The 72,089-nt window shown below is 32.7% G+C and overlaps 2 protein-coding genes and 1 non-coding gene across 3 annotated transcripts; 1 reads left to right on the top strand and 2 right to left on the bottom strand.

The window, feature by feature from the left end:
* Positions 1-27,566: 27,566 nt before the first annotated feature.
* On the top strand, positions 27,567-31,606 carry LOC108482421 (agamous-like MADS-box protein AGL30). The gene is made up of 12 exons (XM_017785551.2): positions 27,567-27,991; positions 28,333-28,518; positions 29,273-29,332; positions 29,449-29,467; positions 29,601-29,665; positions 29,781-29,796; positions 29,911-29,972; positions 30,062-30,158; positions 30,407-30,457; positions 30,552-30,679; positions 30,922-31,285; positions 31,368-31,606. Exons 2-12 carry the CDS (start codon positions 28,334-28,336, stop codon positions 31,380-31,382), a joined length of 1,062 nt encoding a protein of 353 aa, XP_017641040.1. The 5' UTR covers positions 27,567-27,991; position 28,333; the 3' UTR covers positions 31,383-31,606.
* A 1,079-nt stretch (positions 31,607-32,685) lies between these two features.
* LOC108483664 (expansin-A10) lies at positions 32,686-34,709 on the bottom strand. The gene is made up of 4 exons (XM_017787180.2): positions 34,549-34,709; positions 34,279-34,409; positions 33,879-34,191; positions 32,686-33,487 (listed from the first exon to the last, which is right to left on the bottom strand). Coding segments are annotated over exons 1-4 (753 nt in total). The 5' UTR covers positions 34,551-34,709; the 3' UTR covers positions 32,686-33,180.
* Positions 34,710-71,233: 36,524 nt separating this feature from the next.
* Positions 71,234-71,339, bottom strand: LOC128291070 (small nucleolar RNA R71). The gene has a single exon (XR_008280846.1). It is a non-coding gene; the product is annotated as a small nucleolar RNA R71 (small nucleolar RNA).
* Between the last annotated feature and the right edge of the window lie 750 nt (positions 71,340-72,089).

Raw genomic sequence — 72,089 nt, 5'->3', positions numbered from 1 at the left:
TAGAGGTATTATGCCTTTTGGCATGGCTTTATACCTCACAACCATCCTTTTCATAACTATCACTTTTATTTCAATTATCATCCTGATCTAACTAGGAATCATTATCTACTTACTTCCATATTAGAGTTAGCCTATTCTATATGCCAAAAATGCATTTGGGTGACTACTACTACTTAGTCAAATATTCCTCCCTATGAGTCCTTAATCGTTCCTATTACAAAGGGTTGTATAAACAGAACATTCTTGGTTTGCCTATTTTGTATGCTAAGATAGGCCATTTTGGGCAAACACTTCTTCGCTTCTCATTTTTCTATCTAACAATACGCGTAATTCAAGAACTTATACACTCTTACCATTATTCTTTGAATCATCATACTTAACTTAGCCATAAGTTTCGTTCCTCCAGAATACGCCAAACTAAGGCGTCATAGACGCACTCAAAAAGTAACTTATACTTAATATAATCCTAACATTGGACACTAACTTCTTAAGCCTTATTCTTCAGGACTTCACTCAAGGGCGTATTCGTGAACTTCTATAACAATCCATTTTTAATGGTGTCAGAAACAGTTATTTCAAGACCACAATTTTAACGAGTGAGTTATTATTTTATTATTTATTATTTATAGAGTTATTACAAGGTCGTATAAAAATTTGGTTAGAAAATTTTAATGTTTAGATAGTTAATTAAGTAAAAAGGACTAAATCGTAAAAGTAACAAAAGTTAGTTTATGTCAGTTAAATGTGTTAAATGGCTATGGAAATATAAATTAATGGACTTAAATGGTATATATACCATTTGGATTATTAATGGACGATTTTGATGGCTATTAACATGAAATTTTATTAATTTTAAAAGGTTAAAGTTGTAATTTCATAATTAAATAAAAATTAAAGCAAAAACAAAAGCCAAATAGCTATCATCTTCTTCTCTTCAAATTCGATTTCACCATTGTTAACCTAGGGAGCATTCAACCAAGCCTGATTCTTCATGCATGGTATGTAATTTTTGCCCCTTTTTAATTATTTTTATGTTTTGTGATCGTTTTAGCTTAATCTAGCTAACACGGGGGTTAATTAATAAAATTGTTAAATATTTAGAAAGGTTTCATTGATTATTTTGAAGCTTTTTTGAAGTTTGATGGTAGATTATTATGCTTGGTTGATAAATAGGACTATTTTATAAAGTACTTTTTAGCAATTTTAATGTTTATGGATTAAATTGTTATAGTAAAACTTTATGGAATTATTATGAAATTGCATAATAAATGTGGGCAGTAGAGAGACCCTAAGAAATTCAACTAGTATGGTTTTTGCTTAAGTGTGGTTAATTAGTAAGTTTAGGGTTTAGGGACTAAATTGCATAAAGGGTAAAATGTTGGGGTAATTTTGTAAATTTATATTCAAATGGATTATAAGCTTAATTTTAATTATTTGAGATTTTTAAATCGATTAATGCAACAAAAATTATTATTTAGATCAAGAAACAAATCAATCGAACACAAACCGCGGAAAAGCTAAAGTAGAGGACTAGTTATCGACGTCGTGTTCGTAATCATTTTTGTTTAGGTAAGTTTGTATCATTAATTGTTTCTTTTGATAACATTTTAACAATTATTCATGATAGGTATGGTTAAATTGAATGATATATGTCAATTAGTAATTTGGACTAAATTGTGATGTTGATAAATTGATGATTATGTTTGAAAAATTTGAATTACATGGATGTGTGTTTGAAATGGTATAATGGAAATGAATTTAAAGGATTCGAATATGTAATGTGTCCCGTTTGAACCTCGTGAATACTTAGGATAAACTGACATGTCATTAGGGGTGTTCATTTAGTGGAATCAAAGCAACTTTTTAGTCGGTTCTCGGACCAAATGTAGCATGTTTAGAGTCTAGAAGTACATGTCATTTTATAACCTGTGATAGTGTGATATCTCCTAACTTGAATTGATTTTGCTTTTCGTATAGATAAAAGATGTAGTCTGGTCCAACCGAGTTAATTCCAAGGAAGCTAAAAGCAATGCTCAAGCCTCGCTACATGGGGCAGTTCATAGTGAGCCCATTATTGAGGGTCGAGGAAGTGAGGCACGGGAAGCCTTCTTCCATATGATGTCTGAGTGGTTCACTGACTTTGTGAGAACTAATCAGATGCCTCAACAACCTCTGCCCCCTTCCCTACCCCAACCGATACCCCCTATTCCTTAGGGTTTGGAATAGGTATGTGTTAATAGGCCTCTTATTAATAATTTCACAAATGCAAAGCTAAGAACACCATGATAAAGTTGATGATGATCCGAAAAAGGCTGAATTTTGGTTAGAAATTAATGTAAAAGTTTTCGACGAGTTGTCGTGTCTCCTAATGATTGTTTGAAGTGTACAGTTTCATTATAGAAAGATGAAGCAATGGTGGAATACTCTTGTAGTGGTTTTACTAAAAGATCAGTTGAGTTAGGAATTTTTCCAAACTGAATTCTGAAAGAAATATGTCAATCAACAATACCTTGACAAAAGGCAAAAATACTTTCTTGAGTTGAAGCAATGATGTAGAATAGTTGTTGAATATGAGAGAGAATTTGTTTGGCTCATTAAGTATGCCAGAGAGTTAATTCCAATGGAAGCTACTATTTGTACTCATTTTGAGGAAGGCTTGAATAAAGAAATTCAGTTGCTCATTGGGACACTGAGTTGAAAAAGTTCGTTGTATTAGTTAAAAAAGCTCAGAAAATGTAAAACATTAGCAAAGCAAAGAAAAAGGCAAATTCTGAAGTTTGAGACTCAAAAAAAAGACAATTGGGAAAATCTTTCTCTTCTCCTTTAAAAAAGTAAAAAAATCTCGCAGTAGTATGTCAACTCTATCTGGATTTTCTGGCAGAGATCAAGGAAGCATGTAATAGCCCTTTTAGGGCCAAATCAAAACAGTGGTTTTGGGACCATGAATCCGACATAGAAAGATTTATTTTATTATATTTTTATGGTCTATAGTTTCATGGAATTATTTTGTGAAAATTTCGTTCGAAAATTTTATCGATTGGGAACTTAATTTATCTAAAAGGACTAAATTGTAATAGGTGTAAAATGTATATTCTAGAAGCTAGAGGTGTCTAATTGCTATGAAATTTTAAATTCGAGGTCCTTCAATGGTAATTAGACCATTTTACTCTAAGTTGGATAAAAATGGACATGGTAAGGTGAAATGGCAAAGTTATAAGTGAAGGGCATTTTAGTCATTTGTCAAATAAAGACAAAATTTAATAAATAAAACATTTCCATCTTCTTCAATTTCATTCCTTGGCCGAAATTTAGAAAAGGAAGACATAGCTAGGGTTTTTCAAGCTTCCAAGCTCGATTGTAAGTCCTTTCTAGACCCGTTTTTAATGATTTTCATGTTTTTGAGGTCCTTGTAACTTAATCTAGCTATTTCAAGGACTAATTTGAAAAAAATATGAAGTTTAAAATTTTACTCATGTTATATATTTGTGTATTTTGATGTCTAATGGTAGAAAATGCATGTTTGGTGTTAGATAAACAACTTTTGTTAAGTGATTTTCGGTAAAAATGTTAAAAAGGACTTACTTGTAAAAGTTATAAAATAAGTAGTAAAATTTGATTAAGTGGAAAATGTGAGCTGGTATAAGTATGAAAATGGTTTGGCTAGGCTTGGGTTTTTAAGAAATTGAATACATTTCATTTTACGAGCCTAGGGACTAAATTGTAAAAATATGAAACATTAAGGGCAAAAATATAATTTTTCATAATATGATTTTTGGGCCAAATTGAATAATGTGAATATTAAATGAGTTAAATTTATTATTATAGATCAAAAAAAAAAGGTTCGGACCTAGATCGAGGGAAAAATAAAGTGTTTGACGATTAGGTCAAATTTTACTTTTTTTGTACCGAGGTAAGTTTGTATGTAAATAATGCATTGTTATGTTTATGTTTTAAATGCTTTAATATTGTATGAACTGTGATTGACTCTTTGGATGTATTCGACAAAGTTTTTGACAAGCGAGAAATTCCGATTGAATCATAGGAATAGAATAGGATACGAGTGACATTTCACTAGGAACCCATCTGTATATGCAATTATGTAATTCGAGTGTTGGTCTCGTATGTCCTACCAGTGGCTCTGATACTAATAAATGTAACACCCCTCACCCGTACCCGACACCCGAATAGGGTTCGAGGCATTACCAGGACTTTTCATTTTGAAACGTACCAAATTGGGTCACCAAGTTTTACTCAAATTTTAAGCTTTTCATCCATGAACACTCATCCCTTATATAGGCCTTCAAGACCTATAACATATCAAGAGGCAGTGCAGGAAAAATACGGGCACTTCGATTAACCTTAGGCTCCTCAGAAAATTTTCCTTAATATAAAGTGTCACACGCCCGTGTAGGTGGGCCGTGTGGACTCAAACACCTGTGTGACTTGGGGCACGCCCATGCCCTACAGCCGTGGGCGACACTGACTTATCAACACGGCCATGGCACATGCCCGTGCTACCTGCCTGTGGACGACATTGTCATTTTAGCACGGCCATGGCGCACGCCCGTGTGGCACACCCATGTACAACTTTGTGCTAAAATTTTAAGTGCAAGGGACACACGGCCATGGCACACGCCCATGGAAGAGAATCGTGTGTCACACACGGCCTAAATATATGCCCGTGTGTCCAACCATGTGGACTCTATTAGGCTATTTTCCAAGCCTTTAGTCACTCCTTTCTACTACTTGTGCCTAGTGGTTCCCAAGTTTGAGAGAAAACATAATTTTACAGTTGTAAATAATCTTAATGAAAATAGTTGTATGGAAACCTCATATCATTGGTTTCATACATAAATGGTTATTTCCCCTTTAGTGTTATGGGTTCCCATGTTACTTTAATCCATCCAAAATTGGCTCATTCATGTGACTCATTGCCAATTGATAGCAACCCATCATTTGTAATTAAAACCATGCATAAAATAGTAGGTCATAGCCTACTTAAATTAAGCCAATTTTCATGGCCATATACAAAGGGATAAACATATTTTTACATGCCTTCATTTGGCAAATCAAATGACACATATAACAAAATACTCAAAAAATACTATACATGCCATTGAATAAAATAAACAGTCTTTATACCAAAGCTTGTTTAGTTGATAGTGTGTTGACTCTCCAATTGTCTTCCAGTCCTTATGAGTCCTCGAGCTCTGTGAGACAGGGAAAAAGAGAGGGGTAAGCATTTTCATGCTTAGTAAGCTCGAATAACCGGAAACTAAACTTACCGAGTAATTAGCATACATCCATATTTAAATCATGAAACCATCAATTATGAAACGGTTCCCTATCACATGCACTCAATCAATGAGTTAGTTACATATCAAAGCATCATGTAATTTATGTAGATGAGCTCATCATTCATCATCTTATTGACATACATCATATTAATCCCGTTGAGTTTCTAGGAAATATAGATGGAATACCCATTAGCCATCAATTCTTACAAATGATCATTTCACATATATGCACTCCCGCGAACCTCACATCTCATGGTAGGATTACCAGTCCAGGCTAAATCCCCTATATCATGAACTCATAAGATGATGTCGGGATTACCAGTCCAGGAAAAATCCCTTATAGCAACAAACACCCTTAATGAGCTCGGATCTGAATTACCAGTCCAGGCTAAATTCAGACCCTAATCGGATTACCTGTTCGGGCTAAATCCATAATGCACACATATTCTTCGGGAGGCTTGATCATTCAAGGAACACCCGTCCGGACTAGATCCTTTTCATACTTGAGATCACGGATTACCCGTCTGGGCTAAATCCTTACTGCAACACATGCAGGATCTCATTTCACATGTCAATGAGGGTTTATCCATTGAATTCCCTTTTTCAACCTCAACCGAGACATTTTTCACATGTTATCATCAAATATGCATTTCTATGATATTTCATACCAATAATAAATGCAATCATCATGCATTCATAATTCATACAATTATACATATTAGGGGTTTATTTTAAGTTATCCGAACTTACCTGGTATTCGTTTCAGAGTTATGTTTCGGTTATTCCGAAACCTTGCGTTTACTACGATTGGCCTCCGAAATTTGTTCCTCGGGGTCTATATCAACAAAATTAACTTATTAATACACTACATTATGCATTTCAAGTTTAATATCTACCCCCGGTCCAAATGATCGCTTTGCCCTTAACCTTTCACATTATTACGATTTAGTCCCTAGGCTCGTATAATGAAACACATGCACTTTCTATCTTACCCAAGTCTAGCCGAACACTTTTCCTTCTTATGGTAGCCTACATTATCCATTATTTTCTCATTTCTACCAGACATTTACATCTTTTGCAAAATAGTCCCTATAAGGGTTTTTCATGAAAATCAACTAGGGAAAGATGTTTAATACACTTTCATCTTTCATATTCCTCCATAATCCATCAAAATACAAGCAACTCATGCATGGCTAAATTTTTAAACATGAACCCTATCATGAAATATGGGTAGAAATGGAGAGAGCAAGCTACCAGGATTTCAAAAATACATAGAGCATGAAAAACGGGGCTTGGGAGCACTTACTATTGAGCTTGGAAAGCTTGGAAACCCTAGCTATGGAGAACCCCAAATTTTCGGCTGGATGAAGGAGAAAATGACTGATTTTGGCTTGATTTTTCCCATTTTAATTCATTAAAATGACAAATGACCAAAATGCCCTTATGCTCTTTCTTTAAAATTTCATCCATACAAGCCCATTTTTGTCCAAAAATTTAGAATTTGGGAAAATTTCTCTCCAAGACCTTCTAATTCATAATTTAAAGCAATTTCATACAAATTTCTTCTAGAATCCAAGTTTTGCAATTTATTCAATTTAGTCTCTAATTTCTAATTTGACATCTTATACTTAGAATTTCTTCATGAAACTTTAACACATGCATATACTCATATTCTAGGCCTCATAATAATCATAAAATAAATATTTTGATGTCGGATTTGTGGTCTCAAAACCACTATTTTGATTAGGCCCTATTTTGGGATGTTACAAATTTTCGATGATTGCAACTCCTATTTCTAAGTTGTTGCAAAAAGATGTTAAATTTGAATGGCCTGAAAAATGTCAGCAAAGTTTTGAGAAATTGAAAGCATTACTAATTGAGGCACCGGTTTTAGTACAACCTGAATCGGGGAAAGAATTTGTAATTTATTGTGACGCTTTGTTGAATGGTTTGGGATGTATGTTGATACAAGAGGTAAAAGTGATAACTTATGCCTCGAGATAGTTGAAACCGCACGAGAAGAATTATCCGACACACGACTTGGAATTGGCCGCAATTGTTTTTTCTTTCAAAATTTGGCGTCATCATTTGTACAGTGAGAAATGCCATATCTTTACTGATCATAAGAGTTTAAAATATTTGATGACTCAGAAAGATCTGAACTTGCGACAACGGAGATGGCTCAAGTTACTGAAGGATTATGAACTAGTGATTGACTATCATCCAGGAAAGGCAAATGTAGCCGCAAATGCTTTGAGCAAGAAGTCCTTGTTTACTTTGAAAGCTATGAATACAAAACTGACTTTTTCTACTGATGGTTCAATTTTGGCTGAGATGAGAGCTAGACTGATATTTCTTCAGCAAATTTGTGAAGCTTAGAAAAATGATAGTGAATTGCAAGCCAAAAGAGCTCAGTGTGAATTGGGTAGTGATTCAGACTTTTGGATCGGTTTGGGTGAATGCTTGATGTTTCGAGATAGATTGTGTATGCCAAATTTTACATGAAGCACACAGTGGTTGTTTATCAATTCATCCAGGTAGTACGAAAATGTATAATGATTTGAGGAAATTGTATTGGTGGATAGGTATAAAACGAGATATTTCAAAGTCTGTCTTGAGATATTTGATTTGTCAATAAGTAAATGTCAAACACCAAGTACCATTAGGCTTACTTCAGCCAGTGATGGCACCCGAGTGGAAATAGGATAGGATTACGATGGACTTCATAACAGGTTTGCCTTTGACTCCGAAAACGAAAGATGTCGTCTGGGTTGTTGCTGATAAATTGACGAAATCACCTCATTTTATTCTGATACGTACTGACTATTCACTTGATAAGCTAGTTGAACTGTACATTGCTAAAATTGTGAGATTGCATTGAGTGCCTATTTCTATTATATCGGATAGAGATCTGAGGTTTACATCTCGATTTTGGAAGAAATTACAAGAAGCTTTGGGTACAAAGTTGAACTTTAGTACCATATTTCATCCGCAAATCGACGGTCAATCTGAAAGGACGATTCAGGTTCTCGAATATATGTTTCGCTGTTGTGTTTTAAAGTTCGAAGGTAGTTAGGAGAAATACCTACCATTGGTCAAATTTTCTTATAACAATAGCTTTCAGTCGAGTATAAAGATGGCACCGTATGAAGCATTTTATGGCCGTAAGTGTTGAACTCCATTGTATTGGACAGAACTTAGTGAGAAACAGATTCATTGGGTTGATTTGGTTAAAGAAACCAAAGAGAAAGTGAAAGTAATTCGTGATTGTTTGAAAGCCGCTTCGGATAGACAGAAATCATACGCAGATTTGAAATGGAAAGAATTTGAATTTCAGATTGGTGATAAAATATTTCTAAAAGTATCTCCGTGGACGAAGATTCTAAGATTTGGCCGTAAAGGCAAGTTAAATCCACATTTCATTGGGCCGTATGAGATTATTGAAATAATAGGGCCAGTGGCATATCGGTTAGCTTTACCGATAGAATTAGAAAGGATTCATAATGTGTTTCATGATTCGATATTGCGATGATACCATTCTGATCCCTCACATGTGATTTCACCGACATAGATTGAGATTTGACCTGATATGACTTATGGTGAGGAACCGATCAAAATTTTAGCTCAGGAAGTTAAACAGTTAGGAAGTATAGTCCTAGTGAAAGTTTTGTAAGAAAGACATGGGGTTGAAAGGGCTACGTATGAACATGAGGAGGCTATGGGAAAACAGTACCCAAACCTATTTTTTGATAAGATTTTTTAGGATGAAAATCCTAAAGGGGGGAGAGTTGTAACAGCCTGTTTTAGGGCCAAATCAGAACAGTGGTTTTGGGACCATGAATCTGACATAGAAAGATTTATTTTATTATATTTTTGTGGTCTACAGTTTAATGGAATTGTTTCATGAAAATTTCTTTCGAAAATTTTATCGATTGGCCACTTAATTTAGCTAAAAGAACTAAATTGTAAAAGGTGTGAAATGTATGTTCTAGAAGCTAAAGGTGTCTAATTGCTATGAAATTTTAAATTGGAAGTCCTTAAATGGTAATTAGACCATTTTACTTTAAGTTGGACAAAAATGGACATGGTAGGGTAAAATGGCAAAGTTATAAGTGAAGGTGTAACACCCCGTACCCGAGACCATTGCCGGAGTCGAACACGAGGTGTTAACGGGCTTAATTCATTACTTAAACAGCTCATACAATTCATTTTAAAATTTTCTAGACAAGTGGCTAATCGCATCGCATCGCTTTAAAATCATATCTCGAGTTCAAACTCAAATCCAATTCCATAAATTTTCCTGAAACTAGACTCATATATCTATCTAGTAAAATTTTTGTAAAAATTTTTTTTGGTCGGGCCAATTAGTACAGTTTATTAGTTAAAGTCTCCCTATTTCGTGGTTTGACTACTCGACCTCATGCATTACTGAATCGATATCTCCTGCATGGGATTCGATGCCTATGTCGTTTGTCTCTAATAAAACTAGACTCAATAATGAATTTGTACATATAAAGCATGACTTCTAATTATCTTTTTAAAATTTATGGTGAATTTCCAAAGTCAGAACAGGGGATCTAGGAATCGCTCTGGCCCTGTTTCACAAAAATTTAATCATCTCATAAAATATAGCTCATATAGTTGTTTCGCTTCTTCCATATGAAAATAGACTCATCAAGTTTCGATTGCATAATTTATTCATTATTAAATTTCATTTCTACTATTTTTAGTGATTTTTCAAATTCACATCACTACTGCTGTCTGAATTTATTTTCTGGTAAATTTTACCTATTTCATGGTTTCCATGGATTAACTAGTAATTTGACATACATAACACCAAATATGATCATGATTAGCCATTCCAATGGCTAATCATTACCAAGCATTTCCATACTACTCAATAACCATATCATAAGTGTAACACCAAAATGATCATTACGACATACGGCATAATAATCAAATAGACTTAGACTATTACTCAACCAAAACTGAATTCGAACCTAAGATTAAAGTCATTTTCAATGCATGAAATGCTTACCACAAACATCATCCATTCGTAGTACTGATCACTTTAACTAAAATGAATTTAAACCACTATCAATTATAACCAAATTATCAAGACCAAACTTACTAAACCTTATAACTAAGCACCCATAAGACCAAATCCAAACTTAACATTTAAGCCATATTCGCATGGCTACAAGTATACATATCAAAGTTCAAACAAAACATAATAGCCTATACATGCCGAAATGTTCTCTTAGACCAACTAAGAAGAAGGTACCAAAAAGTTGCAAGCTGGTGTGATGACTTCGACGATGGTCCCGAGCACACAAAATGGGTCAAAGAAACCTAAATAAGTAACAAGTAAACACACCAAATGAGTATATAACTCAGTAAGTCATAAGCATTACACTACCGTCCATTAATAAAAGATCATAAGAGAAAACAAATAATGCAAGATCAATTACTCCATCCATACCGAACTATGCTATAATTTCTTAGATTTTCGGTTCAATCTCATGCCAAGTCCTACAATCAAATCAAATACCAAAACAACCCAATTGATTTAGATTCATTTCCTCACAGCATGGAACAATGATGCACTGGGTAAATTTATACATACACATCACATGTCTCAAATTCGATATTTTAGCTAATAGTTCTATCACTTAGTTCTTTCATGCACCTTTTATATTATCAATCGTATTTGCACACATAGTGCTAATTACACTCGCACACATAGTGCCATAGTAAACCGCACACATAGTGCATTGGATTTTCTCTCATGCTTCAACATCCAAATCGGCACACCTAGTGCCACTTAATTCCGCACACATAGTGCCATATGTCAACTCATTATGATAAGGCAATTTATTTAATTCAAATAGCACATATGGTTACATTAATAAATAGGAAAATCACTCCAAAAGAATACCTAACAAAAGGAATTCTTTTATGATTCACTTATATTATTTATATACAAGCTAATCAACCCTACAAAAATGCTTAAGGACTTACCTTATGTCGGATGGAATGATTCCCAATCGACTACTCAATATTCTTTGCTTTGCCTTTGCTTGGTTCCCCTCCTTTGGATTCTTGAGCTAGAATAAATAAATTAATAGTTTAATTTACCTTGCAAGATATTCATAAATATATAAATTTAATGATTCCACTTCTTCTTACAACCCTCCTTGTTCCAAATATCCAAATTTCAACTAATGTTTATATTATATCTCAAAGCCGAATGTATTATCATTATCAAAATAACATTTGGTCATCATTTTGTCATTTAACACATAGTTTCACTTCATAAACATTTTGACCGTATACTTCTAAACTAGCAAAAGCTCCCCATTTATTCGTACTATCTTTTAAATACTATCAAGTTCATATACTTCTAATTTCTTAAGTTCAACATCTTAATGCCCATTATAGCCACTCCCATAATCTAAATTTAAAAATTGGCAACACCCACGTTTCAACTATCTTAGCCGAATACTCCTCAACACTTAGACTAAAGTATGCACATTAAACTTAATACAACTTTCATTATACCTTTCACCCTAAAACATAATTTATAAATCTTACCCTTCCTTCCATGTTTCAGTCAATTATTCAAATTACCTCATAACATGAACATTTTTTTTCAACTAATCTAGCATGACTCATTCGGCCTTAACAATGAACCACTTTTCATACAAGGACAAAAATAAATCAAATGAACCTTCTATTTAAACCCCATTCTATCGTCTATTTATTCAATAATACATGTAAACAACTACTAATTCTAGTACTTTGATACACAGCTTAGTGCCCAACCATAATAAAAGTTTGAATTTTTCTTAATATTGTCAAAATACATTCACAAATTAACTTAAACATATAAGAAGATTTAACTAACACTTCAAAACTTACCTCCTACTAGCAAGAAGTAGTGCCGAATTGCCTTAATGAGAATTTTCCTTTTTCTTTTCTTTTGTTTCAGTTTTTGGAGGAAGAAGGAGATGAACACACTCTCTCTCCTTGAATTTCTTCTTTATTCATCTATTTTTCTTATTAAATCATTTTATTTTAAATATTTTAATCATTTTTTTAACCAAATATTATAATTAATTGAACTTAGTGGAGGGTCATCACCACTTGGCCGGCCACTTATTGAATTTTTGGGTATTTTGACATGCAAACCCAAGCTTTCACACTTTGTAGTTATTTGGTCCTTACAATTTACCTATCATATTTTCTAAGTTTCTCAACTAAGACCTTTCAAGAAAAATTCACATTCATAAGTCTAAATTAAAACATCAAATTTTCACACATGCACTAATACACATAAAGGATATGCAGCTAAATTTTAAATAAATTTTATGACTCGGTTTTGTAGTCCCGAAACCACATTCCGACTAGGGTCGAATTAGGGCTGTCACAGAAGGGTATTTTACTCATTTGTTAAATAAAGACAAAATTTACTAAATAAAACATCTCCATCTTCTTCAATTTCATCCCCTGGCCGAAATTTAGAAGAGGAAGACATAGCTAGGGTTTTTCAAGCTTCCAAGCTCGATTGTAAGTCCGTTCTAGTCCCGTTTTTAATGATTTTCATGTTTTTGAGATCCTTGTAACTTAATCTAGCTTTTTCAAGGACTAATTTGAAAGAAAGATGAAGTTTAAATTTTACCCATGTTAGCTATTTCTGTATTTTGATGTCTAATGGTAGAAAATGCATGTTTGGTGTTAGATAAACAACTTTTGCTAAGTGATTTTCGGTAAAAATGTCAAAAAGAACTTATTTGTAAAAGTTATAAAATTAGTAAAAGTGTGATTAAGTGGAAAATGTGGGCTGGTATAAGTATGAAAATGGTTCGGCCAGGCTTCGATTTTGATGAAATTAAATACATTTCAATTTACGAACCTAGAGACTAAATTGTAAAAATGTGAAACATTAGGGGAAAAAATGTAATTTTTCTATAATATTTTTTTGGGCCAAATTGAATAATGTGAAAATTAAATGAGTTAAATTTCTTATTATAGATCAAGAAAAATGAGGTTCGAACCTAGACTGGGGAAAAAACAAAGTGTTTAACGATTAGGTCCAATTCTACTATTTTTTTGTACCAAAGTAAGTTCGTATGTAAATAATGCATTGTTATGTTTATGTTTTAAATGCTTTAATATTGTTTGAATTGTGATTGACTCTTTGGATGTATTCGACAAAGTTTTTAATAAGAGAAATCCCGGTTGAACCATAGGAATAGAATAGGATACGAGTGACATTTCACTTGGAACCCATGTGTATATACGATTATGTAATCTGGGTGCTGGTCTCGTATGTCCTACCAGTGGCTGGGTAGTCTGGCATGTGTTGTGGATACCTGACAGCTTGTGTGAGCAGCACTGTATAGCTACGTCCTGACTGACAGCTTGCGTGAGCAGGCCCGTGAATAGCTCAAAACCGAGCCCATATGTATTATGAGATATGAGGTAGCTTCGGCTACATATATGGCACTTATGTGCAAGATTTCTGAGTATCCGTTAATATTCCGAGTGTTCAACGAGAATGTCAAAGTTGTGAAAGGATATGGTTATGTTGCGACTTGGTACAGGTATGTACGTAAAACTCATAAGTAATGAACTTGTTATATGATGAACTCTTGATGGGATTGTGATTGAGTAAGTTATGACTATGAGATTTTGATAAGTTCATGCTAATCTTTATCATGTTAATTGTATGTTACTTGTGTGGTTATGATGCGATTATTTGCATAGGAACTTACTAAGCTGTATAGCTTACTCCCCTTCATTTCCCTTGTCTTATAGTGTCACCAAGCTAGCCTGGGGTTCATAGATCATCGGAGATCCATTCACACTATCAAAAAATATTTTGGTACCAATGAATTCAACATTTTGAGATATGGCATGTATAGGGGACTTGGTCATTTTGTTATGTGTCATAATTGATTTGGCCAAATGTGTTGGCTTATATTGGTTAGAAATTCATTTGTATAAGGCCATTGGAAATGGGCTAATATTGGTTATAAGTATAATCATATAATGATGCCTTTCATGAATCAGGTATTGATGTCTTGGTTGTGGATGTTTGGTTTTATGTATATGATTGGATTGTTGCTATATTATGTTGTGTAGGTGTGTGCATTAAAGGGTGGAAAAATGGCTTGATAAATAGCCTTATTTTTGTCCACACGGGTAGACACACGGGCGTGTATCTAGGCCGTGTGCGACACACGGCTTGCTCCACGGGCATGTGTTTAGGCCGTGTGTCCCCTACACCCTAATTTTTGCAAAACAGAATACCCAATATTGACTACACAGACAGAGACACAGTCATGTGTCTCAGCCATGTGAGGGCCACTGCCTTGGACACGGGCGTATGAAGTCTGCACCTATTTAATGAAAAATCATAAATTTTAAATCGACCACACGGCCTAGCACACGGCCGTGTGACTTCACCGTGTGTCTTCAATTTGTTCTTGGGTGACAAGAAGAGAGTTGCACGGGTTCGGGACACGGGCGTGTGTGACCACACGGTCTGCCCACATGAGCGTGTCTCATAGCTACACGGGCATGTGACCCTGGTTTAGTGAAAAATTTTCTAAGTTTTGTAAAATTTTCTAAAGTTCTCGGTTTAGTCCTAAACCACTTCCAAAGCATGTTTGGGCCTTGTAGGCTCGTATTAGGGACTTTATGATTAAACACAAAAAATTTTAATTTGGACAACAATTTGTGGCTCGGTAATGTATGTTTTTGCATGTGATAAGTACGGTAATGCCTCGTATCCTATTCCGACGTTGAATACGGGTAAGGGGTGTTACAAAGCAAGCTAGCTCAAGACCTCAGGCTACCGCAGTTGTAACACCCCTATAACCCGTATCCATCACCGGAGTGGGTTATGAAGAGTTGCTAATCCAAAACTCAACATCTGTACATTCACATTTACATAAGTTCATTAGAAATTATATGCATAGCCAAACACAATCAAAGATCAAAATTCAAACTTATACCGACATTCAAAAGTTGCCATATTCACATGGCTTATATACAACGACATCTCAAAATATCATTCACTTAAGTCTATTCTATACATGCCATACTAGCATTAAAACACAGTAGTACCAAAATGATAGATAGTGTAACGAGTTGCTGACGATCCTCTCCCGAGCAGGTGACTGGAGTTAACAATCTATAAAATAGAGAAACGTAACAAACAGAGTAAGCTTTCATAAGCTTAGTAAGTTTTAAGCAGTGCAAACAAATAAACTCAATTATACTTCGATCATTCAATTTCTCAATAGGTCATTTTCTAGGTATATTTTCATTTGGCCGAATATACACAAGAACATAATGCACATTTAGCATTCTTATTTCACTTAATCTAAATTCATATATCATAAATAAATCAAATACTTTCACATACTTTCACATATTGACCGAATGTATCATGATCATAGATATAATTACAACATTTATTCATATATGTATGACATTATACACTTATTATTCAATTCAAATCAAATTCACATATAAATACATAATACGTACCTGGCCAACTTAACGTATTGAATGTATTCATTTGTCGTTCTAACACGAGGTATCGTAGTCTTAGACTTTTACCAAATCACCGGCATTTAGCCTACTAGGTTTTAAACCCGAATTCATCCACCGGCATTTCGCTTGCTAGGCTCGAAGCCCGATATCATTTCACCGGCATTATAGCCTGCCAGGCTCGAAGGCGAATAGTATTTCACCGGCATTGTAGCCTGCTAGGCTCAAAGGCCCGAATAGTATCTCACCGGCATCATAGCCTGCTAGGCTCAAAGGCCCGAATATTACTGTACGATATTCAAATCAACAAGTTTCATATAACCCAATCACACCAAATTAGGCACAAACATCATTCAAATATATCATCTTTCATTTTATTCACATTTATTTCATTTCATCATTCACACTTATCATTTGATAGTTTACACATAACATCTCACTCATATTCATCTAACAATTATCACTTGATCATAAAAACATATCACATTTTAATTCCATATTATAATTGCCATTCGGCCATATACATATATTACAAGTAATACTTAATTCTTATAATATGTAATGTCATTATTGAATATTATTTATGTTTATCTACTTAAAACTTACCTCGAATATTTTCGAACAGTCTCGGATCGGCTATTCAACTACTTTTTCCTTTCCCTTGTCCAACCTTGGTTCTCTATGCTCTTGAGCTAATTCAAACAAGATTTAACTTATTAAGGTCCCATCATGCTAGCTTATGGCCGAATAAGACAAGAAATTTAATAGGTTATATAGCTACTATTAGCTCAAATACAAAATGGTCATACACATTTTTTTTTAATCACATTAAGCAATTTAATACAATTAATTTAACATTTCCTCATGTACACCTTTATGATTGAATACATATATCAAATAAGTAACTTGCCTTAACACATAACTCACATAGCCAAAGTACATATGACCCTAATGATCAAATATGTATATCACCAAAGTTCTTATGATTTAACCTTTAAACTTCATAGTCGAATATTCATTATATATCTAGCTCACATATACAAACACAAAACTCATATGACTTATCATATTTTCATATACATATCTCACACATATAGTTGAATATATAGCTCATCAAATAGATATTTATTCATGTTCCCTTAACACGTATTGATCAACTAGACCATACATTTGCTTTGGGACATTCGGTCATTAAAGCAATAACCTATTTAACATTCAAGCATTTTGTACTAAAAAATTTCTCCCAAGGCTGAATTCATATACAACCTTTAATACTCATACAAAGTTTATATTTTAAATAATTTATACACACCATTAACCTAATATCAATTAACTAAGCACTTTAACAAATTTTCTTTAACTATACACACATTCGGCAATGAAAATGACAATTTAACAAACCTTAAATTCAACTTATAATATTATATACTCAATATTCAAAGCATTTAACATCACTTCATCATAATATTTCATCATGGCCAAATGCTCCTTTTAAACCATATATACATAAGTACCAATCCTCAAACTTAATTTATAACTATCTAAATCATTTAAAACATCCAACACCAAATTTTCTTTGCATTACATACTATAGTCGAATGCCTATTCCAAGCAATTGAGCCACACATAGTTCAAATTTCAAACTTTAAACTTATAAACTTACAATCACATGGATTTTAACATTATAGTCCATCAAACTTTCATTCATCAATTTCTATCATCAAACACAAATTTTTGCAATTTCCTATCATGACCGAATACACAATTAACCAACACTCAACAAATTAATTCATGGGTTTAAAGTAGAACCAAGAGAGGAACTCAAAAACATGAATTTTTAACCAAACTATCATGAACTTACGTTGAACTTATCTCCCCCAAGTGACCGAATATTCAAGAGCTTTTCTTCTTCCTTTTTCTTTTCTTAAGTTTCGGCTAAGTGATAGAAAGAATAAAAATAAAGTTCACTTTGTTTTTATCACCCATTTTATGTTATAAAATAACATATATTATTTTATACCATAATTTAAGTTTATAATTTAGTAATATTATTAAGCACATGATGCATTAACCAACCCCACTACCGTACACTTAAATAAAGTGGTAAAATAGACATGCAAATCCTTTTTAGCTAATTCCACATTCAAATGACAAAATTAAGACACGATACTTTCACACATGCACTTTCACATATAATAAGCATAGAATATAACATTTAATTATTTTTGTGACTCGATTTTGTGGTCCCGAAACCACTTCCCGACTAGGGTCAAATTAGGGTTGTCACATCAGTAGCTAGTGTTGGTAGCATTCATAATGTCAATAAGCTATAATGTCAATATTGCAACATAAGATATTTTGGTGAATGCTATTTGAAAGAAGGATCGTGTTTTAAAAGCAGCTCATTAAATCATTTCCTCCGTGAGTGCCTAGATAGATCTGACAGGGATAAAGCTTAGAATGTACGATTAGGGGCAGTACTTTCTAAAGGTAGGCCACCATAGAATAGTGGAAATGTTGGAGTCAGTGGAAGTGGAACAAAAGATACTGCAGTTTGATTTGAGGCACGAACACCAGCTAAGGGTTATGCGATACAAGCTCGTGAAGATGCTTCAGCACCTAATGTGATCGCTGGTACATTTTCTCTCTTTGATGTTACTGTTTATACTTTGATTGACTCGGGTTCAACCCACTCGTACATATGCACTGCACTAATAATGGATAAGAAAATACCAGTTGAGCCAACTGAATTTGTGGTCAAAGTAACTAATCCGCTACATTAGTATGTGTTAGTTGACAAAGTTTGTAAAAGTTGTCCACTAAAATTTCGAGATTACAACTTTCCAATTGATTTCATGCTATTTCCAATTAATGAATTTGACGTTATTCTCGGCATGGATTGGTTGCCCTTGCATGATGCGGTTGTGAATTGTAGACGAAAATAGATTACTCTAAGATGTTAGAATGGTGAAACAGATAGAGTTGAATCAGACAGATTAGACAATGTTACCAATATTATTTATGCTTTGTCAGAACAAACTTTTAAGAAAAGTGTGTGAGGCGTATTTGGTATATATTTTAGATGCCAGAGCTTCAGAATTGAAGTTGGAATTAGTTCCAACTATTTTTTGATTCTGTGGATGTAACACCCCGTACCCGAGACCGTTGCCGGAGTCGGACACGAGGGGTTAACAGACTTAATTCACTTATTTACAGTCCATTTTAAAAATTTCCAGACTAGCTGGCTAACTGTGTCACTGTCACCTTAAAAATCATATCTTGAGTTCCAAAACTCGAAAATCAGTTTTGTAAATTTTCCCTGAAACTAGACTCATATATCCATCTACAAATTTTTTTCTATAATTTTTGGTTGGGCCAATTAGTACAGTTTATTAGTTAAAGTCTCCCCTGTTTCAGGGTTCGACTGCTCTAACCTTCATGCATTACGACTTATATATCTCCCTGTACAGGGCTTCAATACTTATGCCGTTTGTTTCTAATGAAACTATACTCAAAAAGGAATCTATACATATATGGCATGACTTCTAATTATCTCTGGTTAATTTATAATGAATTTCAAAAGTCAGATCAGGGGATCCAGAAATCGCTCTGGCCCTGTCCCACGAAAACTTAAATAACTCTTAAAATACAACTCATATGACTGTTTCGTTTCTTCCATATGAAATTAGATTCATCAAGGTTCGATTACATAATTTATTTACTATTTAATTCCATTTCTAATATTTTTAGTGATTTTTCAAATTCACACCACTGCTACTGTCAGCATCTGCCTTTAAGGTAGACTTTACCTATTACATAGTTTCCATGATTCAACCAACCCCTTAGCATATATAGCACAAAGTATGATCATGATTAACCATTCCAATGGCCAATCATTGCCAAGCATATCCACACCTCTCAATAACCATATACATACAAAATGATTATAACATTATGCTCAAAATATATATAAGCCATTTTCGCATGGCTATCCAAATTTATACAAAACCAAAGGGTACATGACCAACAACAAAAGGGTAGTCCTATACATGCCATTTCAGAGTTCAACCAAAAGTGTACCAAAGGGCTTTGATAGTGTGGACGACTTGACTTGAAAATCCCAAGTCCGATAGTGACGAACCAAAATCTATAAAAAGAGATTCAAAGAACGGAGTAAGCATTTAATGCTTAGTAAGTTTTAAGCAATAAAATTAGGCACAATCAAGTATAGCATTCATATAACTAAACGGATAACTTCATATACACATATTCTCAAAAATCAGTCCTACTTCACATTTCCAACCCTTATATTCATACATAAGGGATCAACTTACCCAAAGGCCAAAGCTCACTAATCGATCGAGCGGATAATATTTTAACGAAATCACTACTCCAATGCATATACGAAACGTACCTTATCGTTGGGATTTTACGAGCATATTAATTGAAATTATTACAGCAAGATCGCTCATTCCCAAACCAAGTACCTTCGGGGTTTAGCCGGATATAGCTTCGCTCAAATGCCTTTGGGACTTAGCCGGTTATAGTAACTCGCACAATTGCCTTCGGGACTTAGCCGGTTATAGTAACTCGCACAATTGCCTTGGGACTTGGCCGGTTATAGTAACTCGCACAAATGCCTTGGGACTTAGCCCGGATATAGTAACTCGCACAAATGCCTTCGGCTTAGCCCGTTATCAATCCGAATATCCATGCACATATCAATAAATCATGACACATCAATATTTCACTTTCGTAACTAGAATTCAAACACAAGTCACTTATCAAGCATTATCATTTTCAGCTCAAAAGCTACGTACAAAGGGCATGATTTTGATTTGCTCATAACAGAATCTAATCGAATCATAATCTAAGTTTCATTACTCGAAAACTTACCTCGGATGTTGTCGAACGATTTCGACGGCTATTCGATCACTTTTTTCTTTCCCTTGTCCAACTTTGGTCCTCTAAGCTCTTGAGCTAATTCAAACAAATTTAACTTATTAAAGTCTCATTATGCTAGCTTATGGCCGAATATCATCTCCATCTCATAGCAAAGATTTAAACCATGGGCTAGGTAGAACTCAAACTAACAACTAAAAACATGCATGAATCTCATGAAACAACATCAAACATACCTTATTCTAGCAAACCACCATAGCCGATTTCCTCAAAGCTCTTTTTCCTTCTTTTTCTTTCTTCTATTCGGCCAAGAACAACATGAGAGCTTTTTTTTCTTTCCTTTTTTTTTCATCATCATTTACCTTCCCATTATTATTTTATTGCCCATACTCCTTATTTTATTTTTCCTAACATAAATCACTAACATAACATGTTTATGACATGTTTTACCCATAACATTTTGTCCACCCTCCTTGTCATGGCCGGCCACTTACTAATTAAGGGGGAAATTGACATGCAAGTCCACCCTTTTGATCTCATGCACTAGTAGATCCTTATAGATCGACCTATCACATTTCAAAAGTGTCACACATAAGTCCTATTAGCTAAATTCACATGCAATTGACTAAATCGAAGCTTAAAACTTTCACACATTCATATTCACATATTTTAGACAATAATCATTATATTCAAATAATTTGGTGACTCGGTTTAGCGGTCCCGAAACCGCTTTCCGACTAGGGTCACTTTAGGGCTGTCACAGTGGATGTGTTTCTAGAAGAGTTGTCAAGGTTACCGCCAGTTAAAGATGTTGAGTTTGCTATTGAATTAGTACTAGAAACTTCTTTGATATCGATTGTTCCATATAGAATAGCTCTAACCAATTTAAAAGAATTAAAAGCACAGTTGCAAGAATTGACAAATAGAGGATTTGTTCAGCCCAGTGTTTCTCTCTGGGTTACGCCTGTGTTATTTGTTAAAAAAAAGGATGGGTTGATGTATTTGTGTATTGATTATCGACAACTTAATAAAGTCATAATAGGAACAAATATTTGTTGCCTCATATTGATGATTTGTTTGATCAGCTGAAAGGTGTACTAGTATTTTCTAAAATTGATCTTTGTTTAGGATATTATCAACTTCAAGTTAAAGATTCAAATGTGCCGAAAATAACTTTCAGAACCAGGTATAGACACTATGAACTTTTAGTTATGTCGTTTGGTTTAACAAATGCTCCTATTGTATTTATGAATCTGATATACAGAATATTTCAGTCATATTTAGACAAGTTTGTTGTTATTTTCATCAATAATATATTAATTTATTCGAGAGAAGAGACTGATCATGCCCGGCATTTGAGTATCGTGTTACAAACATTGTGCGAGAAACAACTATTCATAAAATTAAGTAAATGCAAATTCTGCCTTTGAGAAGTTGGGTTTCTAGGTCACGTAGTGTCGGCAAATGGCACACTGGTTGATCCTAGTAAAATTTCAATTGAATTAAGTTGGAAACCTTCGAGGAACATCACAGAAGTAAGAAGTATTCTAGGTTTGGCATGGTACTATAGACATTTCATTAAAGGTTTCTCGATGATTACTTTACCACTGAGGAAATTGTTATAAAAGGTGTTAAGTTTGCTTGGTCTGATAAATGTCAATAAAGCTTCGATCAGTTGAAAGTCATGTTAACTGAAGCCCCTATGCTAACTCAACCAGAGTCCGTCAAAGAATTTGTGGTATACAGCGATGCTTCGCTTAACCGTTTAGGTTGTGTTTGAATGTAGGAAGGAAATTTTGTAGATTATGCTTCCCAACCGTTGAACCCGAATGAGAAAAATTACCCAACATACGATTTGGAACTTGCAGCTATCGTGTTTGCACTGAAGATATGGAGACATTACTTATATGGAGAAAAGTGACACATTTTCACCGATCATAAAAGTTTGAAATAGTTGATGTCCCTGAAAAAAATTGAATTTGCATCAACATAGATGGTTGGAGTTGTTAAAAGATTACAATTTGATTTTTGACTATCACCCGAGAAAAGCTAATGTTGTTACGGATGCTCTAAGTCGAAAGTCATTGTTTGCTTTAAATTGTTATCGACCGTTTGAGTAAATCCACATATTTTATTCTCCTTCGCATAGATTTCTCACTAGAAATATTAGCAGAGTTATATGTTTCTTAGATCATCATATTGCACGAGGTTGGAAACATAAAAATATATAGACTTTTTCAGCCCCTTTTTAGCCCTAATTCATGCAGTTTCATAGTAATTTTTTCAAAATTCATACTTTAATTATAAAATAATTAATTTGAACTCAAATTATTAACATATCAAATTTTAATTATTTTTATAATAAATTTACACAAATTTAATTTATTTTCGACAGTTTTGCACAAAGGGTGAAAATTGGCTCGGTAATCATCTCGAAAGGCTTGAACCATTGGGGCAATTTTTCTACATCGAGTGAATCAAGAGTATGGCTAATTAATTTTCCAGCCATGTACGGTCCAAAAAAATTTATTGAACATATTTTATAATTAAGTTTGATCCAACATAAATTGGGTTAAAATTTAATTATAAGCCTGAAGAAAAAAAGGGGTCCAATTGTGTTAAGAGAATAGGATTGATCCACCAAGGATTTAGAGGTCCAAACAGTCTCATATAAGCTAATCCAATCAGATTAATTAGCTGATTTTTATAATTATAAAATAGTTCTTGAAGTTTTCTTTAATTCTGTTCAAACCTCTCCTTTTTTCATGCTTTTTATTTCTAGCCCCAAGCCAAAAATAGCAAGTTTGAATCAATCAAACTTGTACCAACCATGGTCAACAAAGGAAGAGGGAGGGGCTGATATTTCTTTTCTACTTTTAGCAACCATCTCCACCTATAAATACCCCTCTTCCTTTCTTCATTTATCATCCCACACATCCCTCAATTCACACATCTTTTCTCTCTTCCATTCTCTCTCATTCCCTTTCTTATTTTCCCATTTTCTTTGTCTCCTTCCCTTGTTGATTTCCCCTCTTGAAAAGGAGCTTGAACATCCTTTGAAGTAGTAGTATTCAAGTTTTCATGAAGGCCTTGGATTGAAAGAACGAGTAGAGAAGAAGAGGAGCGCACTAGTCTGGCTTCAAAGAAACATTGAGATTTGTTTCCTAGTTCCTTTCTCTATATTTTTTCTCGCTTATATTGTGATTATGATTATGAATATTTTTTGTGTTGTTATTCTTAATTTAATTAAAATGACTTAGATTTAATTCATGTTAGATTGATTGCATTTTGTTCACGTAATTTACTAAAAGCATGTTTGTGTTGTTACAGGCATTGGTAAATTGTTCAATTAAATAAAATCATGCTTATGTTATACTTGCATTATAATTGTCAGATAATGAATAAATTAATTATTAATCAGATTGAAATTATAATTAATGGACATAGTTTTAATTGGTGCATGTTTAATCTTCTAAGGTAGCTGAAGGTTAAATTAGCGATGGTATTAAACGATACTTTAGCCTTTCATAACTTGTAAGATTATTGTGATTAAATTGTTTCAATATAGAAATATATTGTTACCTCACTTTATCTTATACTTGCTTATGAAAATTGATTAATTGTTTGAATTCACATAGGAATATGTTTAAGAGATTAATTAATTTAGTAAGTATGTATGTGCATTAGTTAACAAAATATCAAGTTGCTATGAAATTATTCGTAACAACTTGAACATAGTTTTAGTAATTCTTAGTTAACGAATGAAATTGCTCTAACACATTTATGTCATATTGATTAAAACTCATCTTTTAGAAATCGAGCATTGGAACATTTTTATTTTTTATTTTTTAGTTACGTTATTTAGTTAATTTTTAGTTTTCATAGCACCTTTTCATAACAACAATTGTTTTCATCACCAAAGTGTTTAACCTTACATTTCATAAATATTTTTCTTTCATAGTCCTTGTAGGTATGATAACTCGACATTTACTTGTCACTTTTATTACTAGTTATGACTGTGTACACTTGCACATTTTCATCATTCTAGGGGTATCTTTGTCAAATATTTCTAATCATGATCCATGATTCACCTCTCGATTCTGGGGTAAGTTACACGAAGCTTTGGGCACTAAGTTGACTTTCAGAACAGTATTTCATCCTCAGATAGATGGCCAGTCTGATAGAATGATTCAGATACTTGAAAATATGCTTCATTTTTGTATTCTTGAATTCAAAGGTAATTGGGAGAAATTTCTTCCGTTGGTGGAGTTTGCTTATAACAATAGTTACCAATCGAGTATTAAAATGGCCCCGTACGAAGTTTTGTATGGTTGAAAGTGCATAACTCTATTATACTGGACCGAATTGAGTGAGAAAATGCTTTTAGGTACTGATTTGATTTGGGAAACCGAAGAAAAAGTGAAGGTGATACTAGACTTTTAAAAGATACTTTTGATCGTCAAAAATCGTACGCTAATTTGAAAAGAAAAGACATCACGTATCAAGTTGGCGATAAAGTATTTTTGAAAGAATTGCTCTGGAAGAAAGTTCTTCGCTTTAGACAAAAGGGAAAGCTTAGTCCGTTTTTCATTGGTCCTTATGAAATTATTGAAAGAATTGAGCCAGTAGCTTATCGTTCAGCTTTACCATCAAAATTAGAGAAAATTCATAATGTTTTCCACGTGTTAATGTTAAGACGGTACAGATCTGATCCCTCACATGTGATTTCGTCGGTTGATATGGAGTTACAGCCTGATATGTCGTATAATGTGGAACTGGTTAAAATTCTGGCTCGAGAAATTAGAGAGTTGAGAATAAACGTATAGTTTTAGTTAATGTTCTTTGGCATTGACACGAAATTGAGGAAGCTACCTGGGAAACAGAAGAAGCTATGAAATTGCAATACCCGAACCTATTCTCTAATAAGATTTTTGGGGATGAAAATTCATTTAGTGGAAGAGTTGTAACAACCCATTTTTAGTGGTTTCGGGACCACAATTTCGATGAGTCAGTATTTTATTACTTATAGAGTTTTTACAAGGTCGTATTAAAATTTGGTTAGAAAATTTTAACATTTACATAGTTAATTAGTAAAAAGAACTAAATTGTAAAAGCTACAAAGTTAGTTTATATCAGTTATATGTGTTAAATGGTTATGGAAATGTAAATTAATGGACTTAAATGGTAAATATACCATTTGGATTATTAGTGGACGATTTTGGTGGCTAATAACATGAAATTTTATTAATTTTAAAAGGTTAAAGTTGTAATTTCATAATTATATAAAAACAAAAGCCTCATATTGTGATGGGCTTAAGCTTTATTGAGCTTGGGCTTATCAAGCTCAAATTTTCTTGTACTCAAAATTATTTTGTTCAAATTTTCTCAAACTCGAATTATTAAGTACTTGAGTTTTCTCAAACTCGAATTGTTATGAGTAAACTTTTAGGTTCGAGCCTATTTTTCCAAGTTTACGTGTAGTTTTCTCAGTTCTGACCTTCCCATTAAGAATTGGAGAGTGTATTGAAAAAATTCAATTACACTTATATAAATAGGATCCCCTAGTTACAATAGCTAGTTGGTTACCTAAACATGTTACCCATATATAATTAGAAACAAATAAAACCAAATTGGCTTTGCAAACACAATCTTTTCAAACATGCCACACATAGTAATATAAGCAATTACCCCCAAAATGGCTTTTCAAACACAACCTTAAATTGATTTATATTCATGTTGGTTATATATTTTATATTTAAGTTTCTAACTAAGTTGATGTCATAGTTTAACTAGACATTATCAATTGAAAAATGACTAAAAACCAAGCTTTTCATAATTGAACCGGTGGTTGAATCGATTAGACCACCGGTTCTTGCTTCGACCGATTTGTCCAGCTCATCTACATTATATTTAAGTCTCAAATTGAATTGGTGTCACGAGTTAACTAGACATTAACTCAATTGAAAAATGACTAAAAACCAAGGTTTTTAGAATCGAAAATATGGTTGAACCAGTCAAATCACCGATTCCTAGTCCAACTAATTTGTTTGATTCAATTGAATAAATTATTAAAAAAATCAAAAAATTAAAAAATAAATAAAATTAATTTTGTCCTCGATTTAATTAATTTTTATCCCAATTCGACAGATTTATACCACTTCATGTGTTAATCAATTCGACCCTTTATTTCATACCAATATCTCAATCACTCTTTTCAATTTTGAAAACAATACTAAAACCCATTCTTATTACAAAGTAGCAATTTTTCTACAAGGATACTTTTACTTTTTAAAATACTTTTATATAAATTTTATAAAATTCAATTTAAACCCAACACTTACTATTTATCTCTAAAACCCCATAAATTCTAAAGGAAAATACAAAAGATTAAAATATGCCATCAATCCGATACTCTTTCAATATTTAAAATTTAATCTCTTTAATTTTTATTTTTAAAATTTAGTCCTTGTACTTTTAGATTTCAAATTTTAAATCCAATTATTAATACTTTTAGAAAAATCATTAAATTTATCTGCATAATAATTTGAAATAAAAAAATATTCATATAATAGTGATATAACTAAAAATATAGCATAATAATAAACTTGAATCTAATAACAGCATTTACTTATATAATTTTTTATTACATTCTATAATAAATTTGTCAAACGCTTAATCTGCTAATAAAATTTAAAAACACTTATAACAGTGTATTAAATAATCTTCCTGAAGTTTTTAGATTTGATAAGCTGGTTGAAAGTGTATTTATATAATTTAATTTTTATTTTAAAACATGAGAACTCAATTCCAAATTTGAATAGAGAACAAGGCTTCTCAGTAGCATTGTCCAAACAAACGTGAAGTGGAATGATGATAAATTGTTGTAGTAGAGGCGCAAACGAGGGTTTAAGGTTTGAGGGGGAAGAGAGTTGGTTGGTTGGTTGTGTGACGAAGATCCCCCTATTCTCAAGCTCGTTTCCCACGACCGCTTTTGTCGCTCACCCGGTCGTGTAAATGCAGTCCTACTTCTATGCTCTCATCATTCTTCACACACGCTTTCTCCCTCCTTCTCTCTCTCTCTCTCCCTCCCTCTTTCTTTCTCTCTCTTATCTCTTTCTGCCCTTTGGTTCTCTCTTCCTTGGCTGAATAATCAACCCACTCCCCCCCCCAACTTTTAAGACGTGTGGATCATGTTCTTTCAACTCGTCGTTTGATTTTTGCTTATTTGGGTATGCGTTGTTTACTTTTCTTTCCTCTCCAAATAAATTGAACCAACCCAGAATCATAATACAACACTATAAATTTGATATTTGCATGAATCTTGCAGTTGGGTTCTTTTAGTTTGATCACGTTTCTTCTGCTTCTATAGTGATTTTCTGAAAACCCCATTTCTAATTGTACCAAAGAAGGTGGTTTTTTCTTTTATTGTGCTCATCACATATATCTCATTTAATGAAGCATTCCGATAGTTCCAGTTTTGCATGGATTGATGAGAAATGCGAAAAAGTATCTTGATCCGTAGCATATTGGTAGCCCTCCAACACTGAATTCTGAGTATTTGAATATGCAGGATGGGAAGGGTTAAGCTAAAGATAAAGAAGTTAGAGAACCCAAATGGCCGTCAGGCGACCTATGCCAAAAGAAAGCATGGCATCATGAAAAAGGCCAATGAGCTATCTATCCTATGTGATGTAGAAATTGTCCTTCTTATGTTCTCCCCAACTAACAAGCCTTCCTTATGCATTGGGAAGCGCAGGTAACTTCTTTCATATTTTGCTTCTACTTCCATTTTTATTGTTCAAATTCTAGAGGCATGTTATACTTTGCTTTAAACAGGACTAGTATAGTGCATGTATGTAGAGGAAATTCCATCATTATTGCAACAACGACATATCTCAAGAGTAAATGCATGGTTGAACATTTTCCAAAATCAACTAAGATATTGAGATATGTTGATGCATTAGCAGCTTTCTAGTTCTCTGAATTAGTCTTTGCATAGCTTGAAAAATTTTGCTACATAGACATTGTTCGCAGAAGAACTTCATGGAACCACATGTTGCTTCATCTTAACATATGCCATGGTCGAAAGGGGCAGGCCTTTATTTGACTTTTTTAGGCTGCATTTGGGAACTTGAGCCTGAAAGATGGGATTTAGGTGCTATATTTTGGGACAATGATTAGGCAGTTGCTAGATATTTGTTATTGTTCTTGAGAAGTGTTCATATATTATATAATAAAGTTATTGTTGTAAATTAGTTTTTGCTTTTGAAAGACACATGATTGTTGCGTTGCAAAATATGCTAAGATGTGTGCAATATATTATTTCATAGTGAGGTAGATGATGCAGCTCCTCACATGGTACTGATGTGGAGGAACTTCAGAGTTTGCTTAAGATTTGCTTGCACACCAAAATAATTATTTTTTCATTGGTTTGATTAGATTTATATAGAAGGCTGGCTAATATCTATAGCAGCAACATTCATTTATTTTATTAAGCTATCTGAATGCAGCAGCATTGAGGAGATCATTGAAAAGTTTGCTCAACTCACTCCACAGGAACGGGCAAAAAGGTATGCTCAAATTTTCTGTGTTGAAATTCACATTACTTATCATCATACTTATAGTTTAATGTTATGCTTATTTGAATGAAACTGACTCTCATTTTCATTCCTATTTACTGGAGCAGGAAGTTGGAAAGCCTTGAAGTAAGTCCTGTCCTAAAAATCCACTCTCTTTTAGAAATGTGACCAATATTTGTTTACTTTTATCAAATGATTTGCTCATGAAATGTTATCTCCCTTATCAGTTACATAGTTTGTTTTCTCTTTGAGAGTCTAGGCCCTGAAAAAAACATTCAAGAAGTTGGACCATGATGTAAATATTCATGAATTTCTGGGATCAAGGTATGCAAGAATCTTCTTCTTGTCCACACAATGCCTCCTTGTAATGTTCATTTGTTTAATTAAATTCCACTAAATATTTCTAATGATATCATGTTTTTTTTTTGGTTCTCCCCAGCACACAAACAATTGAGGTATGTACGCATGGTGACTTGTTACCTTAATGGATTATGATAATTTATAATTCTTAGACCATACTGTTCTTCATTCTAACATTCTTTTTATGTCTCCATGATATTTTTGGGCAGGAACTGACAAACCAAGCAAGATTATTACAGACTCGGCTTTCTGAAGTACACAGGAGACTAAGGTGAAGGCCTACAAGTTTTTTAATGTGAAGTTCTAGTTTTATGTGGTTGTTTATTATGACTTTTGCTAATATCAATATTGGCTTCTCAGCTGTTGGACTAATGTAGACAAGATCAACAATGTAGAACAATTGGGGCAAATGGAAGATTCACTCAAGGAATATCTAAATCAAATTCAAGCACATAAGGCAAGCCATTTCCCTAAGTAGTTTTCTTAGAAAATGATAGTGCCCTCAAAAGGCGCATGTCTAGAATTTTGATTAGTTAACAAGCCAAAAAAGTAAAGAAAAAAATTGCAATTTGCTGTGCTAAGTAAACTGATGAGTGTCGCTGGAAACTACATTAACTTGTCATCTTCTCTCGAAAGGCTTAAATAATGAGTGCCAAATATGTTTTTACACTAAAGACTCTAACCTTATCAATCTTCTTTTGGCAGGAAAATTTAGGAAAGCAGCAGCAGCTTCTGTCTCTAGAATGCACAAGTCAGGTAAGAATGTGCAATAGGCTTGTAATATCTTACTGCTCAGTTTACTCCTTAGAGTGTCATGACAAAATAGTATCTTACAAGCCTTTTCTTGCAGTTCCAAAATGAAATGCAGGTACCATATAGAATGGGCCTTGAACACCAGCTCCAAACTCTTTCGTGGTTGCCTAATCAAGACAGTAGACACATAGCCTTGTCAGATGACCCAAATTTGATTCCACACAGGTGCGCAGTGGTTCTAGAAATCCTAGTTCTACTAAATTTTCATCTATCTTAATTAAAAAGAAAAGAAATATTTCATAGAACGTGAGATGGATATGTTCATATAGATAATGTAGCTAACAGATGGCCTGGCAAAATAGTACCAATTTCTTCTTATTTCAAATTGTTAAAAGAGTATAAGTCGATGGAAATGGCCCCCCAGAGTGTCTTATGATATATTATGAAATTGGTTCTGTAATCCCCAGAGATGTGGAGTGCTCTGCAAGTTCCTCATTTGGAAGCTATTCGGGTTATTTTGGCACTGGTAAAAGTTCAGAACCATCGAGTTCTGGACAAGAGAACAGCATCCTGAATGATTTGAGCGGAAACGGATCATTGCAGCTGCAACTTGGTGGACAGTGCCCCCTCTTCTCTTACAATCTTAATATACTGAATGATCCCAAATTCCCACCTGTGGCGGAGATGAACTTCAATGAAACTCCCGCAGATTATCAGGTTAATGGTGCCCTACAAGGTCCCAGAACTGGATTTGATACTGCCCCAGGTAGTTGGGCTTCCACTTCTGGCTCTTGTGCTGTTACCATGTTTGATGAGCCATTGTATACCCGAGTAAGTCTTTCCCCACTACTCCCACTATGCTTTCAACACTTAGCAATGTTGCATGGGTTACCCTACTATTTTATGCATGCAGCTCCAACAGCATTGAGCAATCCAAAGGTTTATTCATGACTTCTCCCAAGTACGGACATGCAATATGGCAATATGGATACCATACAGCATGGACACAGCGACATGGGACATCTCTAAAACAGTTAGGACACAACAATGATAAATATTATATACTATATATATTAATAGACAATGAAAAATGTAAAATTGATACTTTCCCATCCAATATTAACACGCAAATGATTTTTGAATGTTCTAAAATTAATTTGGAAAACGTTGAACCCTGAAAAGAAGGAACTCATAAAACCCAAAATCCTCGGGGGAATTCCTTTTTGAAACTCAGAATGGGTCAATGAGATGTTTGGATGGTGGTGGCCAAGGCTTAGTCTCCACTCTGAAAATTCCTACTACTTGAATATTGGGCAGGACTAAGACACTACGACTTGGACATGCTAACTACGTTCGGCTAAGAAACATCGATTACAAAAGCCCAGACGGATTTTGAGTTTCAATAATGTTGGTGTTCATACTTTGAAAGAAAAAGGCGTCTACATTCCATAAATCCCATGTTTATGAGCTCAATTTAATGCTATACTTGGGGCTTAACGCAAGGGGATGGATAGCATTTTCTGGCATCGTTGATCTCCAAAATGGTGGACATTAAAAGTCAATGCGTCAAACACTTACTTATAAAAGAAATTGAATTTTATATAATAAAAAGACCAAAAAAAAAATTTACCCTCACTATAGTAAATTATTGATATTTTATTCAATATCTAACTGGATTTATGCCCAAATTAATTAAATATTTGATAGATAGAACAACCTAATTTCAACTCGGCCATTAAAAAAAATAGAAGGTGGAATTGGATTTCGAAATACGTTGGAAAACCAGAATATTGCATGTTACCTGTAGAATCCTCGGATCTCAGCTCTCTAAATTATAGCATTACGAGCAATAAAGTGCATTGACCTGCTTTGCCCTTGGATTTGTGTTTTTTCTTACTTCCAACACTCAGGATCTAGGAGTTTTTCCATGCACCGCCCATTTTCATCCCAAGACCCCTATTAAATTCCAGAGTTGGTCCAATTTTGATTAACAGCCAGCGTCTACTGTTGGCTACAAAATTCCCTTAAACCTTCTCAATTGGTTTTTGATCCCCATTCACACTTGCTGCCGCTCCCATGTAAGGACAACCAAAGAGGAAGGTTCTGAAATGATAAAATCTCCCGACTTTTCCTTGGGTTTTTTAGGATAATAATCATTTGGTAATTTTATCACAGCCCAAAGAATAAAAATGATAAACATGGAATCATATCATAATAAATCAAAGTTATAGTTTTGCATTGCAAAATTTACAAATTACTCTCATACATATATGATAAAATCCAAGGAGATAATCACCCAGCAAAAGCTGATGAATTGAGCTTACAAGCAAAAACAATGCTTCTCAACATCCCAAACGGAGGAGAAAAAAAAAAAAACCAAAGGACCTACTAGGTTAACACTGCTGGCGGGTGGTAAAAGTCCCACCTCTGCCATCTCCTCCTGTTTTAACAAACAACAGAAGGAAAAGTGACCCTTAATACTTTTTTTTTTTAAAAAAAAAGGGAACTTAATTAGGGCACCTACCCCATAATAAAACTAAAAACCCAAAATGATAAATGGTCACATTTTTGAGTGACCCGAAAGTCCCACTACAGGGCCCTATAGATATATAATATGCTAGCTATACTAAAAGTCAAGCTAGTTAAATACTACTTTGGATGCCTGGTATATTTATATAGTAATTATTAATTAAAACTTAAAAAGCCTAAGATAATAATGTGTTCCTCTAGCGGAATTGGCGGCCAGTGAAGGTCTGCCCAAAGGACCACCCAGCTGGGGCAATATTGCTGGAAACCACAGTACGGCCGTCGCTTGTTGTGACCTTAAATGAGAGGCTTTGTCCGTTGAGGTAGGTGTTGCTCTGCCAGTTCTGGCCCCAGTTCCTAGACATGGGCTGCCAACCAGTCCTGGAGCCCTTGATGGCCACCGCATGTACATCACCAGCACCGCCAACGTTGGTGATAAGAACTAGGTTGAAGTAGGAGTGGCCATTAATGGTGAACCTGATTCCTCCCTTTCTTCTGCATGGTACCCTACAAAGTAAAAAACCCAATGGTTAATAAAAGTAAGTGATGTTACTGCGCGGTTACTACCCATTAAAGAAAGTAAAAGCAATGTATTTACCAGTGGAAATGACCAAAAGTGTCGTTTGTCTGTCTTGCAAAACAGAAACTGACCCTAAATATTACTCTAATAGGGAGAAAAGCAGGCCTCATATGCAGCCAAAACAATTAATTCCAACCCTTTTATAGTTAAGCTCATAAATTGACCTTTTTACTGCCTTAAAATAAGGTTTTTCATACATTACTAAAAGAATTGGACCACTAGACAAGTTAAATTTGAAAATTACTGATTGGTTAGAGAAATAAATAGGCCTCTTTAGAAAGCCCATTTCACAGGGAAGCAGCAAAAGGCAAAACATACCTTCTGTAAGCAACAGGCACAATTCCAGCTCTGTATTGAGCAATATGCTGGAAAACAGGCTGAGAAAGGTCAAAGTGTTGCAGAGGAGGGTTGCACCAGCCCCCTGCATTATTAGGGAGAGCATTGTTTGGAGGGCAGAAATTGGTGGCTGTGACCACAATGGAACCAGGCAGGCACCACTTTCCATCATCCATACACTTAATCTCATAGCAAGATCCACAGCTCAGCCCATTGTTGAACAAAGCAGTGCTCAAAGCTGCAGTATTTGTCCCATAACCCTGGCTATACAGGTTTCCATAACCACAAGCCCCACCTAAAAAAGACCCAAGTTAAGAATTAGTGAAATAAGCCATCCAACCCAAACCGTTGTGCCTAAAAGATGGCTTCATTTGAAGCATACCCATTGTTCCTGAAGCATCACTCCCACCATAAAAGGTTGCATGTGCATTAGTCCAACCACCACCATATCCCTGAACACCAGAGACCATCGCAAGAAACCCCAACAGAAAGACCTTAGCAAAAGCCATTTTCCTGCAAACAAACAACAGAGTGAAGTTTGTTTAAGCACTGGCGAGTAAGAAACAATAAAAAAAAAAAACTCAAAATGGTAGCACTTTTTTTTTCCTTCTTAAAAGCACTAAAACTAACATGAGATGGATAAGAAGATTACATGAAGAGGAAGAAGATTGGAAGAGTGAAAAAGAGAGGTAGGAGATGAGTGCAAGGCAGCTGAGTGAGGAAAAGGGGAGAAGGTGAAGGGGGGATTTATAGAAATTTTGGGGGATGGGCACCGTTGCAAGTTACAACTAAACCTAACTACCAAAGGGGACCAAGCCCTATTTGTTTATTCACAAATAGAAAATAGTTCATAGGTAAAAACACAAAGGCACATGGGGAGCTGTGCAGGGTAAAGTTGAAAGTTGAAACCGCGTGGTTTTGTAGATTTCTGAATAGGAAATTGCCTTGAAATCAAAATCTAAGTGGGACATACTTGCTAAGCATTGTAGTTTTCCACACCATACTTTTATGTTGAATAAATTTTACAGTTTGTGTAGGTATAGGCTATAGCCGGATCCGGAGCTAGAGCCAAACTTGATTACGTGTTGATAAACTAAAAGCGGGAAGTATTCTTTAATGGGTGCCGAAATAAAAGGGCCCCTGATTCTCGCCATATTACTACTACTGAATAAAATCAGACTTATTTGGAATCTCCATGCTTTTAAGTCTTAACATTCATAATTTAATCCTTAATATTTATATTTTAGTTATTTTCCTCATCATTATTTTTACTTAACTTTTACCTTAAATTTTTTAAAAATTATTTTGACCACCAATTTTTTAAAAAATTATTTTATTTTTTAACAAAAATATTGATACATGACAATTTGTATATACTTTATGTTAATTTTTATAAATTTTTCATATATTTTAAATTTTAAATTTTGATTTTTATAATATATTTATAATTGAAAAATATTTGGTATATTCATAGAATTTTAAACTCCACAAACAAGTTAAAATTATGACAAATTTATCATAGGATTTAGTAAATTATTAAAAAATACTAAATATATAAAAAGAATGAAACACATGACAATTCTTTTCTTTTTCTTCTTCTTCTTCTTTTTTTTTTTGGTGAGGACACATGTTAATTTTTTAATTATGCTTAAATTGAAAAACTACACCCTAGTATAGTAAAGACTGCCACTTTATAACTTTTAAATTGTTTGTTAGTATAACATATAAAATAAATAGTGTTATATTAATATGTCACGTGGATTGTCACACTAATATCATTAAAAATTAATATTTTTAGTTAGTATTTCGTTAAAAACAATTCAATTCTTTTTTAATGACTAAATTTAGTTTAAAATATAATAGATAATTTGATAAAAAATATAAATATTGCAAATTAAATATATTATTATATCACTATATTTTGACAGCATTGGTAATAGTTGTCTTGTAAGTTTAAATGATCAAATTCAAGTCTTATTTTTGCAAGATGAAGTTATTGTTTTTATTATTTCGAGTTTTAAGAATAATTATATATGGTTTTATTTATATTTATTTTAATCTAAATTTAGATATATTTTTATTTTAGTGATTAAATTAACATTAACATTTTTCACCTCTCTTTAATTTGTTTATTTTATTGTTTTAGGTCTATTTCTTTAGCATTTTATTTTCTTTCACCCATGGACCGTAAAATTTGGAATATTCTGTAATTAAGAGAAGGATTTTTCTAGGGTATTTCAGAAGACAATTAAATTTATTATTCATTCAAATACTTTAAATTAAATTCTGTAATTAATTGTTATTTTGATGCATCGATCTATTAATGTAAATACTTTTAAAGAATGTGTTAATGTTTTAATGCACCATTTAGAATTCTCAATGTGGTTGAAATAGAGTTCTTTCTTTGTAATTATCATTGAGGGTCACTAAAAGTCAAAGTTAACTTACACAATTTTGTTGAAGTGATAAAATATTTGTATTGTGCTATACGAAAATTTGGGTTTAATTTTTAGCTATTTTTATCCTACTTCGATTATTAAAAAATATTCTACTTATTGTTATATCTTGATTATTTGGACCAAGCAGGTAGTCCATAAATGGTGCGGATAAACTCTTCGGAACAACCCCTTAAACATATCCCTTGAAAGAGACTCTTCGAGTAAACAATTGGGCACACCTTATTCGATAACCACTACCTTAGATTCTTGCCATGCTGTTCCGTCGAAGGCAACACAAGATAAATCATAGCGTCACTCTACCTAAACCTATGCCATCAGACCACTTGACAATTTGATTTTACCCACCAATAATAGCTCGCCACATGAGACTTAAAATACATGATTAAGGGTATATAAAACCCAAAATGGCTAAGTAGAAGGGGAGATCTCTCTCTCATCAATGACTACTACTCTCCCTTCTCCCTTTCTTCTATTCCTTCGTTACCATTTCTTGCCAACTTGTTTGATGACTCTTCGCCTTGTACAAAACAAGATGAATCGTGTATCCCTACCATCTTCTCTACCTTACCCAAATTACCAACCAACAATTCTTATCTTACAATTAAGTAAATATATAAATTATTTGATAAGACTAGAGGGATTGACAAGAATAGGGTGATTTCTTGAATTTTATTGATGGACCTCAAGGGTATATATATCTATACACTAGTAGTTACGTAGGAATAAAATTATTAAAAGATAATATCCTATAATATCTCGTTAGGAACAAATTCTTACAAGATAATATCCCATAATAATATCCTAGCACCCTCCTCAAGTTCGAGCATACAGATCATAAATGCCCAACTTGTTGAGAAGATATTCAAATTGCAGCTTACCAAGCGCCTTTGTAAAAATGTCAGCCAACTGAATAGAGGTAGGAATATAAGAAGGTGTAATCAACCCATCCTAGATTGCATCCCTAACAAAGTGACAATCCCCTTCAATATGTTTAGTACGCTCATAAAATACGGGATTCTGTGCAATATGTAACGCAATATGACTATCACAAAATAAAAGAATTGCTTTAGGATGATAAACACCTAATCTCAATAGCAAGGCCTTCAGCCACTTTAGCTCACAAGTGACAGAAGTCATAGACATGTACTCAGCCTCAACAGAAGAACGAGAAACAAAATGTTGTTTCTTACTTTTTTAGGAAATAGGAAATTGTCCCAAAAAGACAAGTTAGCTAATAAGCAAACACGAGTTAACGGACAAGCTGCCCAATCTGAATCACATCACCTTTTCAAAGTCAAATCATTTTCAAGTTTCAAAAGAATCCCTTGGCCAAGAGAGCCTTTCAAGTACCAGACAACACATAGAGTTGCATTCCAATGCTCCTACCTCGACTCATGCATAATTTGGGATAAGACATGAACCGAGTATGCTAAATCTGATCTGTTCACTGCCAAGTAAATCAAAAGACCTATTAATTATCTGTACGACTCAAGATCAAACAAAATTGTCATTGTAGATTTATGATTTTGCTTTATTGGTGATATTGTAGCCATTGCTCCTAAAAGACCCTCATTTGAAATAATATTAAGTGCATGTTTCATTTGGCAAAGAAATAACCCCAAAGAGCTATGAGTTACTTCTATCCCTAAAAAAAATCAAAACACTAAGATCCTTCATATGGAAGTAAAAAACTAAGATACCCTTTAAAAGTTTACAAAGCAGCAGAATTATTTCTAGAATTAAGCACATTATCAACATAAACTAGCACATTAATGCATACAGATCCCTCAGTGTATATAAAAAGAGAATAATCTAAATATGATTGAAGAACCCTAAAGAGCCTGTTTCAACCCATACAAAGGCTTATGCAAACGACAAACCAATCCAAGCTTATCAGGAGTAAAACCTGAAGGAAGTTGCATGTAAAACTCTTCATTAAGATCACCACATAGGAATGCATTATGGACATCCATTTGATGTAACTCCTAATTTTTCGAAGCTGCAATAGTTAAGAAAGCACGAACAATCACCATTTTTGCCACAGATGTGAAATTTTCATTATAGTCAATACATTCTAGCTCGTGATTACCAAAAATAACAAAACGAGCTTTAAGTCTATCAATACTTTCATCAGAGTTATATTTAATCTTGTATGCCCACTTACTACCCAGTGCTTTCTTTTTAGGAGGAAGTGTTTCCACAGACCAAGTGTCATTATCCTCCAAAGCACAAATCTCATTTTGCATAGCATCGCTCCATCCTGCATCCTTTATGGTCTCTTTAAAAGACTATGGCTTGACCTTTGCAGTAATAGCTGCAAGAAAATTTCGGTGTTTCACAGTAAATTTTGTCATAATTAACATAAATATGCTATAGAAAATAGAGTACTTGAGGAAGACTTTGAAGCAGGTTAGGTGGGAAATGGACTTCTCTTTGTGACGGTATGAGTTATAAAATCCTAAAGCTTCATAAAGGGAAATTTCTCCCTATGCCCTCGTCCCAATTTAAGTGCTTCATTACCTAAAGCCCATTGTACCACCATGTCATTGAAGGAAGAAGAAGATACCACATATGTTGGAGAACTCGCAAGTGGCGAACTTATAGACTGCAAAGTAGCAAGCAGAGGAATTGTCGTGAGTTGTGACACTTCTGACTCACCAAAATTTGTATAAAAAATTACATCTGCACTTTCATATAGCAAGGCAACATTGTTAAGGTCAATGGTTGCAGCATTCTTATCCAAATATGAAAAAATATCTCTAAAAAATTTCACATCGCAGGACATAAAGAACTTAGAATCTAGATCATATATTACCCACCCTTTTTGCCAAAAAGGTACCCAACAAAAACATACTTTCGACTTTGACTAGCAAATTTATCACCCCTAAAACGTTGATTATGAGCAAAACATAAGCAACCAAACACATGAAGATCATCAAACCAAGGAGGGCAACCAAACAACATTTCATAAGGTGTTTTATTGTGAATAAGAGATGAAAAAGTTTGATTAATAAGATAAGAAGTAACCAACACACACTCCCCCAAAAAAGATATAGGCAGATTTCCTTGAAAATGCAAAGCACAAGTTACATTTAAAATATGTTGATATTTCTTCTCCATTTTCCCATTTTGTTAAGGAGTACCAACACAAGATGTTTAAAAAATAATGTCATTCACAAGAAAATAATCTTAGAGATAATTAAATTTCGTCTCATTATCACTTTTAACACACTTTATTTATTGAAAAAATTGACAATCAACCATAGCAATAAATTACATGAAAACTTAGAAAACCCCATTTTTATTAACTAATAGATATACTCAAATAGCATGAGAGAAATCATCAACCAATGTCAAAAAATAATGATATCTACAAGATGAAGGAGTGTCATAAAAATCCCATAAATAACATTGAACTAACTAAAAAATATGAGTGACTTTCTGTTCACTAATTGAAAAGTTATTTCTAGTCTTTTTAACACAATGAAAAAAAATCACATGCTTTATTCAAATGATCTCTAAAGTTACTAACATAAAGAAGTAACTTTACTACTTTTTCAGAAGGGTGACCCAATCTTCTATGCCAAAGTTCCAAAGAGGATGAAGTTTCAACCAAAATTGCTTTGATTGTCAAAACTTACTGAAAGTAGTAAAGTTCATCCCGTCTCTTACCTACTCCAATCAATTCCCTCGAATGAAGGTCCTGAATAGCACATGTGTTACTAGAAATTTAGACAAAACAGTTCATACCATAATTCAAATGGAAAACCAAAATTAAATTGTAGTTTAATTTAGGAACGTAAAGAATGTGTTTTAAGTGAATTTTTTCTGTCAATTTAACCATTCATTCTTTGGTAGCCACCATTGTTTGGTCATCAGGGAGTCTTACAAAACATGCTACAACGTCTCTCACATTCGTTAGACACTAAGATCACTCGTAACATGATTTGAACATCTCGTATCAATAGTTCAATTATTTTTTAACTTATTATTCAATCAATTGGAAGCTAATTGTTTATTACCGAACACCGTCAGAAGAGATTGTCATTGCTCAGCAGTAAAACCATGAAGTGTCGCCCCTTGACACTTGCGCTGCCTCTGCTAAGTTCTGTGCTGGTGTTGCTCATGGTAGTGGAGAAGAAGTCTCGCCGCCAGCCATTTAGAATAATGAAGGAGAAAAAAATTTGTGTCAAAAGCCTTACTCAGATGTCATGACAAGAATAGGTTAATCTCTTGAATTTTATTGATAGACCTCAAGGGTATATAAATACCTATATAATAGTAGTTATGTAGGAATCAAAATGCTAAAATATAATATCTGATAATAATATCCTATAACATCCCATTATGAATCAATTGCTAAAAGACAATGTCCCATAATAATATCCTAACAGGGATCCACTAAGTAAAACTAAAGTGGTTTTACATATTTTGAACTTTTATATAATTAATATTTTGTAAAACTAAAGTGGTTTTACATATTTTGAACTTTTATATAATTAATATTTTAACCATTTGACACTTAAATTTATCAATATATTTTTATTTGTCATGCATGTAAAATTTTGAATCAATCGATATATCTATCATATCAATCTAGAATATTGTTTATATTAATGTATATTTAACGATTTAAAGTTTTTTACATAAAATGAATAATTAAAATTTTTTAATTTATGTTGAATTTGATATGCATGATCTGTGTAACACCCCTAACCCTTATCCGTCGCTGGAACGGGGTTATGAAGCATTATCAAACTTTACGAATTAAATACAAACATTTCACGACCATTAACATACATATCAAGAATCATTCATATATCACTCTTATTGCCCTTTATATGGGCCCTCGAGGCCCAAAATATGCATTAGAAATAAATCGGGACCAAATTGGAAATTCAGAGAATTTTTCCCTAAATCTTAAAATTTTTCTTAGGAGCAGGGGACACATGCCCTTTTGGGCCGGCCGTGAGACACGCCCGTGTTTTAGGCCGTGTGGGCATTCGATATGAGGTATACGGTCGTGTCCCAGCCCGTGTTCAAATTAGGGTAGCTATTGACTTAGGTCACACAGCCAACCACACGCTCGTGTGTTAGGCCGTGTACAAATACCTGAGCATTCTGTTTTGAAATTTTAAGGTGCAGGGGATACACAGCCAGAACACACGCACATGCGTCAGGCCGTGCGTCACATACAGCTGAGACACACGCCCGTGTCTCTGCCAATGTGGACGAAAATAGGCCATTTTAAGGCCACTTTTCTCACCCTTTTATTATCCACCTGCACACAACATTGAAATACACTAATATATCTCAACCAAACAACCAGTTCAAGTCCAAACATGTATTTAACATAATATGTTAACACAAAAATCATTTGTCTAAATTTGCCAAACTAACTTCATTCATTGATTTACCAAAACTTACTCCTAATTATATACATAAAAGCACACATATATATAATTTTCATTCGTAATTATATTTCAAGTTTAGCCCTTTTCAATCCATCCCTATAAATGTCATATAAACCATAAAATGTGCAACAAAATCTACCAGAGTAATTTGGATAGTGTGACCCAATGTGTTGATCTGATCCTCCGAACTTCTTGAAAATATACAAAGAACATTAAATGACACAAGTAATGTAACCGCCCGATTTAGAACTTAGTCGGAATAGTGGTTTCGGGACCACAAATTCGAGGGAAATAAATATTTTAATTATATTTTATGTGTTTACAGTATGTTAGAATGCATGTGTGAAATTTTCGTGAATTAATTTTACCGATTGGTTGTTTAATTTTATAAATAGACTTAATCGCGTAAATTGTAAAATTTGCTTTCTATTTGTTAAAGTGCTTCATAGCTATGTTCTTTTAATATGGAGGCCTTAAAATTAAATTAGTCCAATAGATAATAGTATGGACGAAAGTAGACAACCATTATAAAGTTTTCATATTAATTTACAAAGGTTAAAAAGGAAAATTATGAATAAAATGTATTATAATAAAACATAATTAAAGTGGCCATGCATTTGTTCATTATTTTGATCGAAATTAGCAAAGAATAAGAAAGAAAAGAAGCAAGCTACGTTTGGCCATTGCTATCTTTGATTAAGGTATGTTAGTTGATCGGTTTTTGATAATTTTTATGTTTTTGAGATTGTTGCTTCGTGTTTTATCAAGCCCATGCCTCAATTTCAGAATTTGATGATGATTTTGAGTTATGCCTATGTTGATTTTATGAGTTTTGAAATGTTAATTGATGAAATATGGAAGCTTGATGGTAGATAAATATGTTTCGTATTTGAATTTTTGATGAATTTGAGTAATTTGGGTTAAATTGTAAACTTTGTTAATTGAGGGGTCAAAATGTGAAATAAATAAAAGAAATGGGCTGCTAGAGACCTTATTAAAATTCGGCCAAGCATGGGTGTGGTCAAATTTTGAATATTTTGTGTTTTGTGAAATAGGGACTAAATTGCGAAAATCGTGAAATGTTAGGGAAAAAAGTGTAATTAGCCCATTTATGTGTTTTTGGATAAATTTGATTGAATATATGATTAAATAAATTGAATTTATATTGAATTAGATCAAGAAATATAGAAATCGGATTTGGATCAGGGAAAGTCGAAAATTGTCGAATAGTCGTCCGGTCCATTTGTGTTAAAACAAGGTAAGTTCATAAGTAAATAAATGTTATTAAATTCGATTGTATATATATTAATAGTGACAAATTGAATTATTACTTGTGTATATGTATATGTCGAATTGAATTAAGCATGTGAGTGATATTTACGAGCTTGAATAGATCGAATTACGACGTCTGAAAGCCCGTAAGAACCTTAGAAATAGTTAGGATACATATGTCATGACATAGGATTCTGATATATGTCGTCGTGTAAGACCACGTCTGGAACGTTGGCATCGATTTTTGATTTACGTGTAAAACCATGTTTGGGACATTGGCATTGTATATGATTTCGCGTAAAACCCTGTCTACGACAGTGGCATCGATATTTGATTACATGTAAGACCACGTCTGGGACATTGGCATTGTACGAGCTTATGAGCATTCTGAGTATCCTTATTGATTCTGAATGGTTCAACGGGCATTTCGAGAAATAAATGAGTATATGAATGTGCATCCGAATCAAGTATGTTGCGATATATATATGAAATTAAGCAATGAAAGTAAGTATGATTATGATCAGTTGATATATGATTTATGTGAAAATGAGATGTGGATACTAGCAAGTGAACTATGATCAAATAAATTATATGAGAAATGTGGAATTGTAATTGTATTTTTCCATATATGATTTAGGTACATATGATTTGTATATGAAATTCTGATATGAAATGTGAGTATGATTCAAATGACAATATCTGAAATTTATGATAATGAACGATGTGTTATATATGCTTGTTATATGAAATTGTGGCCCTATGTTTCGGACATGAGATTTAAAAAACATGAAACATGACTTTGAAAATGTTTATAAAGAAGTTGATATAACTTTGTATATGATTAGTAATAAATGACCATGGTTTGGTTGGTAAATTGAACATGTGCAAGCTTGATTTATATGATTAAGCTAACGATTATTATTCGGATTTGAAAGCATGGTTATACGTTCATTGATAAATAAGATAAGTGAAGTCATTTAATGTGATTATATGAATTTACGGGTACAATGAATATATATATATATATATATATATATATGATTAAGATTTGTTAATTCAGTTTAGTGATCTTGATTTATGAATATCATTGAACTGATTTATTTGCTTATGACTTACTAAGCTTTCAAAAGCTTATTCTATGTATTTTTCCTATGTTTATAGAGTTTTGGATATTTGCTCTGGTTGGAAGTTGTTGAAGATGTCATCATACTATTCGGTTATCATTTCGGTAAATAAATGCTTTGAGATTTGGATATGTGTCATGTATAGGCTAGTTTTGATATGGTTGGTATTGAAGTTTGTATTTATAGCCATGCAAAAATGGCTTGACTTGATGTTAATAGTTGTGAGTATTCAGTCATGATTTAAGCTTATATTGAAAGTATATCTCAAGGTATATATGTTTGAGGTGTTGGTTATATGTTTCGGCAATGAGAAATGTTAAGTATGATTTTATAGTTTGGCTTAGAAAGAGGTAAAAAAATGAGTATGTATTGCATGTGAAATGGCTATATAGTTTCGATTGTTAATTGACAATCAATGAATGTGTACAAGTTAATTTTTGCTAGCCAAATAGATAAGAGACGAATTGGTCTTGTGTATGACATTTTGGTATGATGTATAACATGTGAAATTGGCACGTCTTGATTCAGCATTAATACTTATGAAATGACTATTATTAATCAAGTGAGAAGTGCTTAGGTTGGTTATTTTCTTTTATAAATGAAATTTGATCAATTGGTAATGTTTGTTTGTGTTTATAAATTTGGTTTATTAAGTCGTATAGAAATGGTATGAATCATTTGTATGTTGTATTAATGATCGTATAGATGATGTTTGAATGGTTGGTAATATGTGCATAAATTTGTGTAATGTGAAAAATGGTATAAACGGTCATGTGATAATGCTAGCTATTTTCATTATTGTTAAAGGATATTTAGTCGTGTAATATGGCCAAATTAGTTTAATATGCAAATGTGCAAGGCTTATAATTTGATATGTTAGTTTCAACATTTGAGCTTGGAAATGGTTATTGATACTATGGTTTAGTGCACATGAAACTGTTTTGTAATAAGTTAATTATAATTTGATTAGTGGAATGCCATAAATGAAATGCTCACATAATTCGAGCAGTGGATTTTTGAAGTATGTGGAATATGATTTTTTGATGTATATTAGTTAATTTAAATTATTTTTTATTTGATTGATATATGTAATAAAATATGCTTGATCTTTAATTAGGTATTCGAATACCATAGATATTTGATGATCATATGGTTCGAATGTTGGTAACTATGGAGCATGTACAATTTGGTTTTTAGTATGCGTTTGTACAGAAGGTATGAAATGTTTTGATATTCAGCTAATAAAATAGTTGTTTTGACATATGCTCGTATATGATATGTATTGATATTTAGGACTCAAAATTTTGAATAGGATAAGAGTATTGATGTGGTTGAATCACGAAGCATGAATTGTAATAAATGCCAGTTTTGAACTACGTTTTGATCGGTAATGCCTCGTAACCCTAATTCGGTGACGGATTTAGGTTAGGGGTGTTACAAGTAAGCTTAATGAAGCTTAGTAAGTTCGTTGGCTTTAAACATATATCTTACCAAAAATACTATAACAATTCATTTAATTAAATCACTCAATATACAGTCCTTGCCAATCACAGCTCAATTGATGAATTCACTTATTTGGGCACAATATCAATAATAACTTAAATTTTTCCACATTAATTCCACATGGCACTTACCGTTCCTTATCAAACTAGAGAACATCTTCCGAATTTGAGTACATCGTAAACAGAAGCCCGAAGGCTGCACAGAAGCACATAAGTGCTAAACAGAAACCCGTAAAGGTTGAACGGAAGCTCATAGGAGTTGAACAGAAACCCATAAAGGTTAAACTGAAGCTCAAAGAGCAAAATCGAAACCCATTAGGTTTTAACGAAAACTCATAATAGTTAACTAAAGCTCATGAGAGCTAAATGGAAATCAAATACGAGTGTTCGCAACAAATGCTGAACCTTGGTTTACTTGGGTAATTTTGCTGTCAATTCCCCTTTTGCACTAAACGATTGTACTAAATCCTGCATTCCGTTCACTTCGAACACTTGATTCAATTTCATAAATTTAATAATAATTTTATTTTCAACAAATGCTACAAATAAATAAAAAATATCATTTATCAATTAACATATAACATTAAAATTTAACCATACAAACTTACCTGGGTTATATGGTGGAATTTATAGTAGCTTTAGGGATTATTTTTCTATTTTCTCTTTTTCACGTTTGTCCACAGGCTTTTGATCTAAAATGTAAAATTATTCATGCATTAGCATATATTTCAATTCTAGTTCACTTCACAATTTATACCCTTAAAATTTTGAAATTACACAATTACCCTAACTTTTACAGTTTTTACAATTTAGTCCCTTATCAATTAACCCATCAAATAAGCTAATTTTTCTCAATTAACACTTTATATAAATATTCTAAGCTATTGCACAGACTTTGATAAACAAAATTTAATAAAAACCCTAAAATTTAATCTTTTTCACAATTTAGGCCTAAAATTAATTTCCCTTGAAATCACTTGATAAAATCATCATATAACAAAATTAAAGCTTCAATTCTATATTAATTCATCATAAACTTCTAGCACTCATCAATGGTAACTTTCAAAATCACCCATGAAATCAAAAACTAATGAATTAGATAGTTGGACCTAGTTGTAAAAGTCTCAAAAACACAAAAATTTCAAGAAAAGAGCAAGAATTGAACTCACATGTAGTAAAAAAATGAAAAAAAAGCTTTTGGAGACTCTTCTATGGTGTTTTTGGCTGAAGATTGATGAAGAAATATCTAGATTTTCAATTTAGTCATCCTTTTAATTTTTACCTTAATTCCCAATTGACCATTTTGCCCCTAATTCATCGAATTTTAAGATCTCATTCCTGCACATGCGGTCTCAACCTTTTATTAAATGTCTAATTGCCTTTTTGGTCCTCCCTTATCTACCATTTAAGTTATTTAATCATTATTTCTTTAATTAACAAGTTTTCTATTTTTTCAATCTAGTCCTTTTTATTTAATTAACTATCAAAATTTTAAAATTTTCTAACGAAACTTTAATACTAACTTATTGACACTCCGTAAATATTTTTAAAAATATTTACGACTCTGTTTATAAAATCGAGGTCTCGAACCTCGTTTTCAAAATCACTTTACCTAAGAATTATTTCTAAAGCATAAATCACTATTTCATAGCTTTCCTAAATTCACAATTGGCTCATAAACACTAAATAATAAAATTTTCAAACTCACTTGTCGGATTTTAGTGGTTTCGAGCTACTGTTTTCGACACCATTGAAAATTGGGTTGTTACAATCTGCATGAATGAAGCATGAAATATAACGATTGGAATGTTAAAATATTAATCATATAAAACTTGCAGAAATGTGTAAAATTACTTTAATTTTATATTGGTGTAATTTGATCTCTTCCTTTATTTATTTCTCATTATACATGAAAACATTTTGTATTTAATGGACAATTTCATTACCTAACAAAATTGTCTAAGAAAATAAGAATCATTGTATAAAGTTTTTTTTTCTTTTTAAATATATATTGGATAATTTTTTTTATAAAAATAATGCCTAGAATTATATATAACCTTTTTCGACCTTCAAATTAAAAGATAAATATACTACTAACATGCTTAATCAGATATACTTTATCATAATTTCATTAGACATGCATATAGTCTATATCTCATTATACAAGAAAAACCCTTTTTCTTTAGTATTTAATGCAAAATTTCATTAACTAACACAACTGTTTCTAAAAAATAGCAATCATCATATAAACATTTTTTTTTCTTTTCACATGCATCTCATTATACATGAAAACATTTTTTCCTTCTATATTTAATACAAAATCTTGATTAAATATTAAAAAAGTAAATTACATCATTACTCACTAAATTATGGTTAAATTTTTATTTTAATCGTTTAATTAAAAAAAGTTACAATTGATTACTAAAGTTTTTGAAATTATTTTTTGTCATCCGCTATTAAGTGACACTTTTTAATTGGTATAATAACAATTTTAGTCCTTAGCTTTTTATAGTTTTTGTCAATTTTGACCCTAATTATATATAAAATGATACAAAATTAAAATTCTTTTTAAGAATTTAGAAAATTCTAAAAATTAAAATAAAAAATAAAAGTAGATAAAATTTTAAAAATATATAAAGTGGGAGAAAATAAGGAAAAATATTTTAAACCTTCCAAAATTTCTGTCTATATTATCTCAGAAGAAATATCTAATACCCATTTTTGAAAAAATAGAAAAATAAAAAATTTAAGAATATTTTGTGCCTATTATGTTTCTTCACATAGCTTTTTCATCAATATATTTTGTTTTTTTTATAATTTGAGTTTTGAAAATTAATTTAAATGACCGAAAATTTGAATTGAATCTAAAAAGGAATTGTTATGGTATATTTTGTACATTTTGGCTAAAATTAACATCAAAGTCGATTTCACAAGCCTCTTTAATATCAATTTTGGATGTTCTTTAGAGGCATAAAACTTGAATTGAAGATATTACTAATTTAGTTTTGAATAACACCGAGGAACCATATAATAATTTAACTTTGTTTTGTATTGTTTTAAATTTATTATTAGATTCTATTGAATGATTATTTTCTTTATTTCCCATACATATTAGTTCTTTGGCAACAATCTTTTTGAGATTTTTTTTGAAGTTCTATATATAATCTTTTATATTTTAAATAATTTTGAGTTTTTAAATAATGTTTCTATAGAAAAAGAATAAAAGTTGAGGACTAAAATTGTTATTATACCAAATAAAAAAGTACCGCTTAATAGTCGGGTGACAAAAAAATAATTTCAAAAACTTTAGTAACCAAATTGTAACTTTTTTTAGTTTAGTGACCAAAAGGAAAACTTAGCCATAATTTAGAGAATAATGGTGTAATTTACCCATGTAAAAAAACCATTTGTTACATTATTTTTAAGGTAAACTACCCAATTAGTAGAGTAGTTTCATTTTGGTGAATAAAAAAGAAATCCTTACAATTTCATTACCCATAAGGTGCTTTCATTTTAGTTACTTAAGTGTTAAATTTCATTCTGGTCACCAACTTCTAGGTCACTTTTATTTTGGTTACCCTAAAAAATCTATTTTAGGTATTGATCAAGGTAAAAAATATTAATGATTAAAGTGAAAAGTGTTATAAACAAAAATAATACATTAAAATTTGTGTTATTATACTTGTTTACCAATTTACTGAAAGTTCTAACTTTTTTCAATATTAAAATTTAATTTTCAAAACATCAAAATTAATTAAGTAAATTGTTGGAATTTTTATCTCTTGATAATGCCAATTGATTTTTGCTATGTTATTGAAATTAATTTAATCTTCTTCTAAATGTTTAAATTTTATTTTATATGTCTAAATTAAAATTAAATTAAATAAATCATCTTTAATAATTAATTGAAGTAGACTATTATTAAATATGATTTATTTGAATTAGTTCCATTAAGAATAATTTAGAAACATAAAATAAAAGTTTAAAATTTAGAAGAAGATTAAATTAATTTCAATTTTATAGTAATAATCAGCTAAAACTATTAGAGATAATTTTCTTCAACAACTTATTTAATTGATTTTAATGTTGTGAAATTTAAAATTTTAAGGTTGAAAAAGAAAACAAGTATAATTTGTCATGTTTCAATGCATTATTTTAGTTTTTACCCTTTTTTTACTTCAATTATCTTTAATTTTTTTACCTGGATCAAAACTAAAAAAACTCGATATTTTTGGAAGTGACCAAAACGAAAGAGACTTAGAAACTAAATAACCAAAATAAAAAGTGTATACATGATGTGGTATGTACTAGTGTCATAGGGCTAGACCTTTCGTCTCGCAATCCGTGCGGCCTTAGGCGATTTGCTCGTCCAAACTCGCCTAAGTTAGCCTTTACTTGAATGAGAATTCCTTAAGAACTCCTCCAAGGCACCAACTTGTACAGTGGAAGCAAACTTATGCCAAAAGAAGCTTATAAAGAACAACAGAAAGCCATAGAAAAGATCGCACACAAGATGTTTGAGTAAATGCTCTCAGAACTCTATTACTTTTAAGAATTCTCAAATACAATGAATGATTTACAAGTGAGGGGGAGGCTCTTTATTTATACTTGAGCTCCCTCAAAATCGATAGACAAGATACATTTACATCGACGGACGAGATTAACCATATCCCATGATTTAAGGGATTTACAAGAAATTGCCATATCAAATCCTATCTAATCTTACAAGATATGATTCCCTCTATCTTTTAAGATTAGTTGCCATAGTTGCCTAAGTTGCCATATCTTTACTATCGGGCCAACCAGGCTTCAATCTGACAGGCTTCTCCATCAGTTCCTTGAATCGGGCCAGCTCTCATGGGCTAAATGATCCCCATCTTATCGACAGACCTCCATGGGGCGTATCTTGTGCCATGGTCACGGCCTTGCACTTTGACCCGTGACATTCTCCCCCACCCATTCTCGCAACGCCCTCGTTGCGACTTCCGAATGGCACTGACTTGATTCACATTGGATCCCACTCGTTGCCTTGGCTTCCTCTTGACTTGCTTCCCAATTGGGTTGTCCCTTTTTTCGAACTTTTTACCTCGGCTTCCGTCGCTTCTTTTCTTGAACCGTTACACTCGTTGGTACATCTTGTTGGCAAGAAGTCTCCGCTCTAACTTGCCCCAATTTTGACTTGTTCCCTTTTGAATCACCTTGATTCTCACGCCTTAGTTTTGCCCATAATCCCTCGGCTTCCTTGCTTATGAGCTTTAAAAGGGCCCTTACGACCTTGCCAAGCCAACAAGTCAGAATTTAAAACAGTATCAAAGTGTTCGCAATGTACCTTTCTCGCAGCATTTATTCGTCCTGACTATTTCTGCATCGCTTCTTTTTCCTCGAAGCCCGATGCACAACCCACCTTTCCCATAGGTGTCTGCTCTACAGCCGAATCTGCAGGCTTCATATCGATTTCTTGCGCCACTACCACTTCCGAATAGGCTTTCGTAGCATCCCATTCTATCGAGTCAATGTTCCTTCCATACGAAACATCCTCGACTAGTTGGATTGACGACAAAACCTTTGTCCCAGCCTTCATATCCTGATACACTGGCACAACAATCTTTGATAACGGACCAGTGACAATATGGATTTGATCGGCCCATGGATACAGAACTGTCTGAATCCTGTCAAGGAAGTTTAAGCCAAGCACATAATCGTAATCATCTAATTGGATTACCTCAAATTCTTCATTGCCTTTTTATTCGCCGATTTGTAGTTCCACCTCACGAACTACTCCCACAATTGGGCCCTCCTCGGAATTTACCATCTTGATCTTCCTATTTAATTTCTTAATCGAAAGACCAAGTTTCTTCGCAGCCTTCTCCGATATGAACAAGTCTGATGCTCCCGTATCAATAAGAGCACTCCCATTTTGACCTATAATGTTGATGTCTACGAACATCAACCCTTCCCTACCATTCCTTTTCTTCGGGAAGAGAATCATCGAATTGACCTCTGATGTCTTTTTCTCAATAGGCTTTGCCTCTTCCTGCTTATCGCTCTTCTTGATAGCCGTAAATGAAGATACCTTTGGGCAGTCCCTCTTCATGTGCGGCCCATTACAAAAGTAGCATCTCAACTTTCCCCTCTTCTCTTTTGGGCTATTGGGTCTCCTTTTCCTATTTCATGGTTTCCTATTACCACCGTTGCTGCCACTATCGCCGCCATAATAGCTATGTCCCTCTTCATCTTTCTCATGGTGCCCACCATTGCCCCTCCCATTGGGCTTGGAAGATTCGAACATGTCTCTTCTCAGAACAAGTTTCACTAGGGACTCCGCCACCATCATGGCATTGGTTAGTTCTTGAACTCTACGACATTGCAATTCTTGCTTCACCCATGGTTTCAACCCATCTGTAAAAGAGAAAAATGGTTCCCTTTCGCTTAAATCTGAAATGTGAAGCATGAGTTCACTAAACTCCCGCACATACTCCCTAACCGTGCCTCGTTGCGTAAGCCGTCGCAACTTTGCTTGAGCTTCATTCTCAGCATACTCAGGGTAAAACTGTGCTTTAAACTCCTTTTGGAACTCCTTCCAAGTCCCAATCTCGATCCCTCCACGTCTCACATCATTGGACCTACGTCGCCACCATAGCAAAGCAATGTCAGTAAAATACATAATAACAGTGTTTACCTTTGTGGCATCATCCTCGATGCCCATCGCACGGAAGTATTGCTCCATGGCCCAAAGAAAGTTGTCCACCTCACTTGCGGACCTTGCCCCTCTAAACGCTTTCGGTTTGGGCACATCCATTGCTTGTTGCTTCGGCTTCGAAGCCAACATCTCATTACCTATGGCAGCCTTAAAAACCTTGAACTCTCCCTTAAGCTCATTGATCATCTTGAGCTCCCCTTTAAGCTCATTGATCTCCTCCTTCAAAGCTGTTACCATAGCCTCGAGAGCATCATCCTTCCTAGTCAGCTTATTTTTCGAGGAACTGATAGTATCCCACACATATTCCCTGAGCTGCTCCTTTATCGTCTGCAACCCATCAATGAGTTTATCATCGACATCGCCAATCCTCTCATTGACGTCCTCTATGGACTCTTCGAGAGTGATGACTCGATCCTCCAAAGCTGACAACAAGTCCCTTGATCGACTTGCTTTTCTGGCCCTTCCTCGGGTCTTCATTGGCTCATTCTGGCCAACGACTTCTTTCGACATCCTAACAGTGCCTTCGAACCAACAGCTCAGATACCACTTGTCACGAGGCTAGACCTTTTGTATCGTAATTTGTGCGGCCTTAGGCAATTTGCTCGTCCAAACTCACCTAAGTCAGCCTTTACTCGAATGAGAATTCCTTAAGAACTCCTCCAAGGCACCAACTCGTACAGCGGAAGCAAACTTATGCCAAAAGAAGCTTATAAAGAACAACAGAAAGCCACAGAAAAGATCGCACACAAGATGTTTGAGTAAATGCTCTCAGAACTCTACTACTTTTAAGAATTCACAAATACAATAGATGATTTACAAGTGAGGGGAGGCTCTCTATTTATACTTAAGCTCTCCCAAAACCAACGGACAAGATACATTTACATCGACAGACGAGATTAACCATATCCCATGATTTAAGGGATTTACAAGATATTGCTATATCAAATCCTATCTAATCTTACAAGATATGATTCCCTCTATCTTTTAAGATTAGTTACCATAGTTGCCTAAGTTGTCATATCTTCGCTATCGGGCCAACCAGGCTTCAATCTGACAGGCTTCTCCATCAGTTCCTTGAATCAGGCCAGCTCTCGTGGGCTAAATGATCCCCATCTTATCGACAGACCTCCATGGGGTGCATATTGTGCCATGGTCACGGGCCTTGCACTTTGACCCATGACACTAGTCAATCGTTGTTAAAGATTTGACACTTAAATAACTAAAATGAAAATATTCTAAAAATTAAGTTTCCAAATTGCAAAAACTTAATCAAAACGATTTACCTTTGATTTGATCAACTTTAATCATTGATATTAAAAAGAAAGAGTCGGGTTTGAGTGGCGCAAATGTAATTTACTTGTATTAAAACATGGTTAATAGTTATGGAAGTGAGCTTTTGCACACAAAAAGAGAGGCAAGCAAAGGGGCTTAAGGCTTAGTTACCCCAATCCCATTGTGTTTTGGTTGAGCTCAAACTTCAAAGTCAAGCTCGTGCTGCCAACCCTTATGGATGGTCAAACTTTCAACCCACACACATCTTCATAAATGCATTTTTATTTTTATGTGTGAACAACGAGTTCGTGCACAAATATTTAAATATTCAACATTGGTGTTTGATTTGGAGGGTAATAAATATTTCTTGTAGCAATCGAGTATAAGAGCTATGAGCCAAGTTGCTTCAACAAGCACATGAAAAACAAATGAAGAAAATTCAATATTTATGAGTAGTTGACTTTAGAGATAAAAGCATAAATAATATCATTTTATAGTAATTGCTGAATTTTTAATTTCCATAAGAAAGAAGTTATGATTGAATATAAGAATAAAATATTTTAAGTTACTAAAAATTAGTGCATTAAAATGATATAGAAAAGGAAATTCTCCATTCAGAATCTATCAAGAATGAAATCATAGTACTAGTTGTGATATTAATCTTAAATTTCACAATTTACTTTAAGAAAAGTTGTATATCAAGAGTTAGGAGGGGTATTGGTCATGATTGTTCTTGTTCGTTTTGTCATAATGAATCAGAGGACATTTTTTTTATATGATTAGAGACTGAGGTTTGGACCCAGATGGCGCCTACAAATAAACAGTGTAATTTTTTTTCCATGGATTTATTCTAATGGTTGGGATTTAATTTAAATAATCATGTACGGATGCTAAGTATGAGTGTTAGTTGGACATATCTATTAGGTTAATTGTTTGGCGTATTTGAAAAACATTTTTATTTTTATTTTTCAAGGTTCGAATTGGAATGTTTTTGAGATTGTTAAAACCTCCGTTAGTTGGGCAAAATAATATGTTTTGGCCAATAAGAGGACTTCCGTCGGGAAGCATGAAATTGGTCTCAATTTATCCATGTTGAAGAGTTGTGTTTCTTACATTTTGATTGGGCGGTTAAGCACGGAGTAAGACTTTCTTTTGTAAGGGGAGTGTTGAAAGATCAAAATAAAGAATAGATCCTTAGATATAACTATTATTTGAGGGAATGTTCAGTGTTTGATGCATAATTATAGAGGATTTTGGATGGTTTGGTTCCATGTCAGAAGCAAGGTTTGGAAAGAGTGGTGATACACACTGATAGCTTAGAGGTGATTATAGCCATTTAAGATCAGAATTTGATTGGCTCAAATTCAACCTAAGGCAAGAAGTTCTCAAGTTTTACATGGTTTTGGGAAATGACGTGTATAACATGGTCCTAAAAAAGATAATAAAAATACGGATTTTTTAGCCAAAATGTCTTCTGCCTGGAAGGAAGGTATTCAGGTGTTCGATGAGGTGTCTTCAAAGGTGATAGATGTTTTGAATGTTGATACAACTAATTTCAGTTATTTACTTAGTACTTTGATGTAATTGTTTGGTTTTTTTCACTAAAAAAAACCAATTAGTAATTAACTATAAAAAATAACTATATTTTCACTGTCAAAAGAACTTAAAATGCAAAATTATCCTAAATTTGACATTTATAGAAAATAAAGTCTATTAGTAATTAACTATCAAATGCACCTAAAATACATTTATCCTAAAAAAATTAATCACCAACGTTTAATCTTTATTAATTCACTCCACCCATACCTGATTTTTATTTGTTCTTTTACTTGTTTGCTTGCCCATTTCATTTTCACCTTTTGGTTGGGAAACCCAATCCTGTTCAGTCTACCGCCCAAATTCAGGATTTTGATTCTCTGCAACTGCAACTAAAAGTCAAGTGAAATAATCATGCCAATTTTTTTTTCTATTCTGATTTGACTCAACAACCTAACTAATAGTAACCCTTTTGAGATCATTGGTAATATTTTTCAAATTATGAATTACCCCATGGTTGAAAACATGTATTTGTTTTCTTTATTGCAATTAAGTCCATGTTGTATTTAAAATCGGCTCTAATAGTGTTAGTCTGTTTATTTTTAGTGCAATGTATTTAATTATTTTTTATTCCACTCTATAATATCATTAAATATTTAATTTTATTATCATTATTATTTTATATTAATCATAAATAAATATATCATCTATCCATGGAGACCCTAAAGCGAATTATTTTTTATTCCACTCTATAATATCATTAAATATTTAATTTTATTATCATTATTATTTTATATTAATCATAAATAAATATATCATCTATCCATGGAGACCCTAAAGCGAATTATCCCAAGTCTCAATTTAGCTTCATTTTTACACCTTTAAAACAAAATATTCAAATTAAAGAGTGAGCAAGAGCAACAGATATTAAATAAGATTTAAGTGTTAGTGTTAGTGCTGTCATTTTCACTCAATTAATTGGAATTCATTTTGGGACAGAGAATAAGGTTTTAAGAATTGTTTAATGGAGAAAAAGGTGAATCCCGCCATGCAAAAGACCTGTAATGAGTCAGACAAGAACCACTCCCCAATATCTGATGCACTTTGCGGTCAGGAGCGTGAACCTCAATCTCCCAACAATATATTATTATTTCTTTTCGAAAAAAAGTTAGCTGCGGAGTCATGCTGCTGTCTGTTATTGCTGACCACACCACAAATGTGTGTTGCAGAAATACTAGTTAAAAAGCTAAACTATAGAATCCCATGTTATTGGAGGAGCCACTCGCTTGGGCAAGGCGTGGATTCATGGCATCCCATGCCATGCCCGTGATCGATGGAGTCTTTGCCTGGAAAAGAGTGATAGTTTGAATCTTTTGGACTAGATATGCTCCCTTGCCAAATCTCTCCACTACTCTTCTAACCAAGCTACCCCTGGCCCTAACTACCTATGCATTCTTTAAAGGCACAATTTTGGAGCGTACCTTACCAACTGCTCTAAAACCATTTCTAACTACCCAAACACAACCTTCTGGATTGTCTTTAACTTTTACATTTACAGGGTTTCAAAGATTATATCCATGGTTAAAAGTATAATGGAACTCTTGTATATCTTGTATTATATTTTGTTCCCATTATTAAAAAATATTAGTAATTTATTTTATGTGTTAGATTAAAGAGTAAAATAATTATTTTATTAAATTTTTTATCTATTTTTATTATTAAATATTAATATAACTGATGGAGTAACTTAACAGTGAGTAACTTATATTGATATGAAGGGATTAATTCAAGCAAAACAAATAAAATTTTTAACAGGTAAAATAAATGAAAATTTTAATGTAAAAGGACTAATTCAAGCAATCAAAGTAGAGAACCAAAGCAGATATTATTTCCTTTTTTATTTTTAGTAGGATCTTACTTAACAATATAATTAATAGAATTTTTAATGGGAGTATCAATTTAATCTTTAATTTAATTTATACAGATTAATTTATTAAATTTTTTAAATAAAAAATAAAAGTTTTAGTATAAAAAGATGGGTTGTTGAGGGAATTTAAAGTTGAATGAGGAGGGTTGGATGAATTGTGGATTAATTTTGGAGAATGTGGTGCCGACACCAAAGCTTTTCCACGGCATTCTATTTTTACTCTTTTGGTTTCTTTTAAAAAATTACATTGATGAATGGTGTGAAAAGGTCCAGGATTTTTGCTTTTGTTGGCAACCAGTCAATAAGCCACTAACATCCCACGTTAAAGGAAACAAACGCACGCAGCTACTTTTAATATTTTAAATTTTTCCCTCGTAGAAAAACCAAGTCATAGATAGGAGGAGGAATTTGTGAGAGCCACCCACATTTAAACTTAAACAAAACTCAGCATTACTATCAACATCACAAACAATAATTATTTATTATCATAAAAATATTTAGTTACAGCTTATTAGACTTCAGTTAATAAATAAAGTATGTATAGATAGATATTCAATTAACTAATTTTTAGATAGATTGATTAAAATTAAAGTTAATATGCAAATATTATATATTAGAGTTATGATTTTTAAATTATACATACTATCTTTTCTGATATCTTAAAAGAAAAAACAAAAGCTACTTTGTTTGTGTTAATTTAGAAGATCAAAATCATAACATTTCAATAAATTCAAGTATATTTCCGCATTGAGTATTGTTTTAATTTTTATTCTTAATAATTTGACATAACTAATCTTAATTTAAATTTTATATCAAAATTACTTTTTTTTTCTTTTTTATTGGAATCTCATTTCTTTGTGTTTTGATAATCTGATATAATGCTTGTACTCATTAGGTACAAATTCATAGATTGGGATTTTAGTTAATTATTTATATGTATCCAAAGTTGTTGGCAACTTGGCTAAGTATACAACAAAGATGCTTAATAAATCAATGTTTTAACCACAGTGCAAAAATTATGCATCCGGCCTAAGCTGATTACATGGAAGAACAACTTTTTTTCTTTTTAGTAAAATAGTAAATAAATTTGATCTTCTTTGTCTTCTACCTAACAAAAGAACAAAATCTTCTTTTGTCTGCTTTAAATGCCTAATAATTTTCAGCAGTGGATCGATCTCTAGTTTAATTACAGTATCCCTCTTGTGACTATAAATCACTAATCACCCAACTAATTATTTATCTTCCTCATCATATCTGTTTATATATTTTCACATCTATATGATTCAATGATCAAATTAATCTAACCCAACCAAGAAATATGTTGCATACTTCAACAAAATTTGAATTTATTATAAATTTTATTTTAGGGTAAACTACATCCAACGTCACTAATTTATTAGTAAATTTACGCTTTGGTCAATTAACTTCAAAAATTTATAAAATAATCACTAAATTATTTAAAATTTTTTATTTAAGTTATTAAGTTATTAAAAAATACTCTTGTATGTTCTCTCTATTTGCACTATTTGTATCAATTGAAAACTCTCATTTTCCATTTCTTTTGCAGTTCAATTTTTTTTTTGATGAAATAATTTTGAATGTCACGAATATGCAAACTTAAGTCCAAACAGTTTTTTCTTCGATCTCCGACATTGTTTGTCAGATGAACTTGGATTTAATGAATGTTATTTAACTTTTCGATGAGTACTGACTCACCATATCAATCATTGAATCATTGCTTGTAGCTCACTAGCCTAACTTTAAAAAAAAATTAACAACTCATTGACTTAAATAAAAAACTTTTAAATAGTTAAGTGGCTTAAATGAAAACTTTTGAATAGTTGCATAACTATTTTGTAACTTTTTGAAGTTAAGTGACTAATAGTTTAGTAACTTTGAGTATAATTTACTCTTTATTTTATTATGTTTAAAGTTTAATCACAAGGAAAATGTACTGTATGCCATTTGTCATAAGAAATTGATATCATAATTTTAGATAGGGTTAAATACATGAATTTGACAATTAAATCGACTTTGTATCTATATATTTTTTATTCACTTTGGTATCTGATTTGACAGTTAGATCTATTTTGGTTCTAACTTTCTAAATAACAAACAAATTGTTGTCAAGCAATATATGTTTTGGTTGACCAGGGGGTTCTTCATTACCGTCTTGTTAAAATTGTTGAAGCAACTTCTAAAAAGAGCCGGTAGCTATACATTGAATCCAGTTCTTCATCACAATTAGGTCATAAAGGAAAGGTTAGACAAAGCAAAACCCACATAAATACTTCAGTTTTAGCAGGCCCTAAATCAGCACTTTGAATAATGCCTGCTGCGACGATTATTTTGCTTGGGAACAGAATTAATTACATGTCGGGGGCCAACATGTTTGAGCTGTTTGGGTACCATTTCCTGTCTTGATTACGACTTCACTTCCCTTGGTGTGTGTTGATAAGGTACACACAGATTTGATCATGGATCCTCCATCACATGGGATGTAGGAGAAAGCCCATTTGAATTCAAACTTGGTATTGGATTTGTGTTATCCCATGTTGCTTCAGCAATGCAATATATTTGCTTTTCTCACAAATCAATAGATCTGTTGGGTTGATATTTCTCATTCCATCTGATGAGCATTCGCTATCACATGCTAATATATATAATCAAATAAGCGTGCAAGTATTTGACATTTGTCATCAAGGGTAAGGCAGTTTAGGCACGTAACTGCCCTCCAACATCACACTCTATGCTTCCATAAAAGAATACATTTTGGGTGACGGTATCAACAAATTGAATTAAATTTGGAGAGGATATTTTCATCCATTTCGTATCTTTAATCAGATTCAATGATTAGGCCAATGAGAAGTGAGGAATTATATCTTTCTGGGATTTCGAAAGAGAATGACATGGGGCAAGTGGGGAAGGTGAACCCTAGTCATGCTCCAATTGCAAAACAAGTGGCTAACATAAAAAAACCATGGGAGGAACCGAGTTGTGCCATAGTTGAGGTCGGTCGCCAATGTGGAATTGTCCGGGGCAATGCCAACGAGACCATATGAAACCATGGTCCCCTACATTCAACTCAAAACTGTGTTCCGTCGATGATAAGAGGCGTAGTAAATTTTTTTCGAAGGATAGGGAAATGTGAAGCTAAGTCGATGAGCCTCAACCAATCACATGGGTATTGACAACTACCCTTCACTGCAGTCTTTGCAACAGATTCACATTTTGGTTTGTACTTTGTGGACGACTGATATTGCTATATCTCCAGCTTTGGACTTATTTATGACACCTTTAACAAAAATATTTATTTACTCCATTAAATAACATTTTTAAATTTAGAAAGAAAAAGAGGGAAAGTTGATGTTGGAAGACTTGGGAAGCAATTTGCGTGAGGAGAGAAATAGACATTTAAGTCCTGGATGGGGACTCATCTCCAACTCCCATCAAGGAACATTTCTATTTATTAGTACTAGGAAGATATGATTTCCTGTCCCCAATATTTACTCATTACAGGGTTAGGTTTTCAGACCACAATCATGGGCCGACACTATTGTTGGTTTAGGTTTGTGTTCCAGTCTGGACCCATTGGATCCAAAGTTAATAGCCCTGTAATGTCACTACAACTACTGTCTGATTAGCACACCAAAGTCCAATTCATTTTACTGAAAAAATAACATTTCCTATATATGAAATTTGCCCAAGAAAGTTGCCTTTTCTAAATTATTCATTGATTGACGGATAGAGATGGGAGTGCAATATTTTAATCCATATTATATATCCAATCAAGTTTAAAATTAATTCCCTAAATTAAACCCAACAATATTCTATCCGCTCATTCCATTATTTAATCATTATATTAGATTAAAATTTAATTTATTCCTTCATTCGATTGCTTAATAAATGTACAGCAAAAGTTGTCTGTTATAAATTAATTATTCTCTTGTTATTAAGGTTACATACATTAACTAATAAAAAAAATTATAATTTAACAAAAGAGAAAATGTGAAATCAATTTATTAAATACTTCTATATATTTCAGAATATTATATTATTCTAAAGATTCTAAAATTATATTTTATACATATTAAATTTTATTTCACATAATATCAATATGCTGATTTTTATATAGTATCATGGGTCTAGGTTTTTAAAAAAAATTTCTAATTTAAATTCTTTACTGCGTATCCAATTATATATATTATACAATTTTTTTATCTCGTGTGATATACTGAGTTGCTCGTTTGTTCTATAAAATTGTTATTATTTAAATTATAATGCCCCAAAATTCCTGTTTTTGAATTGTGAAAATTATGTCAAGTGAGTTCATTTGATTTAGTCGCTAGGTGTTACTTATGTGTGTTTGAGGTTCTATGTTCAAATCTCTTCTCTTAAATTTTTATTCATTTTTGCTCTAACCTCTGATTTTGAATATCTAGCTTATCTAATTTTTTTTTTATTAATTATTGACAAGAATAAGAACGTTAGTCCAGTAGTAAGACTTCAACTTATCCGGAGGTCTTGTGTTTAAATTTTGTGCATGCAAAGCGTTATACCTATGAGTTTGTATTGTGGGTCAACCCTACTATACTAGCTGTCTGTGTAGCCAATGTCGTCAGAATTTGAGTTAAATTCAAAGTTAGAATTTTATTTTTTTAGAAATTTTGAAAATTATTTTCCCAAAAAATCTCTCAATTGTCGTCCCTCCCTCTTACGTCCCACTTTGACCGTCCACTTCCCCCATTTTCCCATTTTTCCATTTTCTTTCGTTTTTTTTTTGTTTCTACCATTTTCCTTGCTGCCAAACTTTATTATGCTGATTCTTTTACTTCTGTTTTTTTTTTTTGCATCTTCACTTGTTTTCAACTTTCATTTTCGTTGATCTGTACTGTCGTTTATTTTTGTTTTCCTTTTGTGTGGGTTGTGTGGTTAAGGAGTTCCAGATTAGTACAATATTTGGATAGTAAGTATCTTCTGTTTAATTTCTTTAAGCGTTATTATGTGAAGTTGTGGGTTGGTGGTGGGATTTCGGTGTAATGGTTTTGATTTTGTTTAGGTGAAAATCGAGAGGCGCACCTTTCTTCGATCACATGAATGTGTCGAAACCTCTGCTATAAAGGGTAAGTTATCGAGTGCCCATAGTAGGAGATGGTTTGCGATAATTCAATTTACAAGGATGGAATGACTTGCGACTTTTGGGCAAAATGCTTTAGAAAGCAAGGGTCGTTTCTTGTATTTGATTGTTAATTCGTTAAGTTGGGTGTCGTTTTTAGGTTCTAGAATCGTTATTGTTGCTTCAGCATTGCGAAACAATTAGGTGTGTAACAGTATCCCTAAAAAATCAGTGAACGATGTGAAGCTAAAAAATTCATTACCAACGCTACACGGTCGGGTAGATGATCGTGTGCTAAACTGTGTGAGCCACTCGGTCGTGTGCTAGACCATGTGAGCCACACGGGCGTGTGAGCCCATTTTCAGTAAAACTTAGTTAGGGTCGTGTTTGATGTGTGTTTCAAGGTTAGCCACTTCGTAGAGTCTGTTATGTGACATGTATGACTTTTAAATATGAGATCTGTGGTACTGATATTGTATGTGTAACGTTTAAAGCATGTCAATGGTATGAATTCTGCATCAATCTGTAAATCTGAGAAATCTGTTAAAGCATAATTCATCTGCGTGCATTTGTGTATGTATTATGTTTCAGCATGTGCATTGGGGTGGGATAACTATGTGACGGAGGAAGCGATGACAGTTTAATGATCTGCAGTATTTGGTGGTTTAACCACATATCTATTATGGTGGCCTGACCACACTTATCTGATTCTGTCGAATTACTGCATTATTTTTGACAGCTAAGATTGCAAATTTCTGTACAGTGACATACGATCACTTATTTGGTTTGTGGGGTTGGATGAGTATATATTACCCTAATTGGTGTGTAGGGACGGATGAACGGAGATGGTGTGTAGCAGATGAGGGTATGATATGTATCTGTATCTGTTTAATATATTGCATCGTTTGATATGTCATGCCATCCGTATCTAATCTGTCTGCTATGTTGCATCGTGAGATATGCCATGCTTTTGTATCTGTTTGATTCATGATTTCTGTATGATTATTCGCAATCTGAATTGTATGAATGAGATAAGTTGCACATTGAGCTTTGTTAGCTCACTCTCTATTTTTTTTTATCTCTTCAGGTGATTAGCAATCTTAAGATCAGGTGGTGTGCGAGAGTTCGGGTTGGAATTTCAATAATAAAACGGTTTTTAAGAGACTTATTGTTTAATACGAACTTTTGGGACTATTGGTACTTTTGGACTTCTCGATTTTTGGTTTATTTTGTTGGATTTTTGATATGTAGTATCATTAAACTGCAAATTGCATGAGGTGTTACATAAATATTGATCTATTAATTAAAATTGTTTATGACCCAATATAAACAACTTAAAAACACTTAAATTTAATATATATAACATTTCAATAAAAATATTAAAATGTATGCAAATAATTTTAGTAGCATATTTCAAAAAATATAACAAATAATCTTTAATTTACATCCTAATGTTCAACTTAAAAATTAAAATTTAAAAGATATTGTTACAATGTTGATATAAATTAGAATTCTAAAATTAATTATGTTTTAACTTAAATTATTATATATATTTTAAATATTTTATAATTCAATTTTATATAATTTATAATTTTAGTTTGCATGCAAAAGTTCATTTTGTAGTTTAATTATCTTATTAAATAGTTTTAAAACTATAATTATTTACATGTTTCTATCATTTTCACTAATTTTGGACATAATTAAGTAAAATAAATTTTATATTTTTAAAAATTTAATTTTAAATAATTAATAATATTAACATAATTAAATAATACTTATATTTTTGGTAATTAAATAATATTTTTTTTATGATAATAGTATTTATATTTATGATAAATATTATATTATTTTTATTTTTAATATTAAGATAAATATTATTTAACTTTTTTAATTAAATATTATATTATATTTATGATAAATATTATATTATGTTTTATTTTTAATTTTTAACTTTAAACTAAATTTTTAAGGATGAATAAAATATTATTTAAATTAAATTTTATATTATATTTTAAATTTAAAATAAATATTAAATTTAATAAATTTAAATTTGGAATTAAAGAAAAATAGAAAAATAGAAAATTAAAATTTTGTTATGGATTTTTACTAAAATTAAAAATATTATTTAAAATTGAAATTATTATTAAAATTAATATTAAAATATGTAACAATTTACATTCATAATTTAAAATTAAAATTAATGTTTATTTATTGTTATGATAATAGTATTTATATTTTATGATAAATATTAGAATTAAATTTAATACAAAACTTAAATATTATTTAACTATTAAGGTATTTATTATTTAACTTTATTTTAAATAAATATTATTTATCTTTATGAAAATTATTATATTATGTTTTATTTTTAAATTTTGAAATTTAAACTATAATTTTTAAAAATGGGTAAAATATATTATTTAAATATTTTTCTTGAAAATATTAAATTTAATCTGAATATTAAAATCAATAAATTAATGGAAAAATGTTTGGTAAACTGCCAATGGAGTGTGGACTCGACCAACACGAACCAAACACAGAACAATGAATGATTTAATTACTTTCAGTATGAAGGTGATTCTCTAACATAGAAACTAGTAAAAATTGCAATTCCTAGAAAATAAAATTTATTCTTAGAAAATTAATTCCTACTACTTTATGCCAAAATAACAATATATAAAACTTATATGTAAATAGGTCTACGAGTGTTATCTATTTATACGAAGAGATTGGAGAATACTTGTTAAATAAATATAACATAATTTAAATAGAAAACCTTCTCTAAGATTAACTGAGAGAGGGGTGGGTGGCACACCCTAGTAATTGTTATTAGGGTTGCTACCCTTCACATTTATGAGCGGTAGTATTAGGCCTCTCATGTATTGGGTTCAATTATTTGTGCTTGTAGGACTTTTGACCTAACACTCTATAATTTAATCTAACTCAATATTTGTTTTCTATTCCCAAAATAAATATTAATTAATTAATTAACTAATTAAATTAATTTTCCAATTAAATAATTCTTTCAATCCAATTCTAATTCTATTAAAGTCATGACGACTTTACAGTAAAAAAATCATGAGGAAATATATTTAATTTTCATATTCAATGGATTCATAATGAATAATAAATCTAATTCCATTTTCGAACTTCAATTGTTTAATTATAATTAATTAAATAATAATTCAAAAATCTTAATTTAATTCTCCAGTTATTTCTATATTTAGTGAGAAAATGCATTCATTTGTGAATGCGACCCATTTCTCTAACTTCATCATTTCTATTATTTATGTTCATTTGGTTTTACATGCAATTCATTTTAGTTTCAATAAGCTAGTGGAGGGATCAATTGAACATATATAATTAGGGTTCAAATAATTTATAATTAAGTTCCAACTTTTCGCCTATTAATTATAAATTTATTTAGTCACAAAGTCATTCTATTATAGTATCGTCACCGAGCTCTCATTAATTACATACCATTATGAAAGCTACTTAATTAGTACTTGTCTAATGATCTTACCATAAGTGTGTTACCCTCATAGGATATCCTAAATATCTTTCGGATAAATCTCATAAAATAATAATCAAGTAATTCATCTACTAATATAAGTTGCCCTTCCGTATTACGATATGACCATGTAATACTAATAAGTCTAAATTATATAGATTTACGTTACATCTTTTTACTTAATATTTGAGTAAATTTGAGTATATTATTAGAAAATTATATGAATTTTATTCATATTAAGACATTGAGCATGATTTTAACAAGTTTGTAATTTTATTAATTTTAGAGTTAAATTTGCATAAAATTAAGTTATATTGTTACATTTTAATAAAATGCTTAATATATTGCAGTGGGACCATGGAATTTGTAACAGCTCGATTTTGGGGCTAGTCGGACTAGTGATTTCGGAACCACTAAACCGAGGTCGAGAAAATTATTTTAAATATCATTTTATGTATTGTAGCATGCTTAGATAAGTACATGAAAATTTTGGTGAATTAATTTTAGCGATTGCTTGCCTAATTGTGAAAAACAACTAAATCGCTTAAAGTGCAAAAGTCCTATTTTGTTAGATAAGAGTGTCAATTAGCTAAAGAACCTAAATTGGGGGCCTTAAAGAGCAATTAGACCCTTAGAGAATAGGGTGGCCGGTCATAGGGGGATAAACTGATGGGAAAGTCAAAATTAGGTGTCGTTTTGGTCACCAATTTTGACTAGTTTTAAATAAAAAAAAAGGCTTCATCTTTTTTATTTCTTCTTCTTCAACCGATTTTTATATTCAAAAGGGAGGGCTTTGAGAGCTCAAAATATCAGCCATTAATATCTCTTACAAGTAAGTCATTTATAAGATTATTCTTGATGATTTTTGTAATTTTGGACTCTTTGTAACATAAGCTTTCTATGAAGAGGATTATTTTGCAAAATGGTTGAGAGATTAGGGTTTTGCCATGAAAGCATATGTGTAGTTTTCTGAAATTTTACGGAAGAATATGAGTATTAGATATGTAATAAATAACTTTTATGAAGGGATTTTTCATGAAAATCCTAATAGGGACTATTTTACACAAGTTGGAAATTTGTTGATAAATGTGAGAAATAATAGAAATTGAAAATATTAATCTGGATACCCCCCCAAAAAAATCAAAATGGATCTCTAATTGCACTAATAGAAATTTTGGATTGCTTCTAGTATAAAAAGTAATCAGCTAGGCTTATAATATGAAGAAATTTGATAAAAATCGATTTCGAGCATAGGGGTAAAATGGTCATTTTGTGAAAGCCTAGGGGTAAAATAGTCATTTTGTCCAATTATGAACTTTCGGGCGTCTAAATTGATATGCTGATGAAATAAATGAATTTTATTAATTTAGATAAAGAGAAACGTGATTTGGGTCTTGATAGGGGTAAGAACAAAGTTTACGAGGGTTAAGCTCGTCTTCATCACTTTGTATCGAGGTAAGTACATATGTAAATAATATGTTATTGAAGCTTACTTTGATATATTTTAATAATATACATGTGTAATTGGCTTATTGTTGTTATGCATCTAAATTCTAATTGTTGCCATGAATGTTTAAATGACATGTTACGCGAGTAAATTACAATGTGAGCAAATGCGATGTTATTCGACTAGATATGAAGCCCTGTTGAACCTTAGACAGAGCATAGGATACAAAGGGGCATGTTATGAAAATTATGTGGTCTGAACTCATGAGTTGAGTCTGAGTTCATGAGATAAATGCTATAGGTAACGTGGGTCCGAGTACTGACTTTGTGTACAGACCCGTGAGTGGCTCGATGAGCATACGTTACATGATAGCTATGGGGTCCGAGTCTTGACTTGATAAACAGGCTCATGAGTAGCTCAAATGTGAGCGTTTCATAGCACGAGGTAGCCCTGATTTCTTATATGGCATTTAGACGCAAATTTCTTACGTATCCATATGTATTTCGAGAGTTCAATGGGTAACCTGAAGATTTAGTTGGTGAATACTTTGATGAGGTATGTATACCGAACTCATGGTTAGGACCTGAGTAAAGAACTAGGTGTATTAAGTATACATGAATGAAAAGAAGAGTAAGATAGAGACGTTAAGTGATTTATATCTTTTAAGTATGACAAGCTACCGTTGGATGAATATGATTTTCTTATAATTACACTTTATTTGCATATATGTACTTACTAAGCTCCCACACTTACCCTCCTTTCTTTTCTTTCCTTATAGTGACACCAAGCTAGCATCGGGGATCCAGTGACATCAAAAGCTTCGATCACACTATCACTCAAGACGTTGGTATAGCTAGTTTCATTGTTTTGTTTTCTGGCATGTATAGGGACTCGAGTCTTTGTTTATTGTTTTTTTAGTTAGCCATAATGTGTTGGCTCGTATGATTAATATGATACTCATTTTGTATAAGGCCATGGATGATGGTCAATACTCATTTTGATTTATAAATAGAAGATGATATTTTCATAGATGAGTAAATTGCATAAATGAAATATTGTCCATTGTGGTTATTTTGGCTCTATGATGTGCCCTTATGTTAGTATAGAGTGATTTTTGTGCAGGTTACATAAGTAAGGGTGACAAAAAGGCTTGGAAAATAACTTTATTTTGTCCACATGGGTAGGCACACGAGCATCTATCTAGGCCGTGTGTGACACACGGTTCACTACATGGGCGTGTGATATGACCGTGTGTCCCTTATACGTAAGAATTGTAAATCAGTATGCATGGTAGTAAACACAGGGGCAGAGACACGGTCATGTGTCTCAGCCGTGTGAAGGGTAGGGCCTAGCACACGGGCGTGTGCCTTAGCTGTGTGGCCCTTAAGGAATGCTGACGTCAGAAATAGAATGTCTAAGTTTTTACACACGGGCTAGGACACGGGCATGTCATGGCCGTGTGAAGGACACGGGCCAGAGACACGAGCGTGTTCTAGGCTGTGTGAAAACTCCAGTAGGTGTGCATTTAGAATTAATTCCACACGGGCATAGGACACGGGTGTGTCCCTATATTGCACACAGGCCAATAGCACGACCATGTTGAAATGTCACACAGGCGTGTTGCCCCTCCTACACGGGTGTGTACCCCTGTGTTAAGAGTTATTTCCAAAGTTCTTTAAAGGACTCGGATTGTTTCCGAATGGGTTACAATGGATGTTTTGGGCTTAGTAGGCTCTTATGAAGGAGTTTATAAATAAAATTGAAAAAGCTTTAGTTTGACCATGTTTTGGTGTTATGAAAATGTCTATATACATGAGTTTAAGTTAGGTAATGCCTCATATTTCGACCCGGCGTGGGGCACGTGTGTGGGGTGTTACAAAATTGACTAACATGGAAGCAAATAAAAATGTCACACATGAACAAGTCATATGGACAAATAGAGCATGATCGGGTTAAAAAAATTTACCTTGACCTAGTTGAAGTTGGTTGCTAAAAAGAAATTTAATTGTGTCTTAAATTGGGTTACAAAATCATCCATCAAGAGGAAGAAAAACCTAAATTCAAAAAGCATCATGAGCAGCCCAAAATTAGCTTTTGAAGATTTATTTTGAGGTCTTTGCACTTGGGAAAGAATCAGAAATTAGCTCCCAAATATTGCTAAAGAAAGCTAGAATCAAGCAAGAAAATCAAAGAAAAAAATCAGCCACTCTCTACATTTTATGGCCAGCCAAGAGAGGGATCATTTCAAGGGATCCCTCAAGCTATTTTTAGCAAACTCTCAAGCTCTCCATCCACTATAAATACCACCCTTCACCCCTTACCCCTCACTAAACTCATCTCTCAATTCACAACATTTCTCATCTTTCTTTTCTCTTTTCGACGCATAAGCCTTCCCATTACCCCATCCCTTTAGCTAGCATTTTCCCTTGAGGAAAACCTCTCTAGGTCGGCCACCTTGAGGAACATTTTGCAATCACAATAATCGGAGAAAACCACTACAATCAGTATTCGGGGAACTGTCGACTCATCAAGAGTTTCGTATTCCTTAAATCTTATTTTGTTTATTCAATATGTTTGCAATTTTTTTGATGTTTTCCTATTGAAAATGATGACTTAATTTTGTTTAGCTAGAATGATTACATTAATTTGATAAAGTTCATTTTAATTCATGTTTGTGATGTTTTGTGCATCAATCGTTCATGTTTCTAATTAAAATCATGTATGTATTTCATGCATTAAAATATGTTTGAATGCGTTAGAATTAGTTGATCAATCTTGACCAGATGACAATTAATGGACACAATAATTGGAAGGTGCATGCTTAATATAGATCTTGATCTAATTAAATTAAAGGTTCGTAATAACTCGGGAGAGCTCTATTACCTTGCATAACTTTAGGTTTGTGTGATTAAATTGTTTCAAACTTTATCCATCCCTGTTACTTCATATAAATTCTAAGGATTCCTTAGTTAAATTATGACACTGGTTTATGCATAGTTTTTCTAAGTATAAGATTCGGTTGAGCTTATATGAGATTCCCAGTTAATGAAAGATCAAGTTGTCATGGAATAGTTTTTTGAACATTGTTAAGCATGATGAAAAATAAATTAAGTCGAATGTTGTAATTATTCTAGCTTATTCATGTTATTGTTTTTAAACTTGTGAATTTGTTGTTCATTTCATTCATTGCATTTAGATTAATTCATTTGCATTTAATTAATTTAATTTAACACCTACCAATCAAAATTATTGTGTTTTCTTACCAACTTGTAATATTTAATTTTACTATTATTAGTTTAACATATACAGTCATTGTCGAGACGATAACTCTTATATTTACTTATTACTTGATAACGACTGTGTATATTTGCACAAGCCTACGCGTTACAAGTTTTTGGCACCGATGTCAGGGACTGTTAATTTAATCATTATTCGTGAAATTATTTCTTGCAATTTGGTTTATTTATTTTTATTTTTTTGTGACTATCTTTTTAGGTGTTTATGAGCATAGATCATATCATCGATCTACTTCCTGTAGACCCTGAAATTGAGCGGACATTTAGACAAAGAAGATGAGAAATATTAGCCTAAAGACAAGTTGAAGAGATGGACTTTGAAAATCAAAATGATGTTCAAGGGAATGGAGTCGCTAATGTTCATAATCCAATCTTTGTTGCTGATTATAGGGATCGAGCTATAAGGCAGTACGTTGTGCCCCTTTTTAATGGGTTAAATCATGGAATTAGGAGACTGGAGATCGAGGCATCATAATTTGAATTGAAGCTCGTGATTTTTCAAATGCTTCAGACAATAGGCCAATTTAGTGGAATTCCCACAGAAGATTTACACCTTCACCTTTAACTATTCATGGAGGTGAGCGATTCCTTTAAGATAACCAGTGTAACTGAAGACACATTGAGATTGAAGTTGTTTTTATACTCATTGAGAGATTGAGCATAAGCATGGCCTAATTCGTTGCTTCCCAATTTAATATCTACTTGGCAAGAATTAGCTGAACGTTTTCTGGCAAAGTATTTCCCACCTAGTAAAAATACTAAGTTACGGAATGAGATTATCACTTTTCAGTAGATGGATGATGAATCCCTATATGAGGCATGGGAAAGATTTAAGGAGTTACTTCGTAGATGCCCACACCACGGGATTCCACATTGCATCCAGTTGGAGACATTTTATAATGGTCTCAACGCACACACAAGGTTGGTGGTAGATGCTTCTGTGAATGACGCTATCTTATCGAAGCCTTATAATGAGGCTTATGACATTATCGAGAGAACAACCAGTAATAACTACCAGTGGCCGAAAAATTGAGTAGCTTTAGGAAGATGAGTTGCTGGAGTGCATGAAATAGACACCCTCACTTCACTCTCAGTTGAGGTATCTTCTATCTCTTCAATGCTGAAACAGTTTACTACTACGTAGGGAATCAACACCAGAATAGAAGTGGACAAGGACCATAGTCCAACTTCTATAATCCTTCATGTCAAGCCATCCAAACTTTTCTTGGAGTAACCAATGAGGAGGACCGAACAACAATTACATGCAACATAAAGCAAATCAACCTTAAGATTTCAATTAACATATTCTGAAGCTACCACAAGCTAAATCGTCTAATAGTTTGGAGAATTTGTTAAAGGTTCACATGGAGAAGAATGACGCTTTAATCCAAATCCAAGTAGCCTTAATCCAAATCCAAGTAGCAACACTGAAAAATTTGGAGAACAAAATGGGTTAGTTAGCTACAAAACTTCATAATAGACCACAAGGAGCCTTGCCAAGTGACACGAAAAATACAAGGAATTTGGGTAAGGAACACTGCAAGGTAGTTACTTTATGAAGTGGTAAGACTTTGGAACCCAAGGTAGTTATGGTTGAAGAAAAACCTATCAAGAAAA

Source organism: Gossypium arboreum, chromosome 3 (genome assembly GCF_025698485.1).
Source record: "Gossypium arboreum isolate Shixiya-1 chromosome 3, ASM2569848v2, whole genome shotgun sequence".
Lineage (NCBI taxonomy): Eukaryota > Viridiplantae > Streptophyta > Magnoliopsida > Malvales > Malvaceae > Gossypium > Gossypium arboreum.
Note: the sequence above shows the minus strand (reverse complement) of the source record. Positions and strands in the feature narration are given on the sequence as shown.

Coding starts and splice junctions, on each gene's coding strand:
- LOC108482421 (XM_017785551.2), top strand. CDS start 28,334: ATGGGAAGGGTTAAGCTAAAGATAAAGAAGTTAGAGAACCCAAATGGC. Junction 29,973..30,061: donor GAAGTACACAGGAGACTAAG/GTGAAGGCCTAC, acceptor TTGGCTTCTCAG/CTGTTGGACTAATGTAGACA. Junction 30,159..30,406: donor ATCAAATTCAAGCACATAAG/GCAAGCCATTTC, acceptor TTCTTTTGGCAG/GAAAATTTAGGAAAGCAGCA.
- LOC108483664 (XM_017787180.2), bottom strand. Junction 34,192..34,278: donor TGATGCTTCAGGAACAATGG/GTATGCTTCAAA, acceptor GGTCTTTTTTAG/GTGGGGCTTGTGGTTATGGA. Junction 33,488..33,878: donor GTGCCTGTTGCTTACAGAAG/GTATGTTTTGCC, acceptor TTTACTTTGTAG/GGTACCATGCAGAAGAAAGG.